The following is a 60,948-nucleotide window of genomic DNA, read 5'->3' as shown; positions in this document are numbered from 1 at the left end:
CCCAACATAATTTGAAAGGTTCGTAATGTGGAAATATTCAATGGAATTGAATATTAAAGGTAAATTAATTGGACAGCCACAGGACTTTAATAAATTTTCATTTTAATCACACAGAGTTTACAATAGTCACTTTTAGTCTGCTATTTAAAAAATGCATCATTTGATCACTCCACAAAAAATATTATTTTATAAAATATAAATATTAAAAATATAAATTAAGAGGGGCACAGAAATTAGTCTTGTATCACATTCACATGTAAAATATTGTGTTGTGTTTGCTTAGTTAACTTTTATCACGCAAAGGTAGGCTTGAAGAATATAATGCCTAATCCTTGTGCAAGGCATCATCCAATTCATCCATTCCGACACGGTTTCGGATCGATGCGGAGGCATCACAACGTGATTTGCATTTGTTTTGCAGCTCCTTCAGCCTGTTAAGGTCGAAATTATGCTTCTTAAACAACTCCTTTGCCTCGACAGAAAAAGCCTTTTCAACAGATTGATACGTAGGATCCCTCGAAGTAATCAGGAAGTAAGCATAGCCTATGACTATGCCGGTGGCCGTGGTGAAAAATGCAATCGGTTCCATTACATCCCACGAGAATTCCCAAAACGTTAGCCGGAAGAATAGTCCGACTTGTACCACCGCTAATCCTAGACCGCACCAAAGGATGCCTCGAACTTGCTTATGCGCTTGCACGTCGATTTCTTCCTTCTTCTCCTGCAGCCTCTTTAGCTCATCTCTTATAGGGTCATCATCTTCCGGAGACAAAGCAAGAGGTACAGCGCTTCTAATCAAATCCACCACCTATGCATGAAACAAATGATTTAAATGCATTAATATAAAGAGACTAATGAGAGTGAAGCTCAAAAGAGGTATAAAATTACCTTATCGGATGAAGATAAACCTTGTCACGAAAAAAAAGTACAACACCTGCCTCGTCGAGAACACGTGCAAAAGCAATGGCCTCGTCTAGAGACCTGGCAACGCCCATGCTCTGGCAGGCCTTCAATAACTCCGAGTAGCCGATCACTTCTTTTCCTTCCATCCCTAGCTTGGTCTTAAGCGATTCCACGTTGACCAGCCTCATCAACTTCCTAGCCTCTGCGAATGTTACACTGTCCACCCCTACTCCCGTCCTTTTGGAATCAAAGGTTGTATCGGTATTAGGAGATGAAGATAACCAAACTTTCAATGTCACTCCCTCCAACAGCAGCGGATTCCGCAGACAGTGGATGTCCCTTCCCAACGGCAACAGACATGCCCTGCTTCAAAGCCTCGCACCGCCACAACTTCCTCCACATGTTTCAATATCTCTCTCTATATAGAAGTATTTTAAAAAATATATATATATTTCTAGGTATGTTGGTATTCGAGTATGATAAACTCCTAAGATCTCTCGATCTTAACATACGGATCTAGCTTTTCCTTCCAATAAGAAAAACAGACAAAAATAAAACTATCATCACTATTTCCCTATAATAACAACAATAAAAACCATGAAAATGAAGCTGCACTTCACTTAAAATAAAAGGGTTTTTCTTTTCCCTCTCTAATGAATAGAAAGAGAGGAAAAACCAAGATTTATTCGTTAATGCATAAGTTTAGATCTCTTCCCTGCTTACGAAATTATGGATTTTGTTTAGGAGAATAAATTAAACAATTGCGGGTGACAGAGAATAAATCAAGCTTCATACATTGATCTTAGCTTGCTCAATCTGATAACAGATCCATTGCCACAGCCAATAAACAACATTTAGCATTTGCCTAGATAAAGTGTAAAATTATGTATAATCAATCATCTGCAGAACTAACATAATTATCATCTGAGTTGATCGCATTCACAAGATCAATGTGTGAAATTCAGAAGCCAAGTCACAGTAAACAAAGTGTAGATCTAGAAAAACCCTTGGAAAATTCCTGGTAATTTTCATCATAGAGAAACATTTTGCAATGTTAAAAAAATCAGTGAATCATCGATAAATTTCTGGCACAAAGAGCAGAAACCAAATATATCAATAAACATGAAAAGTAAAATTAAAAGAAAAAACACTCACAGCTATGGAAGACAGCGAAAGAGAGCAAAGCGGCGGCTACAGAGGTGAGAGGAATAATGGCCCTTGTTTTAGGGTTTTTTTGAAAAAGAAGCAAGTTATGGTTATAATAATCCAACCCACGATCACCTCTTTTTGCCCAATCACTCCTGATGGGGCCGAATTTGAAAGTCCTTGAAATGACTCCGGTCATGCGTGTTGTGCTAAAAAAGTCATCGCGTATTAAAAGCAACTTTTATATCTAAGGGAGTTTGGATAACTTTTTTTATTCATCCATATCTATTCATTTATTTTCTTTATTAAGTTGCGATGGTTATAAAGTAATATATCTTTTAAATATTTTTAATTATTTGATAATGAACGTTCAATCACTTTGTTACAATCGTTGGTGCTCGAACTGTAAGCTCTAAGAACAACAACGATTTTTTTTAGTGAGAGGAGAGCCAAGTGAGGATGACACGAGCGAACCCCTAGGGAGAGGGGGATGAATATGTATCAGCGATCCCTATAAGTATCATCTGCTGGAATTGCCGAGGGCTTGGGAACCATCGACGGTTCGTAACCTAAAGAGATTAGTCTCTAAGAATGACCCTTCTATTATTTTCATTTTAGAATCTAGGCTTCGCAATCACAAAGCAGAGCGTCTTAAGGTTAGGCTAAGGATGTTAGGTTGTTTTGTGTTGAAAACTCTAGTCTTGCACTGGCCTTTTTTGTTGTGGAAGAATGAAATTAATGTTTCTCTTTTGGGTTACTCGAACACCCACATTGATGTTGAGGTATTTTGGAATGACTTTAATTTGTTTCACTGGGTTTTATGTTTCTTGTGTTAAAGGAAGGAAAATTGAGAATTGAAATCTCATTGATCGGATTATCGAAAATTCTCAACTCACGTGGATTATGGGGGTGACTAACGAATTGGTTCACCCTGATGAAAAGCTACGGGGTAGGAGCCGTTCGAGAGTGGATATGGATGATTTCCAAAATATCTTGATCAAGGTGGGTTTATGGGATATCAAACCCAAACTTGGATAGTTCGCATTGGAGTTCGGGAAGATAGGGAAGGAATCATATTCGGGAACGGTTAAGCCGATTGTGGCTTCCCAATCTTGGCTTCATTGTTTTAATGATTGTCGCATGAGTGCTATTATATGTGTACCTCTGATGATCGTCTATACTGAATGAAATGATGGGAGACCATAGTGTGAGAAGACATGGAAATTATTTCAAGTTCGACCTTTTTTAGGCTAAGAAAGACATGTGTAGGAAGGTTGTGGGTGATACTTGGCAAGGTAAGCATGGTATGACTGTCAAAAAAATTAAAGCCATTGGCCAAAAGCTAGGCCCCTGGCAGAAGGATCGCAGGTGGATGGCAAAGAGAAAGGAAGAGAGGCTTCGTAATCTCATCAATAATCTTGAAAAGCGCCTAATCATAGATGATTCTGTCGGGAGACTTCTGTCTGCAAAAAAAAAAGCTTAAGGATATGATCGATAAGGAATAAACCTTTAGGATGCAAATATCGAGGGTTGTGTGGCTTAAAGATAGAGATAGAACATGACCTTTTACGCAAGAGCCAATGAGAGGCGGGAAGAAAAACAAAATTAAAGGGATGGAAAATACTACCGAAGTCTGGATAGAGAACCAAGGTGAAGTCTTTGACATCTCTACTGATTACTTCACCTCTCTTCACCTCTTCCAGGTCGGATACATCCCATTTTATCCTCAACGACATTGAGAGATGTATCACAATGGAGGGTAACACGCACCTAAATTGGAAATTCACCACTGAAGAAGTGCTCCTTGCTTTCTTTCAAATTAGCTCCAACAAAGCTTCAGGCATTGATGGCCTCCTGGGTTCCTTTTATCGTTCTTTTTGGCATATTGTTGGTCAAGATCTTATAAAACTTTGTTTTAATTTATTGAATGGTAGGACTGAATTTAGTTCTATTAACAAGACAGTCATTGTCCTTATTACTAAATTCGAATACCCCAAAACGGTGAAAAGCTTTAGAAATATTAGCCTGTACATTGTAGCTTATAAAATTGTGTTTAAAGTCCTTGACAATCATCTAAAACAGTTTATGCCTAAATGTATCTCTACCAACCAATGTGCCTTTGTCCCGAGAAGAAGAATTTTTGATAACTTCCCTATTGCACACGAACTTATTCACTACCTTAGAGGTTCAAAAAATGGTCCGAACAAAGGAGCGACCATTAAGCTTGACAGAGAAAACCTATGATAGGGTTGAATGAAATTTGTGTTTGTTATCATGGATCGGTTGGGATTTGGAGAGTTTTCATTGATGTATTAGAAAATGTTGTACTATGTATTTTCAAATCAGGATTAATGGTCAGCTGTCGAATCTTTTACCCCAGAAAGAGGACTTAGACAAGGATACTCTCTTTCCTCATATCTATTTCTTTTTTGTGCTCAGGGACTGTCAGCTCTACTTAACGAAGCACAATGAGGTGGAATGATTAGATGAAACATCCTCCAGATACTTGATGTAGTGAGAAGGGATGGCCCATTATCCTACCTTGGGTTACCATTGGTGGTGGGGTAAAGGGAATATCAGTACGTTTGGATTTGTCTGAAATAACTCCGCCAAACGAATATGGCTGGACAAAGAACCTTTTTCCTTTGGAGGTTGGGAGGTTTTTTCTGAAGTCGATGACTCAAGCTCTGGCTACGTATGTGATCTTGCTATCTTATACCGGCGGAAATCATATATGGTATCACTTCCAAGTGAGATCATTTTGGTGGTCTGTAAAACAGAGCAAAGAGGTGGCCTATGGTATAATGGGATAAGTATGTAGAAACTAAAAAGAATGAGGTTTTTGCTTTGAGATTTCAAATTGTTCAATCTCGCACTCTTAGATAACCAAGTTGGAGGATTTTACAAGATTCTGAGTCTCTGGCCGGGAAGGTTCTCAAAGCTAAATACTTCCCTAAGCAGAAATCCTTAATGCAGAAATCCTGCTCCATCTCGGCCTGCTCCCTCTCATCAGGAACATAATCATCTGTCCCTCTTCCATTTAATTCCCAATTCACATTTTTTAATCCATAACCCTCGAGCCTCCATCCCCAAATCCTCCCTCTCTCGTCCATTCCCAATCTCTTCCCTCCTCACTGTTCTTCTTCTCTTCCAACCATAACAATACCCACCCCAAGAGAAGATCCTTGTCCCCAAGGATCAAATCTAAGAAACTGAGCATTTAAAACCGTATAGTCTTCACATGTGTCATTCTATTCATCAAGATTCTCCCATCTATCCAAAAGCTGAGTGACTGGTTTGATGTGTCTATTCACTATACGTTTAGCCAAAATCTTTAGAGGTTTAACTCTGAAATGTCCTTCATCATCTATTGCAGGAGGGTCCGTCGCAGTAATAGAGGAATCCCCGATAAATTTCTTCAGAAGGCTTACATGAAACACTGGATGAAGTTTTGATGAATCAGGTAAGTGTAATAGATAGGCCACTTTACCAATTTTTTCCAGAACCTTATATGGCCCATAATATTTCGCTGCTAACTTTAGGTTTTTTTCGCAGGGCTAATGAAGTCTGTCTGTATGGCTGGAGCTTCAGGTAAACCATATCCCCCACATGAAAAACTCTTCTGATCTATTTTTATCTGTTTGTTGCTTCATACGGTTGCTGGCTAATTACAATTGTTGCTTGACCAATTGTCTGATATCTCTCTGCTTGTCATCATATCTTGCACTGTTTGTACTGTAGTTTCTGTGGTCCAAACTATAATAGGTGGTTTGTAACCATACAAGCCTGAAAAGGTGTATTTTTAGGCAGCGTGATAAGTGGTATACCACCACTCTGCATGAGACAACCACTTAGCCCTTGCTTAGGCTAATAGAAGCAAAGCCCTCTAAGATACTGTTCTAAACATTGATTAACCCTTTCTGTTTATCCATCCGTTTCAGGATGTAAGCAGTACTGAAAAGGGTCTTAGTACCCAATTTGTTTCATCAGTTCCTTCCAAAATATACTAGTAAAGGTTCTGTCTCTATCAGAAATGGCCACTTTAGGATGGCCATGCAACTTGTACACATTATCCAAGTATTTAGCTACCTCTGCTGCAGAATAGGGGAGATAGTGATAGAAAATGACTGTATTTGGTAAATTTATCCACAATAACCATATACAGTTTTTTCTTAAGTGAAGTAGTAAACCCTCAATAAAACCATAGTTATGACTTCCCAAGCCTGATTAGGGATAGGCAATGGATGTAGTAATCCAAGCTTTGGAATATGTTCCACTTTAATTTGTTGGCAAATCTGACACATCTAATAAAAGCATAACCATAGACTTAAGATTCGGCCAATAAAAAATTGACCTTATCTGTAATAGGTAGCTTGTATTCCTGAATGTCCCCCATGGGGAGAGTCATGCAAAGTATGTATGATATTCACTCTAAGGTTTCCATTAGATCCAATATAAACTCTCCCTTCATATCTAAGAACAACCTTAGACAATTTCCATTTACTGTCAGAGCTGGATTAACAGTTAGAATTGAAATCCAATTATGGGCTAAAGAGTCATTCTGATAACTATCTTCAATCTCCTGAACCCAAGTAGGAATTAGGACTGTTGCTCCTATAGTCTACATTGAGCTTGATCCTCCCACCTTCTAGATAAAGCATCAACAACGACATTTAATTTTCCTTTTCTATACTGAATAGTATAGTCTAACCCCAAAAGCTTTATCAACCCTTTCTTTTGAATAGTTGTAGTCAACTTCTGCTCCAAAAACTTTAGGGGTTCATGGTCTGTCTTAATAAAAATGGCATCTCTCTAAATAATGCCTCCATTTTGACACCTAAGATAATAGCAAGATATTCTCTTTTATAAATAGATAGTGTTGAATCTATAGGGCTTAAAGCTTTTCTCAATAATCAATTGGTCTTCTTTCATGTGAAAGAACAACCCCAATACCCCCAGAACTAGCATGTTTCCAGAAAAAAAATTCTTAGAAAAATCAGGCAGCTAAAACTGGAGCAGAACACAGTTTTCTTAAGATTTTCAAATGCAGTGAGCAGCATAATTCCATTGGAAGCCATCCTTCTTTAATAATGTCAATGGTCTGCTAAGAATGCCATAATTTTGAATAAATCTTCTGTAATAAACCTGTTAGACCTAGAAACCCTTTGAGAGATTTAAGGTTTAGGCTTCGGCCAAGTTTGTTCTTTCATGTGAAAGAACAACCCCAATACCCCAGAACTAGCATCTGTTTCAGAAAAAAAATCTTAGAAAAATCAGGCAGTGCTAAAATGGAGCAGAACACACAGTTTCTTAAGATTTTCAAAGCAGTATGAGCAGCAGAATTCCATTGGAAGCCACCTTCTTTAATAGTAATGTCAATGGTCTGCTAAGAATGCCACAATTTCGAATAAATCTTCTGTAATAACCTGTTAGACCTAGAACCCTTAAGAGATTTAAGGGTTTTAGGCTTCGGCCAAGTTTGCATAACTTCCACCTTACTAGGATCAGTAACACCCTGTAGCAAAATAATATGGCCAATGTACTCTACCTTGGTCTGTCCAAAAAAAACACTTGGACAATTTAGCAAAATTGGTTTTTTTGCAAAACCTCCAAAACTGACTGTAAATGTTCAACTGATCTTTCATATGCTGCGTACACCAAAATATCATCAAAAAAACTAAAACAAACTTCCTAAGGAAGGAATTAAACAATTCATTCATAAGAGCTTGAAATGTAGCAGGAGCAAATAGTAAGGTCAAAAGGCATTACCTTAAACTCATAATGGCCTTTATGTGTTCTAAAGGTGTCTTGTAAATAGCTTCAGGTTTAATTCTAATCTGCCATAACCAGGCCTTAGATCATATTTAAGAAATAAATTGCCCCATGCAGCTCATCCAATAAATCCTCTACTAGGAATAGGAAATTTGTCTTTAACAGTCATACTGTTAAGTTGCTTATAATCCACACAAAATCTCCAAGTGCCATCATTCTTTTATAAGAAGGCAGAGAGAGGCAAAGGGACCCTACTAGGTTGAATAATAGAAGAAGTTAGCATAGTAGCTATATGTTTCTCAACTTCAGCTTTCTGATTATAAGAAAAATCTATAAAGCCTTAGATTAACAGGATTGGTATTAGGTTTAAAGTGGAATTGCATGGTCATGAGACCTGTAACATCCCAAAAAGCCGGGGTCAGTGACTAAAATGTAAATTTTGGAAACTTGTGCTCAATTTTGAAATAAGTTAAAAGTTTTGGGATTTAAGTAAAGAATTTTGATGATGGATTAAATAGCATAGATGAATTAAAGGGGCAATTAGTTTTCAGCTTAAAGGATTTTGTGTTTCCTTTAAAAAGAGTTGTACACGTGGGTTTGGGAGATTTCTGGAAGCCTTCTTCTTACTCTCTTCTTCTTCTCGTAGCTCCAGCTTAAAGGTGTTTGATTTTTAACTGTTAATTTCTGGAATTTATAAGTGGTTTTGAATCTTGGGGGTTATATAAGCTTAAGGAAAGCTTGTATAAACTTAAAACATCAAGAAGAGAGAATTAGAAAGGAATTTCTATTAAAAGATTAGAAATGAACTTTTGATATAGAAAGGTTTTTGAAATTCTAAGGATGAATTTGACTTGTCATCAATCTAATTAAGAAGTATGAAGTGTTAGAATTGGAATTAGAACACATTGAAAATTTGGTATGATTCTTGAATCTCATATGGAAGATAGGATTTTGAGGTTTAAGATGAAATAAATGAATATAGATTGGTTTAAGTATGTGTACTAGAGTTAAGAATGAAAAGGGGATGATATATGAAGTGTTTTAGAGGAAATGAAGTAATTTTCGGGTTGAAAATATGATTTCTGGGCAAGGGGAATCGGTACCCATTCAAGGGGAACCGATACCCCTTCAAACGAACAAAATTTCCAGAATGTCATGAGGGAATCGATACCCCCTTAGTAGGGAACCGATTCCCCCTAAAGGAAAAATGTGAATATTGGTTTAATAAGTTCGTTTAAGTTGCTAGTATCCAATTACAAGGTGCAGGTATCTAATAATTGCCTCAAAATGTACATTTATGTAGATTCTGCGCGTAAAGCAATTCCGGAACATTTGGCAAGTAAGATCGATCAAGGGAAGATAAGAGATTGGAATGGACTAGTGAGGCAAGGTGAGTGCATACTAGTGATATGTAGTGTTTAATGGAAATAAGACTTGCGATGAGTCTATTTCCTAGAGTAATATGCATGAAGTCATGGACATGATTATGTGTGGTTATAATTATATGTGATTATCTATGTATGCATGACTAAAAATAATGATATGCTTTGTATATGCTATATGATGTATGTAAGACTTTTATAATAATGGAAGAACATGAGATAAGTTATGATAGAGTCATAAGAAATGAAATGAACATGAGAGAAAAGATAATCAAGTATAAGTATATGATATGGTATAAGTGATTATACGAGAAATGTTAGGAGACTCTAAGAGAATAGTATGAATTCGAAGGCATAAATAAGGATACATAAGTAATATAGGGAAGATTGATAATTAAAGGAAACTATGTTTATGTATTATAGTGAAGAGCTACAAAGTTTTATTAAAGAGTATTGTGGAAGTCATGAGAAATTGAACTAAATAAATAGATGGTTTATGTGAATAAAAAGGGAAAATGATATAAATAAGTTATGAAATTATAGGAATATAGAAGATAAGTCGAGAGATGTAGGGAAATAGAATATATGTTTATTAAGGGTCATAGGAGAACAAGTATATGTAATATGATAATGAAATATAAGACTATGTGGATACATGGTTATGAGATAAAATATGTAATAATAGGAAAATATGATGAAAGTGAGTTATAAGAAGTGATATGAACTAGGTAAACATGGGTAACAGTATATGCATAATGGAAACATGAGTTGGACAAGTACCTAGTGGTATGATTTATTATGAGAATTAGTATAATGGAGCTATATGAAAAGATTATAATGAATATGAAATTGAATTAAGTAAAGAGATTAAATTAGTACCTAAATAAAAATACTATTAAATATATGTTTAGAAATACAGTATAATTTATAATCTATGGGAATACAAAGAATAGAGCATAAGGTAGATAATATGATATCCGTTATTATATCTATATGATATAGTCATCAGGTAATATGAAAGAACTCTGAAAATTGATATAAGCTAGGAGAAAGTGTTCTATGTGTTATATGAAGCATATATGATCATGTGAACAAGATATGATATGTATGTTTATATGAATATCTGAGAATATCTAAGCTATATGATATGATATGTGTGATTATGTGCACTTTGTGATATATGTTATATGATATGGATCTATGTAACTACGTGAGAAAGTATATAAGCTATGTGACATGTAAATGTGACTCATATGAAAAAATTCTATGAGTAATTGAACTATGTGTTATGTGAAATGATAAGTATAAAAGAAAATGCCCATGTTATGTGTCTTGAGAGCTAGGGGTATAGTTGGCATGCCAAGAGTAGAGGGTCTACGCGGTCCTTCGGGATAATATTCTACGCGGTCCTTCGGGATATATATATTCTTTGGAACATGTGTGAAGTCTGGTGAGACACATATATGATCCCTACCATATGTATATGATTCTTAAGGAATTCTATATGGTCCTTATGGACATCATTATATGGCACTACGGTGCAATTCTACGCGGCACTTCGGTGCATTTATACGAGCTGTGGTGACAGCATAGTGCACAACCTCACAATACTCAGATACCTTAGGTTCTCAATATGATATCATGGGCCAATAAACTCATTAATACAAATTCATGAATGTTAAAGTAATATGCTTACAGGTATGGATATTGGTGATATGAGAACAATGCATGTGATATATGTATATGATTTGTGATATGATGTGTGCATGATATGATATATCTGTGATAGGGGTAATGGTATCTGTTATATAATATGAAATATGTTGATGTATATGTAAATGAGTTGTATAATTTGATAGCATAAAACAGTCATGCATGATTAGTGGGTATGAATTCCATTAGATGTGTTTCTTTATGCCTCACTAAGTCTTCGACTTAGCGTGTGATTGTTTCACACGTAGGTTCCGAGAAGAGTAAAGATTAATGCAGAGCAAGACATGTCAGTTCTCCTTACCAAATGTCAGATCAGAAAATATATGTACTGTATATAGAGTGTAGTTGGCATGTAGTCTAAAGATATAAATTGTATGAACTCTGATATATATTGTGTAAACGTTTTGAATAAGTTAAATGTTATCAAAGTTTTTAAATTACTCACTATTTTATAAGAATAAATGTTTGAAAAGTCAATGTGACACTTCGGACTCGTATCCGGATCGGATACGGGTTGGGGGTGTTACATTTAATGGTATCAGAGCTATGGTTTAGCCGATTCTCGGCATAAACCAAAGTCCAAAGTGTCATAAAAGGTGTACATGCCAACATAGATTGAAAAATTTCTGATCTGATAGTGTAAGGAATATGTTGTCTTGCTAATAGAATAAGAATAGTTTAATACAGTAGAAATCCGATCGTGATAATTTCGAAGTAAATGAAAGGTGATATTCCTGATTGTGATAGCTATTCACCTGCCCTGGCCAGGCAGGATGAAGAGCGGACACCTCAGGAAATGCCTAGTAAGATCAAAAGTTGATTTCAGAAAGCTGAAATCATATCTGAATAATGATAGAAAGTTTTCATTGTTTGGAATCGGAAACACGATATAGAGTAGTTTTTGTTATTATGTGGATAAGATAGAATATGGTGAACAGGTGTCACCATAAGAAGGTTAAAAAGATCTAAGGACGTGATGAATACATATAGAAGAACTCAAGGATAAGTGCATCAGTGACAAGTGTATAAGATGTATAAAGTCAGAGCTTATGAGTTTGAAACGAAGTGATAGTATTGCGCATAAACAAGAGTATGTTTATGATAAGGGTTTGCAGTTAAGATGGAAAGAGTTAGCATTGGCTAACTAGAGTATGTGAAAAATGTACTGGAATTATAAGATTATAAGATATTGTCAGGATATGATAACCAGATCTGCAATGGATCTGGATATAGTTGCATATTTGGATCATCGTAATGTGGTATAGTAAAGGAAAAGGAAGTAAGAATTTGTATATTTAAGTAAAGCTGAGGATTGATAAGAAGAGTTTGAGAATGTGTATATCGATGATCAGATTATAGGACACAGGAAGTCAGAATGTTGAGTTTGAGCAAAAGAAATTTTAGGATGTATGAGAATAGAGGTGAAATTGATAAGTTGAGTAAGCGAATTTTGAGATAATTTAGATTGGAAAGGATGTATATGATTGGTATAATAGGGCTTGTGCCCTAGATTGAACAAAATTTATTATCTAGCTGTCAGAGTAAAGGTGCTAGAGTTATAAGATTGGAGGAAAGATAAAGTGGAGTTAATTGATTATGATGTGAATTTGAATATAGTTGTATATTCTGAGCAGATAGCTATGATGTAGAAACAGAGATAAGTATTTGCATGGAACCTTCAGGAAGAAAAATACAAGTATAAGAAATGATAAAGAATGAAGTTATGTATAAGAAATGGGTTATTAGAGTAATGAGGATGCAATGAAGATTGGTACATAAAGATGAGTATAAGTGATAAGACAAGAGTATGTGAACATGAAAGGAAATATATAATTTATGTATAAGGAATAAGGAATAAAGAAATGAAAGGGATTGATTTAAAAGAATCAGATATGATAAATATGGAAGTACAAAGGACAATTTTGATATAGAAATAAGACAAGTGTGCAAGGTGATGTGAAAATATTGTTTGACTCCTTAAAGTATATGTTTAATCACATTGAAGAAGATTTAAAGTTGTGTTTGGTCAAATGATGACGAATACAAGTTTGGTATGGTTATAAGGTAATTAGAGAGTTATGAAGAAATAGATGGATTTATGATATAGAGATGGATGTTACTATCAACGTGATGAATGACATTATATTGAATTTTAGAAAGGTCAAAGGAAAGATGCATAATCGAATGAGAGAAAAGACAACAATGGATTGGTATTACTGGTTATTGTTTATATGATAAGCAACAGAGGATGAATGTATAAACGAAAAAGATAGTCGGAAAACTTAAGGATTGAAAAGTAAGTTTCTGATGATAACAAGAAAGAATAAGTCAGGGAAGCAACATAAGAACATTAGAAGATATGTTCTTACTAAGATGTTCAGTGAAAATTCGAGGGTGAATTTTCTTATAAGGAGGGGAGATTTGTAACATCCCAAAAGCCGGGTCAGTGACTAAAATGTAAATTTTGGAAACTTTGTGCTCAATTTTGAAATAAGTTAAAAGTTTTGGGATTTAAGTAAAGAATTTTGATGATGGATTAAATAGCATATATGGATAATTAAAGGGCAATTTAGTCTTTTCAGCTTAAAGGATATTTTGTGTTTCCTTTAAATAAGAGTTGTACACGTGGGTTTTGGGAGATTTCTGGAAGCCTTCTTCTTACTCTCTTCTTCTTCTCGTAGCTCCAGCTTAAAGGTATGTTTGATTTTTAACTGTTAATTTCTGGAATTTATAAGTTGGTTTTGAATCTTTGTGGGTTATATAAGCTTAAGGAAAGCTTGTATAAACTTAAAACATCAAGAAGAGATAATTAGAAAGGAATTTCTATTAAAAGATTAGAAATGAACTTTTGATATAGAAAGGTTTTTGAAATTCTAAGGATGAATTTGACTTGTCATCAATCTAATTAAGAAGTATGAAGTGTTAGAATTGGAATTAGAACACATTGAAAATTTGGTATGATTCTTGAATCTCATATGGAAGATAGGATTTTGAGGTTTAAGATGAAATAAATGAATATAGATTGGTTTAAGTATGTGTACTAGAGTTAAGAATGAAAGGGGATGATATATGAAGTGTTTTAGAGGAAATGAAGTAATTTTCGGGTTGAAAATATGATTTATGGGCAAGGGGAATCGGTACCCATTCAAGGGAAACCGATACCCCTTCAAACGAACAAAATTTCCAGAATGTCATGAGGGAATCGATACCCCTTAGTAGGGAACCGATTCCCCCTAAAGGAAAAATGTGAATATTGGTTTAATAAGTTCGTTTAAGTTGCTAGTATCCAATTACAAGGTGTAGGTATCTAATAATTGCCTCAAAATGTACATTTATGTAGATTCTGCGCGTAAAGCAATTCCGGAACATTTGGCAAGTAAGATCGATCAAGGGAAGATAAGAGATTGGAATGGACTAGTGAGGCAAGGTGAGTGCATACTAGTGATATGTAGTGTTTAATGGAAATAAGACTTGCGATGAGTCTATTTCCTAGAGTAATATGCATGAAGTCATGGACATGATTATGTGTGGTTATAATTATATGTGATTATCTATGTATGCATGACTAAAAATAATGATATGCTTTGTATATGCTATATGATGTATGTAAGACTTTAATATGTAATAATGGAAGAACATGAGATAAGTTATATGATAGAGTCATAAGAAATGAATGAACATGAGAGAATAAGATAATCAAGTATAAGTTATATGATATGGTATAAGTGATTATACGAGAAATGTTAGGAGACTCTAAGAGAATAGTATGAATTCGAAGGCATAAATAAGGATACATAAGTAATATAGGGAAGATTGATAAATTAAAGGAAACTATGGTTTATGTATTATAGTGAAGAGCTACAAAGTTTTATTAAAGAGTATTGTGGAAGTCATGAGAAATTGAACTAAATAAATAGATGGTTTATGTGAATAAAAAGGGAAAATGATATAAAATAAGTTATGAAATTATAGGAATATAGAAGATAAGTCGAGAGATGTAGGGAAATAGAAATATATGTTTATTAAGGGTCATAGGAGAACAAGTATATGTAATATGATAATGAAATATAAGACTATGTGGATACATGGTTATGAGATAAAATATGTAATAATAGGAAAATATGATGAAAGTGAGTTTATAAGAAGTGATATGAACTAGGTAAACATGGGTAACAGTATATGCATAATGGAAACATGAGTTGGACAAGTACCTAGTGGTATGATTTATTATGAGAATTAGTATAATGGAGCTATATGAAAATATTATAATGAATATATGAAATTGAATTAAGTAAAGAGATTAAATTAGTACCTAAATAAAAATACTATTAAATGATATATGTTTAGAAATACAATATAATTTATAATCTATGGGAATACAAAGAAATAGAGCATAAGGTAGATAATATGATATCCGTTATTATATATCTATGATATATGTCATCAGGTAATATGAAAGAACTCTGAAAATTGGTATAAGCTAGGAGAAAGTGTTCTATGTGTTATATGAAGCATATATGATCATATGTGAACAAGATATGATATGTATGTTTATATGAATATCTGAGAAATGATCTAAGCTATATGATATGATATGTGTGATTTTATGCACTTTGTGATATATGTTATATGATATGGATCTATGTAACTACGTGAGAAAGTATATAAGCTATGTGACATGTAAATGTGACTCATATGAAAATGTTCTATGAGTAATTGAACTATGTGTTATGTGAAATGATAAGTATAAAAGAAAATGCCCATGTTATGTGTCTTGAGAGCTAGGGGTATAGTTGGCATGCCAAGAGTAGAGGGTCTACGCGGTACTTCGGGACAATATTCTACGCGGTCCTTCGGGATATATATATATTCTTTGGAACATGTGTGAAGTCTGGTGAGACACATATATGATCCCTAGCATATGTATATGATTCTTAAGGAATTCTATGTGGTCCTTATGGACATCATTATATGGCACTACGGTGCAATTCTACGCGGCACTTCGGTGCATTTATACGAGCTGTGGTGACAGCATAGTGCACAACCTCACAATACTCAGATACCTTAGGTTCTCAATATGATATCATGGGCCAATAAACTCATTAATACAAATTCATGAATGTTAAAGTAATATGCTTACAGTATGGATATTGGTGATATGAGAACAATGTATGTGATATATGTATATGATTTGTGATATGATGTGTGCATGATATGATATATCTGTGATAGGGGTAATGGTATCTGTTACATAATAAGCACGAATATATGTTGATGTATATGTAAATGAGTTGTATAATTTGATAGCATAAAACAGTCATGCATGATTAGTGGGTATGAATTCCATTAGATGTGTTTTCTTTATGCCTCACTAAGTCTTCGACTTAGCGTGTGATTGTTTCACACGTAGGTTCCGAGAAGAGTAAAGATTAATGCGGAGCAAGACAGGTCAGTTCTCCTTACCAAATGTCAGATCAAAAAATATATGTACTGTATATAGAGTGTAGTTGGCATGTAGTCTAAAGATATAAATTGTATGAACTCTGATATATATTTTGTAAACGTTTTGAATAAGTTAAATGTTATCAAAGTTTTTAAATTACTCACTATTTTATACGAATAAATGTTTGAAAAGTCAATATGACACTTCGGACTCGTATCCGGATCGGATACGGGTTGGGGGTGTTACAAGACCTCTGGGGAGGTAGACCAACAGGTTCATCAAAAACTGGTCTGTATTTATCCAGTATATGCTGGATTTCAATAGGAATGGAAGAAGAATGCCCTGTCATAGTCATTAGGACAATATGACCCATAAGATCAGAATCCCCTACACTCATTTTAAGTAAGGTAGCTCCTGAAATTTGCTGCAGCTCAGTTGAAGGCTGTTGTCCCTGAATACAAATCCTCTGCCCTCCATGGTCAAAACTTAGAGTCATGTTATTAAAGTCCATTAATATTGGATTGAATAACTTCATTCAATCCACTCCTAAAACCATGTCACTTCCCCCCAACTTAAGCAGTCTGAAATCATGTGTAAATGTATGGCCTTGCATTTGCCATTTCACTTTGTTGCATCTAGCTGAACTGAATAATTATTGACCGTTAGCCACAGTAATAGCCAAAGGATAAGGAGTAGTGATTCGAATACCAGCATCAGCCCAATTAGGAGTCAAGAAACTGTGTGTACTCCCACTATCTATTAGAATATTCAATGATCTACCTGAATAGATCCTTGTATCCTCAATGTGGTATGACCAATATAACCAATAATGGCATTTATAGATATTTCCAGTGTTTCTTCCTCTGCTTGTGGGGACTGATTTGAGTCTGTTGAAAAAATTTCTACTGAGGGAGTGTCAACTTCCTCAGTAATCATGTTTAGCTGTCTGTTTTTGCATTGATGACCTGGAAGGAATTTTTCTCAACATTTAAAACAAAGGTTATTATGCCTTCTGTACTCAATAAGATTCTACTTAGGATTTGGTGTTGCTAAAGGTTTTGTGTTCACTGGTACTGAAGCTGATTTAGATACAGTAATGGGGTTTGGGTAGGGTGGGGGTTTAAAAGAAGGCCTCAACCTTATGTTCTCAAACTCCACAGACAGTTCATAGAGTTTAGCTTGCTTACATGCTTCAGACAAATTCTTAGGATTCAAAGCCTTGACCCTATGCTTAATATCATCCCTAAGTCCACTAATAAAAAGTGACATAAAAAATTCCTCAGTTAAATTAGGATTTTGCAGCAACATATGAGGTTGTAACTCCTCAAATTTCTCTTGATAATCCTCCACAGACCCTTTCTAAGTCATTTAGTGAACTCCTCTACAATATCAAAAAAAGATCTGTCACTAAAATTATGACAAAGATCATCCTCAAATTCATGCCAATTAACATGGTGTTTTTGCATAATATACCCATCAAACCATATTTCAGCCTTGCATGTTAAATACATAGTAGCTACCTTTACTCTCTGCTCAACAGGAACACCACAAATGGAAAAGTATTTCAGACATTTTTGAAGCCACCCCCTAGGATTAATCCCCTCTAAAAATGGTAAATCAATTTTTGGTCTATGCCACATTGACCCCGAACTGATAAAAGAACTCCCTGGTCCCCTGTTTTCAGCTTCCATTCCTATAATAGGTCTATTGTTACTGTTTTCACCCACTTGATTCTCAGGCCTAGAACTATTCTTAAGGGCTAAACAAGCATCAGGCTTGTCTTTCAATATTCCCGGTTCACCAGTTTTATAAGTGAATCTTGATTTATCCTTTACTACAGTCACCAAAACATGATTTTTCTCCCCATTTTTAGAGTTATCAGGAGTGTTTACCTGATCACTTTCAGACTGCTCTTGTTCTCCCTCTCTGCCAGTTAAAATCTTCAAGAGTTTTTCCACATATCCTTGGTTTGTAGCCATTCTAGTCTCCATTGCAGTAATTCTGTTCTCTTGGGCCTCCCACCATTTAGGTGGATTAGAATTATCGTTACCCTTTTTCACCAATGTTGTCAAATCTTCCATCTGTTTCTGTAACCCAGCTAAATCTGCCTCCATACTCTGATTTTTCTTTGTCATGCTCGTGATTTACTTGTCAGAACCGAAGCTCTCGATACCAATTTGTTGTGGATTGGGAAATAAGAAGAAGAATTTATCGAAGAAGTTGGGATTGTAGAAGAAGAAGAAGGGATATTACAGAAAATGATTTCTCATTCATTCAATTCATGAGCAAAAGATGACTACAACAGGTATTTTATTTAGTTACAAAAATATTACTGAAAATCTAATTCTTGCCAGCTGGTATTTTTGCTAACAGAATTGCTTTTGTATCATTTCCCTTTTTAGCCTTCATTTGGGCCAACCGATCTGGGCCGCTCCATTGTGCTTCTGGCCTGCTCCATCTCGGCCTGCTCCCTCTCATCAAGTAATATAATCATCTGTCCCTCTTCCATTTTAATTCCCAATTCACATTTTTTAATCCCTAACCCTCGAGCCTCCATCCCCAAATCCTCCCATCTCTCGTCCAGTCCCAATCTCTTCCCTCATCGTCGTTCTTCTTCTCTTCCAACCATAACATGGGATATGTCGACAAATACCACCACTGTGTAATGCCGAATCTGTCAAAGCAGAAGCGTTCTCACAAGGGTTAAAAATAACATTGGAAAACGATTGGAACAATGCCATTATAGAAGGGGATGTAATCTCTATCGTCAATAGAATAGCTGACTAGAGCACCGACTTATCGATGATTGGATTATTACTCAAAGAAGGACGAGGACTGATTGCCGCTAATAAAGGGCTTAAGGTTCAATATGTAAACCATGAGCCAAACAAAGTGGCTCACAATCTTGCTCATTGAGCTTTGTCGAATCTCAATCCTTCTAGTTTTATTATGATGAGTCTAATTGTATTAAATCTGTTGTAATTGAGGACGCTATTAAACCCGACGGAATTTATTTTCAAAAAAAATCTTTTAGTATTGTATGAGATGTCTAAATTCCTTGTTCTCGTCGAACTTTGTTTCATCTTTGGTCTAATCGTCATCCATTGACCTATCACCATCAATGAACCTATAATACTGTTTACCTAATTGATAGTCTGCGATGTTTGTACCTTCGATTATTTGAGAGGATTAAAAGATGGCGTGTGATACCAAAGGAGCTTGATCGATTAGTAAGTTTCAGCGATGTAAGACTAAATAATAATAATTAATTAAAATTTAATTTTTATAATCAAAGACGTGTGATATAAATAATTTAAGAAATATATATATAATTTCATTATGGAAGGAATTAAGTTAGACAAAGTCTAAGTAAAAAAAAAAACAGAAAACTATCGAGTAACTTCATCTTTAAATAGATCTACCCGTCTCTTCTATTTTAGGTAAAGAACGAATGGAAGGAATGATTATTCAACACTTTGACTGCCACTAATGACAATTTAACGAGCAAACCATAGAACATCCATGGAGTGCGCTTAATTTACTGAAATTAACTAATAATTCAGATCAACACCACCAAACAATCGGTGGGTTCTCATTCTTTTCCTAATTTAACAAATGAAATCATCCTCCAATGGTTTTTAAAGATACCAACTCGACAAAATCCAAACACCCAAAAGGAAAAACAAAACTGGAGGGAGAAAACTTTTAACAAATTTTCGCTCTCTTTGTTAGTTTTGTCGAGGATTTTTTTTTAATTTTTAAGAACAAGGAAAATGATACAAAGTGGCTGAACATTTCAGGAAATTGTGGCCTTTGTTAAGACAGCAGAACTTTGTGAAAACAGTGGATTAACATCGTCAGGAAATTCTGGGTTTTGCTTCAAAAAAATCTATCTTTTCCCCTTTTGTTTGTGAAGTTTTGAACTTAAAAAGAAAAACAGTTTTCCAAGGCAAGGATGGGTTGTTGTAGCAGAAAGAATAGATTGTTAGGAGCTGATCTCAATAGCTACACGTCAATCAAAGATTCAAAACCAGTTAATCAAGAAGAACAAGTTCTGAAGTCTCAAACACAAGCTCCACAAGCAAGGCACCGCCACCAGCAGCAGCAGCCACCGCAACCGAACCCTTCACCGGCATGCTCAGAGTCAGTTCAAGTGAGGCACAAGACAGTGTTACGGAAGCCATTGGAAGACATTAAGGAACACTACACACTCGAACAGGAACTCGGCAGAGGCCAGTACGGGATAATTTACTTGTGCACAGAGAATTCAACAGGCAACACTTACGCATGCAAATCCATATCTAAGCGGAAGCTGAAAACTAAACAAGACAAAGATGATGTCAAGAAAGAGGTTGAAATCATGAAGCATTTGTCGGCTCAGCCTAATATCGTGGAATTCAGGGGTGTTTATGAGGATGTACACTCTGTTAACATCGTAATGGAGCTTTGTGCTGTTGGTGAGCTTTTCGATAAGATCATTGCCGAGGGTCATTATTCTGAGAGAGCCGCTGCAGCTATTTGTAGACAAGTCCTAAACGTGGTTCAGAATTTCCATTTCATGGGAGTGATGCACCGTGATCTTAAACCGGAGAACTTCTTGTTGTCCAGCAAGGATGATGGAGCTATGTTGAAGGCAACCGATTTCGGGTTTTCCGTCTTTATCGAAGAAGGTTCATTTTCCACCACTTCCTATTTGATTCAGATCAAGTTTTGCATTGTCCCTCATGTACTAATCTGTTTGAATTTTGTTGCAGGGAAGCAATATCTCGACATAGTCGGTAGTGCTTATTACATAGCTCCCGAAGTTCTGCGACAGAGTTACGGAAAGGAAATCGACATATGGAGTGCAGGAGTTATTTTGTATGTTCTACTTAGTGGTGTTCCTCCATTTTGGGCTGGTAACTTAGGAAATTGACATGTTTTAGCAAGTTGTTGATGTTCCGTTTCTGTCATATAATGTTTATGTGCTGTGATGGACATGTATTGCAGAAACTGAGAAGGGATACTTGAGGCCATCCTTGAAGGAGTAATAGATTTCGAAAGCGATCCATGGCCTTCAATTTCCGAGAGTGCCAAGGATCTAGTGAGAAAGATGTTGACAATGGACCCCAAAGAACGGCCTACTGCTGCACAAGCTCTTGGTCTGTAATGGTTTCTTTATAAAACTTTTGATTCTGATGCCTTTGATTAACATGTAATGTTCATATTGTTAGACCATCCTTGGCTGAGAGAAGGTGCAGCATCAGACAAGCCGATAGATTCCGCTGTTCTAACCAGATTGAAGCAATTCAGAGCAATGAATCAGCTGAAGAAGCTTGCATTGAAGGTACGGTAATTAACTGGATCGAAGAATCTCCAGTTAATATGTTTAAACCTTTGAATTATAACCGTCTATATGGTTATTCTTTCGTTCTTCGTCCAATAATGTTGGTTTATATGAAATTATCCAGGTCATTGCAGAAAATCTATCTGAAGAAGAGATTAAAGGTCTTAAAGCAATGTTCACAAACATCGACACAGATAATAGTGGCACAATCACTTACGAAGAACTGAAAGAAGGTTTGGCTCGTCTCGGATCGAAGCTCAACGAGGCTGAAGTCAAGCAATTGATGGAAGCTGTAAGTATTTATCTACCCAAACTGTTTACACTTTTGCTCATAGTTGATTATTGAAAATTTATGTGCAATGCATTTTCAGGCTGATGTGGATGGAAATGGAACGATAGACTATATTGAATTTATCTCAGCTACAATGCATAGACACAGACTCGAAAGAGACGAACACCTGTACAAAGCATTCCAGCATTTCGACAAAGATAACAGCGGGTGAGTCCCGAGTTTTCATGTTATCATTTTTAAAGTTTCATCCTTTTTACTCATCAAATGCTAAACTGTCTGCAATGCCACATTGTACATTGAACTCATTGTCTACTACCTATGTGTTGGTTCCGTACTCTCATTTACGACGTTCTGGATCTTCTCCTGGACTCTTGAGTTCTTTTCCAGAACAAATTCATGGACTGACTGCCCTTTGTCTGATTCGTATAAATGTATATCATTGTTTGCAGGTTCATTACAATGGATGAACTAGAGGCTGCTATGAAGGAGTATGGAATGGGTGATGAAGCCAACAGCAAGCAAATAATCTCCGAGGTGGATACCGATAACGTAAGTTTGTTTCCGAATCAAACTCGGTGTTTTCTAATATTACCTTACCGGCAGTACTCATGCTGTTTATATAATCAGGATGGGAGAATCAACTACGACGAGTTCTGCACAATGATGAGAAGTGGAGCACAACCCGGAAGGCTCTTTTAGATGCCTTTTTGATGTTCCATTGCGATAGCTGAGTTGCATAAGACTGAAGTAACCTAATTAACAGTGTACCACCAGAAGGTATCCAGGGTCACCAACTATCTTGATCCTAAAACGGGTAATTCGACGATACCAGAGTATGAATTTGAATCCGTTCGAGTTGCATTCTTGTTTATGTATATCTACAATCTGGATCATGTATCTATCATTTTCCTAGTTCTATTATTGATTGTCACCTTCTTTCCTTTCATTACTCTACATATACGGTATTTCAATGTTACTATATTGAAGCGCGGCCTTAAAACATAGCTCCGGTGACCGCTAACCCTTCTTCTTTATAAGAACTTGGCCTCTGGAACCACAGGGCTAGATATAAAGTTCTCATTTCCCCATTAAGCCTTCAACAGTTCGATAATAATACAAATAAGATAAGAGCACTCGGTCTAAAGATGTAACACCTTAAACATGGTTATAACACATGAAAATAACAATACGAACACGATAAGAATACTAGGTCTAAAGATGTTTATCTTTCGTTTCGCGATCCTGCCTGTGAGCTATGTGTTGAACTCCAGTACTTCTCGATCTCCTCTGCTGTCCTTCCAGGGATTCTCCCAGCAATCAAAGACCACCTGATGCATGCAAATACACCATTAAAATTACTACAAAACAAATAAATATACACATATACACAGATATATATATGTATACATCTTGTGTAATGATGAATAAACCTTTGTCCAACTAAATTAAACATTCTGGCAATAAGCATCTCTTCATCCTCAGAGAATTCCACCTTGGTCTCCTCAGTTCTTCCCTCTGCAACAATATAAACAACAAACATTAAAAGAAAAAAAAGAAGCTGAGAGATTGTAAAAGATTATGCAACTATGCGACCTTTGGGGTTGCTCGAGCCGTGACGACTGGAGTCTCCCATGTTTTCTCCACAGGAAGAGCCTGTACTGCTGGTAGCCATGCATGGTGTAGCGAGAGCATGAGTTTGCAGTATTTATGTGATGAAAAATCAACAATACTTGTGAAGACTGTTAGTTCAGAAAGTTGATAAGTCGTTGAGGTTGTGTTCTGCCTAGTGCTGGAGTTTGGATTTTAGTGTCTAAATGAAGATAACATGATGCTGCTATGTGCATTGCCGTTGATTCCTTTTGTCCCTGCAAAAGATCATCAAATCTTTTTCACATCATTGACTCCTGCTTATAACTGTTTGTCATGTTGTAGCCATTGCATCTTCATACGCAACTATATAATTTGGAATTAGCTGATGGAGACGAGGCTCAAATCATTACTTTATGAATTATTACTACAAGACAAGAGAATGTCACAAACATGTTCAACTCTTTTTCGTGTTTAAACTAAAAAGACTTAAAAATTAATAAGTAAATAATCGTAAGTAAAGCAAAGCCAAAAAGGAAATATTACGACAAAAGTGTTGAATATGCAGTATCACAAAATATACAAGGAAAGGGTCATGATTGGACGGCTTTGACTATTACCCTAATGTATCCACGTTTTGACTTGCACCAATATTTTTGAGGATGAAGGGAGTGCTCAAAATTGTAATGCTGGGACTAGGTCATTTCTCCATTATTAGCTTCAATAGTAATTGGAGGGATAAAATAGATTTTAGACATTAAATTTAGTTATATTTTTTAATTTAAAATATCAATACAATAAAATTATTTAAAGAAAACTTAAAATTTTTAGGAGTTAAAATATAATTTTATAAAATTTAAAACCAAAGCATAAATTAATATTTAAGGGATTAAGATCACTAACTATCTTTTGAACTCATTAAATTTCGTTTATCTTAATTTATTTGTGTATTTGATCTTTGAATTTATAAAATTTATTTGATCACGTGATGTTGGATGTATGAATTTCCCATTTTACTTATTCGAGAAGATAGGCTAAAATCTATTAAAAAAGGAAGAAGAAGATGGGCTAAAATCTGTTAAAAAGGAAGAAGGTGGGCTAATATATTACTTTATTTATTATTACAATTAAGTTGAATGATTTCATCTAAATTTTTATGAAGTAGATCACCCAATTTCATTTAAATAAATTATAGTCTGTCCTAACTCTGTCTAACAGTCCTTTTCATATAAAACATGTTTTGACTTTCTGCTACTTTGATCAAAATTAAGGCATAATTGTAATAAAAAAACCTTAATACTACTAATCTTTTCTTAATTTTACAATATAAATTTTAAATTTTATTCAAATATTGTTTTTAGATGGTCAACTAACTGTCAACATTTTTGTGACATAGTTGGACAATATTAAGGGTACAATTGAAAAAAAAAGCAAACATTAAGAGTTTTTAGCTATTATACATTTTTTACTCTTGATCTGTAATTTTATCTCGTCTTGAAATAAGATAACTAAAATTATCTGCTTAATGATCAAACGCAAGATCAGTAAATCTTTTATCAAATCAATTAGAAATTTGATACTGCAAAATCAGTTCGGTCCTCTTTATGTTTTTTTTAAAGGGCATCTTGTATGAATTTATGACTCAAAACATACAAGGACAACTATAGTGATCGCGACCTCGTTGAAAAATTTCCTTGAATTTAATTGGAAGAAAAAGTCACTGTCTAACAAAATCACACAAGATCGACCAATAAAGGCCATTACTCGCACACAATTCAAGAGCATTTCCATCCCAACTAAGGGCAGTAACTAAATCACAATCCCAAATACAATGAAGAGCCCACACAACTCGGGAACAATCTTGATGCAAAACCTATAAAAAAATAAGCTAGGCAAAAAAAGCAACGATTCTTGATAGCACACCCCTTAACATAACACCAGTGAAAAGACAACACAAAGTCACTCCAATGCCACTGACACAAGCTACCCAAAAAAACATCAGACGGAACAACAAATTCAGCATATCCCCTGGTATTGATGAAGAAGCACAGTGGAAGCTACTTATATCTTGACAGACAGAACCCCTCATTTAGATTTAAGCACAAACACCCTCCCACACTATTTAACCTGAATGAAAGCATGTAAACATCTAGAGAAATCAGAAAAGGATGGACAGATTCCCGGCCAATTACACTTGCACCAAAACGCGATCATAGCCATGACGGACTCAAAGATTTGATTAGCACAATCTCTTTTCTTGTTGACAACACCTCGTTTCTACTCCGCCATATTGATCACGAGAAACCAAAAAAAGCTACGTTCCAAAATTTCTTACCTCCCTTAGCCCTCCAAAGGAAGTTAGCAACAAGACTATTAAGCTTAGATACCACAGCAGCCGACATTTGGAACAACGACAAGTAATAAACCGGAAGATACGAAAGAGTCGACCTTACCAGTGTTAACCTTCCACCGAATGATAGCAACTTACTTTTCCACCCATCAAGTCTGGTGTGGAATTTATCAACAATCGGCTTCCATAAATCCACCGAGTTTCTAGAATAACCGATTGGCAGCCCCAGATAATTCTATGGAAATCTTTCCCACCCACACTGGACATCCTCAGCCCACATCAAGATACAACTTTCATCAATATTAACTCTCAATAATTTCGACTTTCTCAAGTTAAGGCTGAGACCTGAAGCGATTTCAAAAATTCTAAGCAGTCTTTTTGTGTTTTTTTACAGCTTCAATATTCCCATCTGAAAAAACCAACAAATCGTCTGTAAACTGAAGATGGGATATACGAAGCTCACTAACTCCAACTCGAACACCTCCCAGCAGCCCCACATCGACCACCTTGTTAATCACAGCACTGAGAGCCTCACCCACAATATTGAATAACAGAGGCGATAGTGGGCAGCCTTGTCTCAAACCTCTCTTAATTTTAAATTTCTCGTAGGCGAACCATTAACAAGCACAGATATAGATGCTGACGAGATGCAAAACTTGATCCATTTCCTCCATCTAGAACCAAACCCCATTTTCTTCATTATTAGCCCAATGAAATCTCAATCTACCGAATCATAGGCCTTTCGGAAATCTGCTGTCAGAACAACGTCCTTTCTCTTTCTTCTTTTTACATCATCGATGACTTCATTTACAATAAGAGCGCAGTCTGCAATTTGCTTGCCTTCAATAAACGCAAACTGTGAATCTCCCACCACTTCCTTAACACAGCCTTTGGGATTTCTTGTTTTCGGAATGAGTGTGATGAACGAATGGTTAAACGAGTGATCAAATCACTTTCCATTGTAAAAGTCTCCAAAGAAATCCATGACTTCCCCTACGATGGAATTCCAAAATTTCTTATAAAACTCTGCATTGAATCCATCAGCTCTGGGAGCTTTTTTGTAACTATTTTGGTGCGTAAAGCGTACTCTATAGTTGTGTGTACTCTTTTTCTCTAAATAGGTCTTGAGAGATTTTTAATGAGATACATAATTAAATTTTAAGTATTATTAATAAATATTTTGCTCAAAAAAATATAAATTTGATAATATATTTATATTTAATAAAAATATTTGTTATCAAGATAAATAAAGTTGGATTATATGGTTAGGGTACACTTATTTTTATATTTTTGGAATCACATGTTTCATTTAATTTAATTTAATTTTTATATTTTATAACTACTTAAATAATATTATAAAATGAACTGATATATTCGAAATAAAATTATAAATTTAAAACAAAAAAACATAATAACAATATTCAATTTCTTATTCCAATTTCCAAAGGATTATATGGTTAGGGTACATTTATTTTTATACATCAGCCATAAAATTTCTGCAGGTATATTCATGATTCAACCAATACCTTATGAACATCATCCTCTTACAAAAAACTTACAAATCTATACTATTGTTTAATTGAAAGAATTAAAGAATGTACACACACACATATATATAGGGATCAAAACAACTTGCTTGCAAAGGGGGCTCCTTCCACACGAGAATATCTGGATTTTTGAGCCAGGTCCCTCAGTTCTGATAAGCTTCTTCCCAGTTGCAATGCCACCTTCATTTCAAACAACTCCCCGTTTCTCTTCTCTCCAAATCAGATTCATCCAACGTTGATTCAATCGATTCTTGCACGAGCTTAAAGAATCCGGCGTTGTTCCTATACATCTCAAACACCATACCCACTTGTCCACCGTGCTCCAACGTGTTAACTGTTGAAGCTAAAGCTCCTGCGACGGCCGCCACTGTTTCAGCCCAAGGATTGTTTGAGCAAGCCATTAAAGCTGATGCAAATCCAGTAAGTAATGGTCCTGATCTAGCTAAGACTTTGTTTATCTTCTATGTCTTGTTGCCTAATCTATCGTAATCTTCACTGTCTTTTTTCTTTATCACCTCAACTACTTCCTTCATTTCCATTTCCAATTCCTTGGTCCATCCATTGATGTTGCTCTTCATTTCTCCATTGACACGCTTTGCTTTGTTTCTCGGCCACCAAACGGCAGGCTGAAAAGTTTCCGGGTATTTTTCAAGCATTACACCGAGCAAAGGGAGAGGGTAAGCTTTGTCAAGTGCCAACACTTTCTCCATAGCGCAGTACACATCTTCTTGTGAGGTGATCCAACAGCAACTAGGGTTTTTATTTGGTTTTCCAGCTGCATAAACAATCTCATGGCATTTCGTTGCTCTTCGACCAGCTGTGAAGGTTGAATCGTGTTCATCAACACCGACATCCCAGTGGCCGAAAAGAAGAGAACAGTAGATGCTAACTTTAAACCCACCTCAGAGCCGCCGTCGCCGCCAGTGGAAGCAGCAACACCAGCCATGGTGGTTGCAGTGAGAGTCATCATGTTGATGGAGTTAAGCAGAAGGCTGTTCCAGTTATCTCGTTGTTCTCCGAGGTTTTGATGCATCTCCACTCTATCAGCCACCGCTTCCAAGATAGCATAGAGTTGTCGCAAAGTAGCCATTGAATTTGAAAGAGATGAGCTTTCTTGAAGCAATGGTGTCTCGTTAACCATTTTGGCGATCGGGATTGTGTTGATGAATCCACCTCCAGTTATCTTGGGTTGTAATTTAGGAGCTGACAACCTGATTAACGGGAACTTTGGGACTGATATGGCGGCATGAATTTTGTTTGAAGAAAAAGATAGAAGAAAATTGGAAGCTTGTAATGAAGCCATATATGATTATGGATTTGTATGAAAGCAGCAGAGGAAATTAGAATTAATTTGAGATTTGATCTTAGAGCCAAGGAAAGATTGGATTTTTAGATGTTCTTTTAGAGATGAAAGGTTAGGGTTCATTGAAGGTGATTTATAGCAAACCCATGGGTACTGGGTCTGCTGGCCATGTAATATTAAATCATCTTCATTGTTTCCTTTATATTTTCTTGCAAAAGAAGGCATCCATGTTAGCCATGTAAACTCTTTGAACTAAACTTGAGTCCACTCTGTCAATGTATTTATTTATTTTAATTTTAATTTGGAAGTAGTTGAAAATGATATATATATATATATATATATATATATATATATATATATATATATATGGGTAAAACAGTTGAATAACCTTTAGATATGCATATATATCGTGCTTTTGTTGAATTTGTAAACTTTATTTGATTATGTAATGTTGAATGTATTGATTTCTTTTACTTCTTCAAAAACATATGAATTTTATATTATTATCGACTTATTATTATTTCCATATAAGATGCATTTCTTGTTTAATATTTTATGAGATTGGTCTCACAATTTAATTTCAATAAATCATAGGTACTCTTATGGCATGTTTGGTTTTAGAAAATATAGACTATTTTTATTTAAAAAATAGAAAATGCTAAAGAAAACATGTTTTGTATAAATAGGAAAATGATTTCTGGAAAATAAAAAACAAAATAAGTGAAAATATGAAAACATAAAAAAGATATTTTTACTATTTTCATTAAATTATTTTAGAAATTTGAAAAATAAGAAATAAGGAGATTAAAATTTTTAACTTAACTTACACGGATTTAAATCATTATAACAATAATTTTTTGACTTAATGATATATGGTCACTAAACTTTTGTTACACTCAATATAATCCTTAAATTGAATTTTTAACAATTTAATTTTATAGTATTTTTATATTTAATGTGTTGAATAACCAAATAATTGTTTATATTTTTTTATTTAAATAAAATTTTAATTTTTTTATAATAAATAAGTTCTCTCAAACTTTCTAAAACAATCAATTGTGCCATCAAACTAAGCCAAAAAATAATAATTAAGTCGATCTACAACATCATCGCTCATCGTGTACTATCACAACAATATTATAAATTATCACATCAATATTGTATATTGTCATGTAAGTTGGTGAGATGTCATGCAAGCGTCGTGACAATCAACATTTGATTATGTTCTTCAAATGGTTAGACTAATTTTTTTGGTGCAAAAACATTTAGGGGCTACACTAATTATTTTTTCCTAAAAGTTCGAGGTCATCGATTACCATTAAACATATTTTTTAATGACAATTTTGTGTGCTCGTGCTTGTGTATTTTTAAAATTTGTGTTGTGAAATTTCTTATCAACTTTATTGTTTTGTATTCACATAACTCACATATTAAATTAACGTAATGATTTTTTTAGAAATTATAGTTTAATTTAAATTTGTTTTTAATAACTATTTATTCATTTGTATTTTTAAAAATTAGATACCAAATACATAAATAATTATAATTATTAATTTGATAGTTTATTATAATGATATATTATGATTATAATTATTTATAGTAGAAATATTTTTATTTTAAAATTAACAAAATTAAAGGGTGATATTTATGTGCATTTTTTGCATGAATAGAAAGTTGGAGGCCTTGATTAATTTATTGTGATTTCGAATTCTAATATTAATATTGAAAAATAAAGGAGATAGGAGGGGAGTTGTTTGGTTTAGAAGTTGTATTATTATTACACATGTTATAGGCGTTGAAAGCCACCATCAGCCATCAGGTTGGTTCACCATCAACCCGTCTAATTTGTAACCCTAATGTTTATAATAAAATGATTTACTTATTTATAATAAAATTAATTTTGATTTCTTAAATGTATAAAGGTATACAATAATAAATAAATTCCATATTAAAATTAATTTTAGTATATTTTAATTTATTTTTAAATAACCGATTGAGTTTAGTTCAGTGTGACATGTTTAAACCTTCGGTATCCTCAGCTTTATAGATGAAGGTATTATATCAATCCATTCGAAAATATTTTTAAATAAATTAAATCTCTCCCAGTATTACTACATATTTAAATTACGTACTCTATAAATTTAAAAGTCAACAATTTCAAATAAGAAATAAAAGAAGGGGGGAAATAAAATAAACTAAAAGGTAAGGGGGCCTATGAGAAAATAACAAAAAATACTTAAAAGATCAATCGACGGCTCGTCGTTGCCAACGACAATGGCAGTCCTTGTTGACTCCTTTCCCTCTCTTCTTCTTTAGCTCTCAGATTCTCACATTGATCCCTTACTCTGCAGATTTAAGGTATTAATTTTCACCCTCCATTTTTCTTTTTGGTTTTGAACCCTTCTCTAATTCGGGTTCCTAAAAAAAGCATTTTGGAGATGATTCAACTACTTTCCATGGTGATATTATCGGAGATGGCGGTGATCACGGTATTGTCATTCAAGACCCCGTTTAGGAAGTTGGTGATAATGGGTCTGGATCTGGTCAAGCGGGGACGTGGCCCGGTGGTGGTTAAGACGGTGGCAGGAACGGTGTTCGTTGTGATGATGTCGAGTCTATACAGCATCCAGAAGCGTTGGGCCGATGATGGAGTGACTAATCCAACGGACCAGATTCTCATGGTTACGAGCCTCCTCGAAGCTACTCTCATGGGTAACTGAATTATTTCTTCGACTCTCTTTAAGTCTAGCTGTTGACTGCTGATTATCATGTCTAATTGGCATCTTAAAGCAAAGGAGGAACGAACTCTGCTTTTTTTTTTTTTTTACTCAACTGCCTTCTTTGTTCCTGTTGGTTCAATTTGATGAAGATTGGAATGTAAAATTAGGCTGGCTGCAATGCTGTAATTGTGATTATTTTTGTAAAATTAGGCTGGCTGCAATGCTGTAATTGTGATTATTTTACAATTTCAAGGAGGTTTGAATTTTGTGAACAAATAAAAACAAGGAGAGTTTTCCCCTGTTCAAGGGTCCTACCTAGGTGTGACATCACATCCTCAAAATTTTAATATAACTTTTTAAGTTCTCACTCATCTAAAAAAAATAAATTCATGCATCTATCCTAATTTATATTAAACATAGATATTTTTTACATATTTAGACATGAACTCAAGAATAAAATCTTTCAAATATATGAAAAAACTTGGAAATAATTGAACGTAATGATCTCAGATATATACTCGTATCTAACACTCATTGTCGGGTAACATAGTCTAGGACTACTTTGTGACAACGGTATTTTTTGCCTTATGGCAGTGCAAAATTTTCATTTTCTCTCTGGATTTTAATGGTAAATTGTTGCAGGGGGCACACTTTTCCTTGCACTAATGATAGATAGATTACACCATTATATCAAAGAACTCCGGATAAGGAGGAAGAGCATGGATGCTCTCAGGAAACAAGTTGATTTGGACAAAGTTAAAGCCTTGGAGGAGGAAGTAACCACTCTGCGTGGAGAACTTAAGCAGGCAGAGTCCGATATCGAGACAAAGACTAAACAGATCAGTGCTGCAAAAGTTAATTCAGTTGCTTTGAGGAAACAATCTGAAGGTTTGCTTCTCGAGTACGATCGATTGCTCGAGGAGAATGAAAGCCTCCGGAGCCAGTTGAAATCTTTGGACCAGAAATTGTCGCGTTTAGATAGTAAAAAGAATATGTAAGGAGCTCAGCATCTCTTGCTAATTGTGCTTTCGATTCCATTATCGATTTTCAGTATAGTTTCGGGAGTTCTCTGATGGAATTGTTGGTTGCTGTTTACTTCAAATACATGCATCATTTTGAAGTGTTACAAAATTTCCAAGTCTGGAGAAATTAGCATCTATTAGTATTTTGGGGGGTTAATGTGCATTACTTCAGTGGAAATGAAATGCTGAATGGATGAGTTTTGAAAATAATTCTAACATATTTCATGCCAAGTTTTTGCTGTTAGCGTTTTAACTCGGCTCGAGATCGGGTGAGTTTCAGTTAATTATACATGGAATTCAGGTTGGGATCGGTGTTCAGTTCAGGTATATATAAATGGAAGTCGGATCGGAATCGAGGTCGAAAGGAAACTACCACAGTATAGTTGAGATTAAATGTTACAAAAGGTCGTTGCAGGTGAGGAGGATTTTTGTCTAACTATGATCTGACACAGTGAACTATGACTCAAATTCGACTCGATTTTAATTTCAATATAATTTAATCCGTTTCAAATTGGATATCGAAAATGAATAGTATATCCGATCCAAGAAAGCACATAAGTTAATCATCACATACACACATATTGTCCTCAAACCTTCTTAAACAGTTAAAGAACAAAAGCAAAGTATACATGTCAGAAAGGTACAAAAGAAAAAGCAAAAGTGAGAAACACCATAATTAAAAAGAAACTACATACAGATTCTCTCTGTCTCTCTGAATTTCTTGACAATAAAACAATACATATCCCAGTGGAGAAGCTAAGAACACAGCTTCCACTATTACTCCTATGGATTCTCTGATCTTCCCCAACAATAAAATTACTTCATTTCTCTGTTTATGTTCCTCAATCATTCCATTTCTTAGCCTCATAGAAGCTCAAGCAAGCCTTTGTAGAACAACCTGTGGTGATATCCCTATAAACTACCCTTTCGGGATAGACGATGGATGTGGCAGTCCTTATTACCGGCACATACTTGTTTGCTCCGACCTCGGTAAGCTTGAGCTCCGTACGCCTTCCGGTCGGTACCCTGTCCGCAGCATTGGTTACTCCGATCCTCATGTCCTCGTCACCGATCCATTGATGTGGAATTGTCAGGACGGCGATAACTTCCGTCCCACAAGACCTTTTAGCCTCGATACGAGCACGCCCTTCACGCTGTCCTCTCAAAACGATTACCTCTTCTTCAACTGCAGCAAGGATTACGTGATTGTCGAGCCGAAGCCTATCTTCTGTGAGAGATTCCCTGAACGTTGTGATTCGTCATGCGACAGCGCTAGTTATCTTTGCAGGCATTTACCTGAATGTGCCACTGCACTTAGTAGTAGCTCTTGCTGCTCCTACTACCCGAAAGCAACTGAGTCCCTAAGGCTGATGCTGCGGTATTGCCCCTCGTATACGAGTGTGTATTGGAAATCTGTTGGATCAACCACTGATTCTCCCTATAGTCAGGTACCCGAATACGGGATCCGGGTCGATTTCGATGTTCCGGTTACTACACACTGCCTCCAGTGTCAGGATCCATCAAAGGGTGCTGGAACATGTGGATTCGATACACAAACACACAACTTCCTTTGTCTATGCAAGGAGGGAAACGTCACCTCCTATTGTAAAGGTATGTTTGCCATGACCCCTTCAACCATGTGGGTTTAATTACATTTTAAATTACTAATAGTTTTAAAACTATTAAAATTTAACCCGGACTCCTCCCAAAATGTTTCTGGTTTAATTATATTTTAATATGCTATCAGTTTTATAAGTAATGAAACCAAGGCTTGACCTCCAATATTTCTAGTTTAGTTACTTTTTAAGACCTTTCAATAAGATCTAATTCCCTTAATTTTATGGTATAATTACTTTCTAGAACCCTGTCCGTTTTAAAGTTGAGTAATTTAATCCCTTCATAGTTCATTCCTGACTACGATGGTTTACTTTTACCTGAGTTTTTTTGTTCTTTTCTATTGATTTGTTATAATCACTTCATATGTTGTGTAGATCATGACATTTCAAGGCACAAAAGGGCGGGAGTCATTGCAGGTGAAAATATGAGTAATTATGGTCATGTATGAGTTATTGATCGTATCGTATTTATTGTGATTATCGGGAGTTAATAGATGTGATTGTAATGGCAGGGACTGTAACCGCAGTCTCAGCGGCTGGGGTTATAGGAATCGGGGTCGGTGTGTGGGTGTTGAAGAAAGTGAGAGCTAAAGCGCCTGTAACATGTGGGGTTCAAAGCAATGAGAATAGGGTTTTCTGAACAAAGTTCAGTGAGCAGTGTGTGCAAAGTTAAAGCAACTGCAAACTTGTTTATTTTTATTATTTTCTTAATTATTCCAAACAGTAGGCCAAACATCCTTAATGGGTTTTGTTTTTGTGTTACCTTATTTATTTATTTATTGCAATAGAAATTTGAGTCGAGAGGATTCACTTAATAATTTTGTAATAATGTTTTTTTTATAGAAGCAACTAATTTTTATTCAAAATAGAAAAATAACTCAAATTATAATAAAAATATACAATTACAATCGTAAATTAAACATATAACTAAGAAAATTTCATATAATTATTGAAACAAAGCCAACAACTTATGATCACATAATGACTATATAAAGAAAGATTAAATCTAACCAATAAATTCGAACAAAGATAGATAAAAAAAGATCTGATCGCATCGAAAAACGAACCACAAAATGAGATCAAACTATTAAAAGATCACTGGCAAACGGCAAATCAGACTCGAGCGACGTGAAAAACTATCCACGAACGCAAATCGGGAATCCAAAGCAGGGAAGATGAACAAGATATCAGATAAGCATCATCTTGATCAGTCGTGACGATGTCAAATCAACCCTTAGAAAAAATAAATGAAAAAAATGACCAAAGAACAAAAACAAATACCAAAAAGCATAAGAAAAAGTGTCATAAAGGAAGATGAAAATGTGCAACACAAACAGACTTATTGAAAATAAAAAAACAAAAGAAAATAAAGATACAATCTAGGAAGAAAAAGATAATAAAGAATATCGGCGGTCGACAACTAACATTAAAATTAGTGCTGCCGCCAATGAACAAAGACAAAAAAGAAAAGATATGAGCGGCATATTAATGAAAGAAAACTAGGTGTTTAGGGTTTTACAAGGTTGTTTTTTTTTGTAGAGAAAATCGCCTCAGTGACCAAAATTCTCATATAATATATGATTTTAACCAACTTTTTTTCGGATTTGCCAAAATGACCAACAAAATCGCAATGCGATCGCTAATTCGCAACGCGATCTCCATTATCACAAATTCGCGTTGCATTTCGCGTTGCGATAGTTGAAAATCGCGTTGCGATGGTCTACAGTGTCGTTGCGATTTTCTCAATTCGCAATGCGAATAAGTAAATCGCAACGCGAATTGGGAAAATCGCAATGCGATACTGACTATCGCAATGCGATACTTACTATCGCAATGCGATAATACAAAATCGCAACGAGATACTGACTTTCGCAACGCGATTCTGACTTTCGCAACGCGATAATACATAATCGCAATGCGATTTTCAAAGCACCATTAGTATCCTGGCCAAGTATTTTATTTTTAAATTCCAAACACGAATATTAATATATTGGAACACTGAACCGTCCACAGTATATCCCGTAATCGCAACTCATAACCTAAAACCTAAAATCACAACTCAGTTCCATCTCCATCTCTCACTCTCTCACCCATCTCCGACGAAATCCGTCCCCATCTCCGGCGAAATCCGTCTATCTCCATCTCTCAGAGCCACCCTCACAATCAGAAATGGAAAATCAACCAAATCAACCAACGAGGGTTAGTTTTTTTAATTATTTTCTTTTTGAAATTTTTGCATTATTATTAGGTTTTTCATATTGAAATTGATGATAAGTTTACTGGTAATTTCAATAATAGATTAACCATTTCACTTAGATTTCTTATTAAATCAACCGAGAATCGCAACGTGAAATGCAAATCGCAACGCGATTTTAGTTTCGCGTTGCGATAGTCAAATTTGCGTTGCGATAGTCATTTTCGTATTGCGATTTTCATTTTCAAAAACTATTATTCTTCTGCAAATTGAAACTTGAATGAATTGCATTACTTCAACAAAAAAACAAAGACAAATACGAAATTCACAGTGTTGCAAATTTAAGTTTGAAGAATAAACTACTACTCTTTATGTTTATTATTGTTTTTGGTATATCTTCACAGTGTAGTTTTTGGTATATCTAACTTAGTATGTTTATTATTTTTGTAGAACTTTTATTCGGCTCAATTGACCTTAAGAAATAAAGTCAGCCTGGCCAAAACAATTGCGTCGAAGCTTTCACCTGCACAAAGAAAAATGTTTGAGGATACATGCTTCGGGCCATGGCTGAAAGTACAACATCCCGGTGGAGATGCGATGTTGACACACCTGTTTCTTCAAACTATGACTAGCGATCTACCAGAGACTATACAACGTCGTGATGAAGAGTATGGTTTGATTTTCCACCGGCGTATACGTGTTTTGGGCGGGAGGAGTTTTGCTTAATCACCGGTCTACGCTTCGGACACGATGATGTAGGTCGGTACACTAGACACATTACCCACCCATCATGGCTATCCCGGGTTTTTCTTGAGCTAGAGAGGCCGAATCTACACGTAGAAGACCTGACAAGATTGTTGAATAAGAAAGATAGTTTTACTCGGATGGATGACGTCGACGTTGTCCGAGTATGCCTTCTAATTCTTTTGCATACCGGCTTTTTAGGCAGAGAGGCCAGACAACCTATTCCAAATGATCTAATCAAATTGGTAGAAGACCTAAATGCGTGGAACCTGTTTCCGTGGGGCTCATATTTATGGAAAGCTACATGGAATAAGTTATCGTCTGCCTTGGATGATCGAAAAAGTTTGCATGGCGATGGTTCCAAATACACTTTGACAGGCTTTATTTGGGCCTTTAAGGTAAGAATTTTTATATAATGTTTCCAAAATTATAAGTAATTATTTAATAATTACTAATGTTTGTTATTATATTGTTTGTAGATTTGGATATTTGAGGCCTTTCCCGCCATGAAGACATATGCAATAAAAACTTCAAATGATATTCCCAGGGCTATTTCCTGGAAGAGGAAACGGACCTTGCAATGGGAAGATTTACTACGGTATACGACAATAAATAATGTAAGTTAACATAAATACTACCATATGTTTATAAACAAGTTATTACTAGTATACGTTTAACTTTGTTTGAGCTTTTATATTGTTAGGAGGCCAACACTCCTCTACAGAGGCTGACACCCACGGAAGCTGAGCTTGCCACTGATTGGTGGCAAGCTAGTAAGCGTTTTTTTGATGGAACGGTTGATGAGCAGCCTCCACTTCGAGAGCCATCACCTCGCCCAGAGCTATCACCTCACCCAGAGCCATCATCTGATCGACCCGACTATACACCTCCACAACGACAGCCATCACCTATTCTGTCACATCATCGAGCCTCTTCTCCACCATCACCGCAAGATAGGCGACCGGCAAAGATGCCACGACATTTATCTCCCTGTTCTCCACCCCCACCTCAATGGGATGAGTTAGGGGAGTTACGTGATGAGGTCAATGCCTTGCGTGAGGAGGTCGGTACTTTACGCAAAGACGATGGTGCATGGCGTGTTGAGGTGTCTACATTACGCGGTGAGGTAGCCGCTCTACGTGAGATGGTAGCATCGTTACAGAATAAGGTTCATACTCTACGCAACGAGGTAAGTTTAAGATTTTTCATACTCGTAATTCATTCGGTTGCTGCCAATACTGCTAAACTGTTTTTGTTAGTATTTGTTTTTGGTTTTGTTTTTGTCTTTTGGTTGAAGTAATGCAATCCATTCAAGTTTCAATTTGCAGAAGAAGAATAGTTTACTTGAGCAACACGAAAATGACTATCGCAACGCGGAAATGGCTATCGCAATGGGAAATGAAAATCGCAACGACAAAATCGCAATGCGAAATGAAATCGCAATGCGAAATGAAATCGCAACGCGAAATGAAAATCGCAATGCGATTTGTGTTTCGCGTTGCGATTTTGTCGTTGCGATTTCATTTCGCATTGCGATTTTGTCGTTGCGATTTTCATTTCGCATTGCGATTTTATCGTTGCGATTTTCATTTCGCATTGCGATAGCCATTTCCACGTTGCGATAGTCATTTTCGCGTTGCGATTTTAAGTTTCGTGCTGCGAAAGTAAACTATTCTTCTTCTGGAATGTTTATATATGTTGTCCTTTTAAATGTTTATATAAGTGCTTACTTCTGGAATGTTATCTGAGTATTTTGTGAACTATGATAGAATAATGACTTGGGTGAATACAATGCTAGTTTGAAACATATTTGTCTTTGTTTAATATCATGTCTGTTTATTTACTGATTTATGTATTAATTTTTTTAGCGGCCCGATAAGGTGGATGCTTTACGTCGGGTTTTCCTTGCACGACGGAGTTCACGCATCAGACGGCGTGGACATGCTATTACGTCTCCGTTCACCCCAATGGTGCGAAGACTCCGCAAGAAGAAGCCTGACTCACCTGTCATCCCTCAAGAGTCCCCTCCAATCGTTCAAGAGGCCCCTATCCTCCCTCAAGAGTCCCCCCCACCGTTCAAGAGGCCACTGTCATCGTTGAAGAGGTCCCTCTCACCATTCCAGAGCCCGATTCACATGGGGTAATATATCGAAGTATTGAGAAACCCCCACCGGTTCCGGACATGATGGATGAGAGTTGGCTCTCGTATGAGTTACCGGCTAGTACCCTTCCGGTATCTGAAGTGGAGAGGAGACAACTACCGGAAACAATTGTGGATAATACCCTTTGGGCTAAGACCGCAGTTGATTTTTATCTACATGAGCGGAGCCAAGGGTGTTACACTGACATAAGAAAACTCGACGATGAAATGTTTTTGTTTCTTGATCGGTCTTGGTGGGGTGTGCTATTAGGGGTTGAAGACAGTGGCTATTTCGATGGGGAGGTAAGTATTATATTTGTCTTATATATGATTTTGATTAATTTTTTTAAAAATTAATGTAATTCACTAATATATGTATTTTTTTGTAAAACAGCATATCGATGCGTGGGTGTCACGTCTACTAATAATAAGGAAGCTTAGGAAAAATAAAAAAAATTCGCGATATACAATAATGCCGGCGGCTTTTCACGCAGTTCACTTGAAGAATCAACGAGATTAATCATTTTCGTTGGGCAACGGACAAGCTAAACTTTATCCTGCATGGTGGGAGGTCGATACGGTTAGTGTTTATTTTTTAAATTTTTTAAAGGTGTTCATAAATAAGTGTGCAAATAAATGAATTATTACTTATGATTGCAGGTGTTTATCCCTGTTTTGGAACGTCGTCATTGGCTTCTCGTCCAACTTCAGCTCCCATCCCTGAAGATAATAGTGTATGACATCATGATAAATTACATATCATTGTCTGATTTGAGAGATATGATCAAGGGATGGAGCTCTCATTTGGCTAAATTCTTGGATGTGATTAATTATTGGACTCATTCTGGACACAAGAAGCCAAAGAAGTTCAATGTCACAGTTGCCAGAGACGAGACCGCGCCACAACAATCGCCGGGAGCCAGAGGGGATTGTGGTCCTCTCGTATGCTTGTGCTTGGCGCGTTTGACGACGGGAAGCACAGAGTTTCTACCTCCCACCGATAGAGATAGAGCGGCAGTAGGCTTGTGGTTTCGGCATTATATGGCTAGAGTAATATATTCGAGACGCTGCCTACCTGCATCCGCCTTATGAAAGTGTCCATTGTTAATTGGTAAGTCAAATGCAAGTTTTGTTAACATATATACTCCTTTTGGTTTGAAAATGTTTGGTTAAGTGCCTAGAATTCAATAATTTGTTGTTTGTAGGTTTTAGATGTGTAGGAAGTCTTGTTTGAGCAAATGTTTGGTTTATGTAGGTTAATCCTTAAGTGAGCTGCGTGAAATGGATGTACGGGGTCACAAAGTTGTTGATTCATTGATTCAATTATTTATGAAGAAATAAGAATTATTATTATTTTTTGATTGTTTAATTGATTTGTAAAAGATGATTTGTAAATGTTGATTTGTTTAATTGATGTGTACATAATTCTTATTTGTGCTTGTTTAATTGATTGAAATGTAATAGTTGATTTGTTGATTTTCAATCTGCATTATGTTGAAGGCAAAACAGACTATCGCAACACGAAACTGACTATCGCAACGAGAAAATCGCAATGCGAAATGAAAATCGCAATGCGATTTTCATTTCGCATTGCGATTTTCTAGTTGCGATAGCCATTTTCGCGCTGCGATTTTTCATTTCGAATTGCGATAGCCATTTTCGCGTTGCGATTTCCCCGTTGCGATAGTCAAATGAATGTCTAATAAGTGATAACAACTGAACAGATCATAGCAATGTTCAAACTCAAGTTACTAATACATGCCTAACTGAAAATGTTAAAAGTGCACACATAAATACACATAATACAACGTTTGCATTTAAAAATCACATAAGTTAACATTCCCAAAAGGTGAAGCCGGTTGTGATTGGGATTTTGAAGATGATTGCGATTTTCAGAATCTCGTTGCAAAAGTCAGAATCTCGTTGTGATTTTGTATTATCTCGTTGCGATAGTCAGTATCGCATTGCGATTTTCCAAATTCGCATTGCGATTTACTTATTCGCATTGCGAATTAGGAAAATCGCAACGCGATACTTACTTTCGCAACGAGATCATACAGAATCGCAATGCGATTTTCAAAGTTCGCAATAGGTTTTAGTTTCGCAACACAAATTTTTAGCTTATATATCTACGCAGAAGCAACAACTCATAACCTAAATCCCTAAATCGCAACTCATTCCATCTCCATCTATCACTTTCTCCGGCGACATCCGTTCCTATATCCGTTCCTACATCCTTCCCCATTCGGTAACAGGTCTTAGTTTCGCAGCTCGTTTGTTTAGTAAATTAATTTACAACCATGAAATTATCTAATGTTGATCATGTTTGGATAGATTTGTGTTTTGGAGGGTCATGAGAGAATGTTCATGGTGTTTTACAATATATGCCTTTACCCATGAATCTTCAACTAAAACTGTCATTAAAAAAGTTAACTTATGAAACTCTAATGTTACGTGTTTCAAAGAAATTGAATTTAGAGCCCCTAAGAGGATTTAGGCTATCTTATCAGAGGAATGGTAAAGTTTATTTGTTAACCGACAATGAAGATGTTGAACGATTCATTGCTTACATTAGTGTTTCAAGTGATGATGTTACATTGTATGTTATTGAACCTAGAAGTAGTATTGTTGGGTCAGTAGCGGGTAGTAATCAACTAAGTTTTTCTCAAAACCTACAACCTTTCTCTAATCCAAATCCCAATAAACTTTCAGCACCAAATTCCGGTTTTCGTATTGACCAATTAGACGATGATGAGCCAAGAGAAAAAATTGTGAGTACTAGTCAGTATTCGAAATTTGATCTTGGTCAATACCCAGACTTTGATATTGGTCAATACTCGGATTTTGATGATGTTTCAGAAGAAGAAACAGACCCTGCGTGTAATGATTTTGATATTGGTCAATACCCAAATTTTGATGATGAAACAACCGTTGCCGAGGAAGATGTTGTTGATGATAATGAGGAGGAAGTGGAGGCTGTGAATGAACATATTGAACATCCATTCTGTAATTCATATAATCCTGAAGAAGAAAAAGAAGAAGAAAAAGAAGAAGAAAAAGTCCCCGAAGAAAAGAAAATGCCACGGGAGTATAACTGGAATATGCCAGAATTACTTCAGATACCGGAAGAAGAGTTGGTAAAGAAAACAGTTGATTGTTACACAAAAGTTATTCGTATCAAGAAAGATGATTGTTTTGATACAAAGGAAGACTTGAAGATAGCTTTGTATACGAAATGTGCTGAAGATGGCTATCAACTAAAAGTTAACAAATCAAGCAAAGATCGTTTTGAAACAAGGTGTATGATTGACAAAAACTGTACGTGGCGTATGATTGCAAAGAGGATAAAAGATTGCGAATGTTTCAAGTTAGGACTTTTATTGATAAACATACATGTTCAAGAACCCAAGTTTTTCCTAACCATAGACAGGCAAACAAAAAGGTGTTGGGTGGTTTTCTGGCTGAGTTAATGTTTTTGAATGGCAGGGTATATCGGGGACATGAAATTATGACTGACATGAATGCTCGGTTCAAGATTAGTATATCATATTCTCAAGCTTGGAGAGCCAAATGTTATACCTTGGAATTATTGAGGGGGTCGCCAGAAGCATCGTTTGCCCAACTGCCGGCTTATTGTCACAATTTAAAGCTGAAAAATCCTGGGTCGGTAACTCATATCAAAACAGATAGAGATGGATGCTTTGAGTTGTTGTTTATCGCCATTGGTGCTGCGGTTAGTAAATCAATATAATTCTGTTGACTCATTTCTGTTAGTTACATGCATTTCACATTTAAATGATTATATTTCTTGTGTATATTATTTTGTAGATTCGTTCGTTTATTACTTGCATGCGCCCAGTTATTATAGTTGACGGAGCACATTTGAAAGGTCGATACCTTGGAGTAAACTTATTAGCAGTAGCCATGGATGCTAACAATAGGATATTGCCAATAGCTTACGGGGTTGGCAAATCTGAAACCTCTGATTCATGGACATGGTTTATGGGGCATCTTAGGGATTGCATAGGTCCTATTAGCAATCTGACAATCATATCCGATAGGGCAAACTCAATTGACAACGCTGTTAGAAGGTGTTTCCCAGATGCTTTTCATGGACTTTGTGGTGTTCATTTGTATAGAAATCTAAAATCAAGGTCTGCTGGTATAAAAAAGCACAAATGGACATACTGGAAGGCTGTAAAATCTTATCGGGAAGTGGATTTCAATAAGCATATAAACTGTTTAAGACGTGTTTTGCCTCACTGTGCTCAAACACTAGAAGATGTCGGGTTTGAAAGATGGTCAAGAGTACATCAACTTGGAGCAAGATATGGTTTCATGACGTCTAATAGTGCAGAATCAATCAATGCTCTAAGTCGTCATTCCCGGAAATTATCCATTACTATGTTAATGGAGTTTTTTCGAGCCTCTATTCAACAGTGGTACTACAAGAAAAGAAACCATGCAGGTATTATTCTTTGAATTCGTAACTTATCATATATTTTACTAAGTATTATTTATTTAAATTTACAGGAACATTGGAACATCGTGTTACACCATGGACTGAAAAAAAGATAACGAAACGTGTTGTGAAGTCAACGTCATGGAGAGTTGAACCATGTTCAAACACTTTGTTTGAAGTACTGGATAATAACTTAAATGGGCTTGTCGATCTAAATGCAAGGATGTGTAGTTGTATGAAATGGCAAACATCTGGTTATCCGTGTGGCCATGTTATAAAAGTTGCTCTTCATCTAAACCAAGATGATTCAAGCACATACGCTATGGATTGCTACACTACAAAAGTATATCGACAGACTTATGCCGAGATTGTCTACCCTATTCCACATCCTTCTGAGTGGGACATACCAGATGACTTACAAACAGTTTTGCCACCAGCCATGGACAGAATGCTACCTGGCCGACCAAAAAGTCACGATCGTATACCGTCTAAGGGTGAAGAGAAGAAGAGATCGACATGTAGTCGGTGCAAGGAAAGTGGTCATACAAGGTTGACATGTGGATCACCAGTGCCATCATAATCATCTTTTCCTCTACCAAAATATGGATCATCATCAAAATCCAAAGCTCATATGGTGTCAAGAAAAAGGCAATCAAAATCGCAATCATCTTTAAAATCCTAATCACAACTGGCTTCACCTTTGGGACTGTTAACTTAGGTGATTTTAAATGCAAACATTGTATTATGTAGATTTTATGTGTGAACTTTTAACATTTTCAGTTAGGCATGTATTAGTAACTTGAGTTTGAAAATTGCTATGATCTGTTCAGTGTTATCACTTAATAGGCAATCATCTTAATGTCTATCGCAACGCGGAAATTACTATCGCAATGCGAAATGAAAATCGCAACGAGAGAATCGCAATGCGAAATGAAAATCGCAACGCTAATTTCGCAATGCGAAATGAAAATCGCAACGAGGGAATCGCAATGCGAAATGAAAATCGCAACGCGAATTTAATTTCGCGTTGCGATTCTCTCGTTGCGATTTTCATTTCGCGTTGCGATTCTGTCGTTGCGATTTTCATTTCGCGTTGCGATTCTCTCGTTGCGATTTTCATTTCGTATTGCGATAGTACTTTTTTTGCCTTCAACATAATGCAGATTGAAATCAACAAAATCAACCATTACATTTCAATCAATTAAACAAGCACAAATAAGAATTATGTTAACATCAATTAAACAAATCAACTTTTACAAATCACCTTTTACAAATCAATTAAACAATCAAAAAATAAGCAATAATTATTAGAGAAAATAACACTTCTACTATTGAATCAACTTTTGCAGCCATACATCATTTTCACGCAGCTCACTTCTGAGATTAACCTGCATAAACCAAACATTTGCTCAAACAACACTTTCTACACATCTAAAACCTACAAACAGCAAATTATTGAATTCTAGGTACTTAACCAAACATTTTCAAACCACAAGCCTATAAACATACCAATTGTTTATGGACATTTTTATAACGCGGATGCAGGTAGGCAGCGTCTCGTATATATCGATCTAGCCATATAATGTCAAAACCACAAGCCTACTGCAGCTCTATCTATATCGGTGGGAGGTAGATACTTTATACTTCCTGTGATCAAACGGTCCAACGCCAAGCATACGAGAGGACCACAATCCCCTCTGGGACCTTTCGTTTGTTGTGGTGCGGTCTCGTCTCTGCTAACTGTAATATTGAGCTTCTTTGGCTTCTTGTTTCCAGAACGAGTCCAATAATTTATCAAGAATTTAGCCAAATAAGAGCTCCATCCCTTAATAACATCTCTTAAATCAGCCAATGATATGTAATTTATCATGCTGTCATATACTATTGCCTTAAGGGATGGGATCTGAAGCTCGACGAGAAGCCAATGGTTACGTTCCAAAACAGGGATAAACACCTGCAATCATAAGTAATAATTCATTCATTTGCGCACTTATTTATGAATACCTTTAAACTCAATCTAAAATAAACACTAACCTTATCGACCTCCCACCATGCAGGATAAAGTTTAGCTTGTCCATTGCCCAACGCAAATGATTCATCTCGTTGATTCTTCAAGTGAACGGCGTTAAAAGACGTCGGCATAATTGTATATCGTGTATTTCTTTTATTTTCCTTAAGTTCCTAATTATTAGAAGACGTGACACCCACGCATCGATATGCTGTTTTACAAAAAAAGACATATATTAGTAACTTACATAAATTTACAAAAAAATAATCAAATTAAAATATAAGAAAAATATAAGACTTACCCCTCCATCGAAATAGCCATTGTCTTCGACCCCTAATAATACGCCCCACCAAGACCGATCAAGCAACAAATAGATATCATCATTGAGCTTGCATATGTCAGTGAAACACCCCTGGCTTCGCTCATGTAGATAAAAATCAACTGCGGTCTTATCCCAAAGGGTGTTATCCAGAATTGTGTCCGGTAGTTGTTTCCTCTCCACTTCAGATACCGGTATGGTACTGGCCGGCAACTCATACGAGAGCCAACTTGAATCCATCATGTCCGGCACGTCAGAGGGTTTCTCAAGAATCCTACATATGACGCCATGTGAATCGGGCTCTTGAATGGTGGGAGGGACCTCTTCAACGATGACAGTGGCCTCTTGAACGGTGGGAGGGGACTCTCGAGGAATGATAGGGGCCTCTTCAACGATAGGAGTGGACTCTTGAGGGATGACAGTGGCCTCTTGAATGGTGGGATGGGACTCTCGAGGAATGATAGGGGCCTCTTCAACGATAGGAGTGGACTCTTGAGGGATGACAGGCGAGTCGGGCTTCTTCTTGCGGTGTCTTCGCACTATTGGGGTATACGGAGACTTAATAGCACGTGCACACCGTCTGATGCGTGAACTCTGTCGTGCAAGAAAAACCCGGCGTAAAGCATCCACCTTATCGGTCCGCTAAATAATTAAATACAAATATCAGTAAATAAACAGACATGATATTTAAACAGTGAAAACAAAGACAAATATATTTCAAACTTTCAACCAAAAGACAAAACAAAGACAAATACTAACTTCACAGTGTTAAAGAATACACAGTTTAGCAGAATTGGCAGCAACCGAATAAATTTACTTCAACCAAAAGACAAAACAAAAAGACAAATACTAACTTCACAGTGTTAATAAACAGTTTAGCAGTATTGGCAGCAACCGAATAAATTTACTAAGCAATCTAAGTGAAATGGTTAATTTAAGTGAAATTACGAGTAAATTTATCATCAAGTTAAATATGGAAAATCTTAAACTTACCTCGTTGTGTAGAGTATGAACCTCATTCTGCAACGATACTACCATCTCACGTAGAGCGGAAACCTCACCACGTAAAGTAGACACCTCCACACGCCATGCACCATCGTTATCGAGTAGAGTACCGATCTCCTCACGCAAGGCATTGACCTCATCACGTAACTCCCTTGACTCATCCCGTGGAGGTGGAGAACAGGGAGATAGAAGTCATGGCATCTTTGCCGGTCGCCTATCATGAGGTGATGGTGGAGAAGAGGCTCGATGATGTGACGGGATAGGTGATGGCTCTCGTTGTAGAGGTGTATAGTCGGGTCGATCAGGTGATGGCTCTGGGTGAGGTGATGGCTCTCGAAGTGGAGGAAGTGGAGGTTGCTCATCATTCGTGCCATCAAGAAAACGCTGACTAGCTTGCCACCAATCAGTGGCAAGCTCAGCCTCCGTGGGTGTCAGTCTAATTAATGGAATGTTGGCCTCCTAAAAATATAAAAACTCAAACAAAGTTAAACGTCTACTATTAATAACTTGTTTATATATGATAGTATTTGTGTTAACTTACATTATTTATTGTCGCATATGGTATTAAGTCTTCCCAATCCAACAGACGTTTCCTCTTCCAGGAAATAACCCTGGGAACATCATTTGAAGTTTTTATTGCATATGTCTTCATGGCGGGAAAGGCCTCGAATATCCAAATCTACAAACAATATAATAACAAACATTAGTAATTGTTAAATAATTAATTATAATTTTGAAAACATTATATAGAAATTCTTACCTTAAAGGCCCAAACAAAGCCTGACAAAGTGTATTTCGACCCATCGCCCCGCAAACTTTTGCGGTGATCAAAGGCAGACGACAACTTAGTCCAGGTAGCTTTCCATATATACGAACCCCACGGAAACAGATTCCATGCATTTAGGTCCTCTACAAATAATATTAGCTCCTGAGGAATAGGTTGTCTGGCCTCTCTGCCTAAAAAGCCGGCATACAAAAGTAGTAGAAGGCATACTCGGACAACATCGACGTCATTCATCCGAGTAAAACCATCTTTCTTATTAAACAATTTCTTCATGTCGTCGACGTGTAAGTTCGGCTTCTCTATTGACTCATCAGGAAAAACCCTGGATAACCATGATGGCGGGTGATATGACGAGTGTACCGGCCTACATCATCGTGTCCGAATCGTAGACCAGTGATTAAGCAGAACTCCTTCCGCCCAAAACAAGTATACGCCGGTGGAAAATGAAACCATATCTCTTCCTCACCACGTTGTATACTGTCGGGTAGATCTCTAGTCATGGTCTGAAGCCACAAATGGGTCAAATTAGCATCTCCACCCGGATGCTGTACTCTCAGCCATGGCCCGAAGCAGGTTTCCTCAAACAATTTTCTTTGTGCAGGTGAAAGCTTCGAAGCAATTGTAGTGGCTAGGCTAACTTTATTCCTTAATGTCAATGAAGCCGAAAAAAATTTCTACAAAAACAATAAACATACCAAGTTAGATATACCAAAAGCTACACTGTCAAGATATACCAAAAACAATAAACATAAATAGTAGTTTATTCTTGAAACTAAAATTTGCAACACTGTTTTGTCTTTTGGTTGAAATGAAAATCGCAACGAGATAATGAGAATCGTAACGCGGAAATGACTATCGCAACGAAAGAATCGCAACGCGAAATGACTATCGCAACGCGAAATGAAAATCGCAACGCGAAATGAAAATCGCAATGCGATTTTGTTTTCGCGTTGCGATTCTCTCGTTGCGATAGTTATTTCCGCGTTACGATTTTCATTCTCGAAACTATTCTTCTTCTGCATTACTTCAACCAAAAGACAAAACAAAGACAAATACTAACTTCACAGACTAAACAGTTTAGCAGTATTGGCAGCAATCGAATGAATTTAATAAGAAATCTAAGTGAAATGGTTAATCTATTATTGAAATTACCAGTAAACTTATCATCAATCTCAATATGAAAAACCTAAAATAATGCAAAATTTTCAAAATAAAAATAAAACAAAACTAACCATCGGAGGTTGATTTTCCATTTCTGAATGATTGTGAGGGATTTTTGACTGTGAATGGTTGTGAGGGATTTCGCCGGCGATGGGGACGGAAATCTTCGGAGATGGGGATGGATTTCGTCGTAGAGAGTGAGAGATGGAGATGGGACTGAGTGTTGTGATTTTGGGTTTGAGGTTATGAGTTGCGATTACTGTGGACGGTTCAGTTTTCGATTTATTAAGAAAAAATTCGTGTTTGGAATTTGAAAAAAAATACGCGTTAATACGAATGGCGCTATGTAAATCGCGTTGCGAAAGTCAGAATCGCGTTGCGAAAGTCAGTATCTCGTTGCGATTTTGTATTATCGCATTGCGATAATCAGTATCGCATTGCGATTTTCCCAATTCACGTTGCGATTTACTTATTCGCATTGCGAATTGGGAAAATCGCAACGACACTGTAGACCATCGCAACGCGATTTCCAACTATCGCAACGCGAAATGCAACGCGAATTTGCGATAATGGAGATCGCGTTGCGAATTAGCGATCGCATTGCGATTTTGTTGGTCATTTTGGCAAATCCGGAAAAAGTTGGTTAAAATCGTATATTATAAGGCATTTTTGGTCACTGAGGCGATTTTCTCTTTTTTGTACCATGTAGTCATATATTTTAAATTCGTATTATTTATCCTTATAATATTTATATCATGTTGTAATTAGTTTTTTTTTGGATAAAATATATGTATTATATCCAAAAGAAAACCAACAACAAAGGTGTTACCTCTAACAGGACCCTGTACAACAAAATCAATCACCAAACCCCCACTCTATACAAATTTGTGGGTCAAGATCTCCTATATCGAACCTAAAATTTTTTGCATGTACAACCTCACGAATCAATCCAATAATATCAAGCCCAGTTCTAATATTATTTCTAAAATACCTCATTTTGCGATACTTCCAAATAAAATATATACAAGCATTCCAAACTAACTTGAGAAGAAGAACACGAGAGGTTTTACCTTTAAGCGAAGCAACAGCCCATCCCAATATATACACCCTCTCTCAAACAACAGCTAAAAACAAACACTCAAAAAACAAATGATTTCTCGATTCGAAAGCCTACCCACACAGCACACATCGTTCCTCTATAGACAATCCCATGTGTCGCAACCTATTCTTAGTAGCCAATCAGTCCAAAACCGCCATCCATGTGATAATAGAATGCCGAGGCACATGTAGTGGGAACCATAGCAATTTCTGTCAAGTATATTCTCCCTTACTATCGTTTCATACCAAATTCTCTTCGTTTTCATAAGCCTCCACTCCGCACCTATCACCGCAATCAGCTCCTTTAGAGCCCCCTGAGAGAGAAAATTTTCCTCAAACTTGAACTAACACAACTATTAGGTTCAAACTCCCAAACGTCACTATCCTTTATGAAATAAGTCCGCACCCAGGCCACCCACATAGACCCCTCATTAGCAACGAGTTTCCGTAACAAATGGACAAAGCAGACCCTATTCCAACAAGCAAGGTTTTTAGGCCCTAATCCACTGTCAAATTTTTAGAGTATAAACCCGACTCCAACTCACTCTAGCACCAGCAGCAAGGGTGTTTGCACCCTTCCAAAAAAAACCTCGTACATAATTGCCCTACCCTTCTCACCACAGCTTTAGGGAGAAGAAGCTGTCGGCTCTAGAATTCAGTAATATTATACAAAACCATTTGAATCAATTGAAGCCTTCCTGCATAACTAAGATTACTACCTTTCCAACTACTTAACCTCTTCTTAATGCACCCTAATAAATTTCAACAGTCTTTTTCCGAAAGCTTTCGAGTAATCAATGGTACTCCTAATAAAGTACCAATTTTAAAGGTTACTTTTATTTTGTAATAGATTCAATTTATCATTTTTTCTTTATAATATTTTCGCATTAATTTAACATTCGAAGTTACTTAATTGCATTAATGCTTAAAGTATTTACTATTGTCTAGGATTTTAAATTAGTGTTTAAAGTTTAGGTGTTAGGGTTTAAAATTTAGGATTTTAAGTTAAGATTTAAAGCTTAAGATTTAAGATGATAGAATTAAACAATTTTGATGGCTAAATTGATGCAAAAAAATCATATGAGTGAAATGATAAATTTGGTCTACTACATAAGCAAAAGTAACCCTTAAACCTATTTTTTTACCTTATAAACAATCACCGGTCAGAACTCTTCATCCAAACTAGAAAGGTGAACGGTCTATTATCGTCACAACCTCAGTTTTTCCATCAACAAATAATAATTTTATGTGCAAACTTTAATTTAATTATTTTTTATATATAATTTTCTAATCGAATAAAAAGTTTGAATATTCACCATGTAATACTTAATCCGCAACAAATATATAACGATATATATATATATATATATGTTGCACAACAATTCAAATTTTATTCATAATATGGATTAAGTCCATAACCCAGTGCAAGCAGTCCCTTTAGGATCTCAAAACAGCCAATAAAACATAACCAACTCACGCCCGGCACATAGAACAATAGCATCGTCATCCCTTAGGACCTCGAAACAGCTAATAGAACAAATAGAAATCACTGTCAACAAATTGGAAACAATATAGTCGAAAACAAAGACAAAACATATATCAACAAAAACAAGCCCATCCACTAATCAAACATCTCGTGAAATGTAAATTCCCCATCTGGTTTATAATTATCTTAAAATCTATGAAAAAAAAAATCAGAACATCCACAGTCTCAACCTAGGATTATTTATCAATGATAACACAACTTGTGAATTCGACTCTACTTCCATTCTAAAGTTAGTACTTTTTTCAAATTCCACAATCAAATTCAGTGCTAGTTTTATAGTGAGTAGCCAGAAAACATGGCACAAACCTCTCTCTTATGTTCTTTCATTATACCGCCACATGTAGCAACACCTTCTTTAAAAGTCGCATCAACATTGAATTTGAACCAACATTCCTTTGGGGGTGTCTCCGTTCTCCCTTCGACTTGAATACATTTTTAGTTACCGGACAACATTGTTTCGAGTTTAACCACCAATGGTTCTATCTCTTCTTCAAAAACTGCTTTTATCTAACACAGAGCGAAACTTAATGATATATATATATATATATATATATATGAGATAAAATCACGTTATACAAGGTAAAACTCTTTTAATTTTATATGAATTTAGGACTGTTAGATTAGTGAAAATAGATTACTAAGATTAACAATTGAAAATGAGAAGATTTTTACTGAAAAAACAAGGAGTCAATTTCAACCATCTATTTTCACTCATCCAACGATCTTAAATCTATGTAAAAATAAAGAGTTTTACATTGTTTAAGTGGATTCAATATCTCTCTCTATGTACATAGAGTTAGTATCCACTTACACAATGTAAAACTCTTTAGTTTCACATTGATTTAGGACCATTGGATAAGTGAAAATAGATGACTGAGTTGACTCCTTGTTTTTTCCAGTAAATATCTTCACATTTCCTATTGTTAATCTCAATCATCTGTTTTAACTAATGCAATGGTCCTAAATCAATTTAAAACTAAAATAGTTTTACATTGTGTAATAGGATCCTATCACACACATATATATGGGCAATAAGAGGTTTTTCTCAAATCTGTGTGGGTTTTTTTTGTTCGAAACCTTCTTGTCGGGGGGTTTGTTGGGGTTTAAATATGAGTGAAGCTTAGGGATTGTAATTTAAACAAAAAATGATGGATTTTGACTCGATTTGATTCGTTAAAGTTGGATTTTTTTTAAAAAAAACTTGAGTTTAGATCGGGTCAGGTCAAATTTTTAAGGAAGTGAGGTCGGATCGGGTTCAGGTGGAGAGTGAAAAAACTCTGACCTGATACAAGGGTAATAATATAATTTCTTTCAATAAATTTATAGATAATTACTATAATACTCCCTCTATTTACTATTTTTTAATTAAGTCCTTATTTTATACTGGATCGAGTTAGATTTAAACTTTAAAAATTTGGATAGGATCAGAGTTGAGTGAAGGATATATATTTTTTGGTCGTGTCACATCCCGAATCCTGGGTTAAATTAGAAAGTTTATAAACTTTTTGTGCCTAATCAATAATTATTAAAAGTTCAGGCTCCAAGGGTATAATTTACCAAATTTTCTTTTGGACGGTTTGAAAACTCCTACTTTTTTTCTCTCTTCTTTCTTTCTTTCATGCTGTACGTGCTCTCTCTCTCCCCCCTAAACAATTTTCCATGGTTTTATATTTCATTTTAGTTTTTTTTATTCGTCGCTAATTACGAGGTGGTGTGAGACACCTCCGCTATCCTATTGTTCGTCATGTCATTTTTGTTCGTCCGGTGGTTTCAGTTTTTTGTTTGGCGCCAACATTAGCTTTATCGGAGAAGAGGAAGTTTCATGTTTTCTTAAAAACCCAATTTCTGAAGTCCTTTTTCGTAAACCAACCTCGGTAAGTTATTCCTCGTGGGTTAAAATAATTTTCTAATATTTTTATGTAAAAATCACCGTCGGACGACAACTCATGCGCCGCCGTGCTCGTGTGGGGAAAATCTTGGCCGTTCAAATCAACTAAACCGATTAATTATTAGATCGAACCAGTTGGACCGATTGACCCGTGACCTGACCTGACCCGTTAACCGTTTACTTTGACTGTTTTTCGACATCCTCAGTTCGTTTTTGTAGTCCGTTTCGCCAAATTCTGATTCGAAAGCCTTGTTTTTGCGTCGTTTTTCATTTTAAGTTATAATTATGTTATGTAAATTGTGAGGTTTTGAACTAACTTTTGGGTCTAATTCTCTAAAGGTACCCTATTGTCCGGATCACTCACTAGTAGACCCCGATCACTCTCATTCTTCTCAATTGAGTCCGCTCACTCGTGTCGAGATACGTATAAGTATTAAATTAATGATTTTATAGTATATTTCTGTTTAGATGTTTGGCATCCGCGTTTATAGAAGAGTATTGTTTTAGGTTCCCGATCTGCAGGATCTATTACTATTGATCGTGGGAAACGTAAGGCCTAACTGATATTGATTATCTCTTATAGGTGTGCCCCTTTGACTTGTTCAATATATTTAACGTGTTATGTTATATGTTGTTATCTACAAACATTTTCGTTAACTGATTATATATATATATATATACATGACATATCTGACTTTTGAATACTGTGACATCACCATTAATTTACATGTTGATGCATTTTTTGATATCTATATGGGATCATCTATGGAGAGCATAATCTCCGTCCTGATTCTGTATGGGCATAATACCCATCATGATTCTAAATGGGATTTATTCCCTATCCTAATTCTACATCGGCTTAGTCCCCGTCCTAATTCTACATGGGATCTCATCCATGTTCTGACATCTGCATAGGATAAACTCTATGTTCTGGCATCTGCATAGGATAAATTTCCCGTTTTGACATCTGCATGAGATTATATCCATGTTCTGTTTCTGTTGGGATCCTCTACAGAAGGCTAAATCCTTATTCTAATTTTTGGTTTTCAGTTTTAGATGTCTCCTTATAAGGTAATGTTCATATTTTGTTGATTTGGAACAAAAGGTAAGATGTAAATTCCTGTTGGGGCAGTTTGCTTATAAAATATCTAAATTTTAACATTGTTCGATTATTATTTCTTTTATTATTTTTTGTTTGAATTTTTTACGTTTTGATATTACCTGATGTATCGTTTTAATATTACCTGGTGTAATCTAGAGGGCACACTGAGCTTTGTAGCTCATTCTGTTTCTGCCTTTTTTTTTCAGATTAACTAGATATAGGACCAATTTGACTATCATATGTGTGGTCTTGATTATATATTGTATGGAGTTTAATATTTATTTCTCAACCTTCATAAGATGTGTCATAAGTTTATTTCTGATTTTGTATTCGACAAATATTTTCAAAATGACTTTTTAATAATTTTCGTCTGTGGATCGTTTATGCGATGAACGTGGTCACCCTGATTCAGTTGAAACTCCTAGGCTGAGTCTAGGGGTATATTTAGTGGTATCATAGCACAAGTTTCAATTCTCGAACAATGTAGTCTGCTATAATTCTAAAATTTTGTTTAAAACAAATTTACAAAAGAATTTTTAGAAAAATATGAAAATTGATTTTTGAAAAACCATGCCGTAAGATTTTCAAGTATTTTCTGAAATTATCGAGACTTCGTTTCCATTCTAAAAAGTTACTACCTTTCTATAATGATAGTTTAATACTTAATATATAGTCGTGAGCCTAATTTTGATGGTTGTTGTCGTTTAGACACCTTAATTGGCTATTTCGAGTATAAGGTTTGAACTCTTGCAATTAAGTTAAATAGCAATCATCATTAACTATTAGGGGGAGTCAAAATATGTCTGAACTGAAACGGTTGAGTCAACTCATAAAGTAGAAGAGGCAGATATATATGTTCGTGATTTTCTTTTAACACTCTTAAGTCCTCGGCTAAACTGCATTGGTAATTCTGAATTTATTCTCGATTTTCTCCTAAAATTAAGATGTGTTAATATATGGGTTTCAGCATTATGTTCAGTTTTAAATGGGAAACTCTGACCGAAATCTCTAGACTTGTTATAATTTTTTTCCTAAAAAGTAACTCGTAGGAATTTTATATACCTTATAATTAAATGTTCTTCCAAGTTCATCTTGGTTGTGAGGTTTGATAAAATTTTGGTTATGTGCAATAATATAAGAATATAAATGGATTCCTATAATAACGCTAACATGTTCGAGTTCTTGTTTTGTCACATCGTGGTTTTCTATAAAAAATTATTTTTGACCAATATTATATCAGAAAAGCATAAGCTGCCAAAGATTTGTGTAAAGTTTTACATTCTAGAATGGAATATTATTTTGAATTCCTTCATGTCCTCTGTAGATTAATTTTAATATATGTTAATAGTTTCCTCATTCGGTTAATAAATATGATATGTGTATCGTTCTAATTCAATTTGACTAGGGGAAAGTGTTTCAACACTATCATTCCTCTTCCCTGTGAATTATTAACTCTGTATTTGATATTCATAATTATGAAACATGAGTATAAGTTTTGAAGTATTCTGAATAAGATCGAATATAAAAATTTCCTCTGTATTGTCTATATTCTGAAAACCGAAAGGATATAACATCTATATTACTTTGATTCAGACTATCTCGAGGGAAGAGAGTCAATTTCGGGTATTACTCTGAAAGTATGAAAACAAGAATTATATTTATGCCTAGTTTATTTCAACCCATACAAACTTCAGAATGGATTTCTGAACGAGTAACTGTAGACTTTTTAGTAGTTTGCCTTTAACTTTATCAAGTAAGATTTAGTATGTGTTTTATCGATCATCTTGATAAGCCTGTTTACTTTATTCTGGTTTAAATTGGTTACATTCCTAATAACTAACCTGGTTGCTTACTTATGAGATTGTTCACTTTGGTTAGTTTCCCTTATCTATAATGACTAACCGAGATATGAGATTTGTGTCACGACTCAAAAAAAAACTCTTCTTGAGGTTCTGTTACACGATTAAAACTTCGGTATAACTTATTATCCGCATTCTGATGGCCTATTTGGGCAATTATTCAGATTCTGAAAGATAAGTTGAAATGTTATATTATAGGGTTCCGAGATGATCAGAGGGATCATTTATCATTGATTGAGGTTTACTCCTTGTCGAGTTCTGTGATGAGTAGGACTAATTACATAATATCATGAGTTACTGCTAGGCTTGAGTGTGCTTGTGGTTAATGGTTACCAGTCTGACCCGTCCCTTATTATTTATATTGAAGATGTTGAGTTGAGATCTAATATGAGTTACGAGAATGAGCCTATTTGTATTGTTGTCTATAAGGATCAAATTTTGAGAACCTGTCGAATACCCATGATTAAGGTACTTTGGAGTAACCGTAATCTTTTAGAGGCCATCAAAAAGGCTTAGAAATCTATAGAAGAACAGTTTTCTCATATTTTTCTATCAAGTAAAATTTCGAGGCTGAAATTTTCTTAAGGAGGAGAGTTGTCACATCCCGACTCTTGGATTAAATTAGAAAGTTTTTTTAAATTTTTTGTGCATAATCAGGAATTATTAAAAGTTCAGGCCCCAAGGGTATTTTATATTTCATTTTAGTTTTTCTTCGATTCGCCGTTAATCGTGAGGTGGTGTGTGACACCTACGCTATCCCGTTGTTCATCATGTCATTTCCATTCAGTCCCCGTCTTGATTTTGCATGGGATTTATTCTCCGTCCTGATTTTGTATAGGACTAATTCCCATTTCTAACATCTACATTGGATAAACTCCCCATTCTAACATCTACATAGGATAAATTCTCCATTCTGACATCTGCATGAGATTATATCCTCATTTTGTTTATGTTTGGATCCTCCACGAAGGGTTAAATCCCTATTCTGATTTTTTGGTATTCAGTTTTGGATGTCTCCTTGTAACGTAATGTTAACATTTTGTTTATTCAAAACGAAATGTAAGATTGTGAATTCATGTTGGGACATTCTGCTGGTGAAAAATCTGAATATTCAATTATTGTTTTGTCTATAATTTTATGTTTGATTTTTTTGCATTTTGATATTACCTGATGTAATCTATAGAGCACACTGAGCTTTGTAGCTCACTCTGTTTCTATCTTTCTTTTTCAGATTAACCAAATATAGAACCTGTAGACACACTTTTTGTGACCGAAATGAACATATATTTATATATGTATATATATTATATATATATATTGTATAAATATTATTATAAACGTGTTTTACATTTTGTATCAGGCCCAACAACGCCTAATGTTCTAGACCCACAATAGGTTAGGGTTTTCAGAAACCCTAGCTCACTCCACTCTTGTCCCAGCCGCCATCAATGGGAACTGTTGGATCAAGGTGTGATCCAACGGTCCACAACACGCAAAGGTTTCCAGAAACCTAGCTTTCCATTCGGTTCTCATCTGCGCCGCGTCACCAAGACTTCAGGGATATCACGCCGCTACCAGCTCTCCTTTAACCCATTCAACGCCGAGTTTCAAGGCACTCCATCCCTCATACAACAACCGCAGTAACGTGGATGTTTGGGACACCAAAAAAATAGCAAATAAGGCATTAGTTTAGTTGGAGTAAGACTCAGAAATCAAGCTAAAAATAGTTTATTTTTAGTATAAATACATGTAATCAGTTCATTTGTACACTATGGATTTTCATACGAAATAACAAGCAAAGTTACTAGCAAATCGCAACCAAAATACTCAAAGCATTTCGAAAGGTTTCTTGCAATATTTCAAAAAAGAAAGGTAAAAAATTTCATACCTTTTGCGTGTAGTTTCTTCTTATTATGTGCCTTTGCTGTGTTTTGGTTGAAGGGAAACCCAAAAAAACGTTTTCAGCCGATGAACAATAGGAGTGTTTCAAAACTTTGAAGCTATATCTACTCCCCGAGGCTCGTTATTTGTTGGATTTTTTTTTTTGAAGAGTTTGGGTTAAAGGCTTTCGAACTGTGAAAAAAGATTTGAATTTACCGCCGATGAACGGCGGCCGGCGCCGATCAACGACGACGGTGAGGCGGCATTTTCTGGGTTCTTGAAGAACCACGTCGGCGTGTTCTTCATGCTGAAGAACACGCGCGAGAGAATGAAGAACGTGGGGAGGGGCTCGTTTTTAAAATGAAAGAAAATGAAATTTTAAAACATTTTTTTTGCTTATATTGAAGACTCGTGATACGTAACCCGACCCGTATACCTGTTGACCCGCGTGTTTTTTAGGGAATTAGGGTAAATCACCCTTTAGGTCCCCTCCTGTTTGAAAGAGCCCCATTTTGACCGAAAATTCATGTTAATTGGTGTGTAATCTTTATTTTCTTTTAATTTGAATACCTAACTTTCTTTTTAATTCAATTCGACCCCTGTATTATTTTTTATTATTTTACATTATTTATTTTGTTTTATATATACATATTTTTATTTTATCATTATTATATTTATATATATATATTTTCCTATTTAATTATTTTTCCCTAATACCACATTTTAATATATATATATATATATATGTATAATGTTAATAGTTTATTTGTATACTTATTATTATTATATATATTTTAATCGTTTTTATTAGATTACTTTTTTCATGTATTTTCTTTATTTTTACTTTGTTTTATTTCTTTGATGATCATTTTATTTTATTTTATTTATTTATTTATTGTATTTATTTATTCATTAGTTGTGTATAGATTGTTAACATTTCATTTATTTGCTTATATACATTTTCCTTCATTTTCATTTTTACTTCTATTTTTTTCCTTTGTAATCTCTTTATCCTTTTACCTATGTGTCATATTCTTTATTTCCTTGTCTATTTTATTTTATTACCCTTTTTTTTCTAACACGTTTCCTGACTTTTTAAGGGTTCACTTCTAATCAATCAGTGGTAAGTTTTTGGATCATCATTTTACCTTTTGATTTAAATTTATAACTTTCTTAATAAAGACAACTGGAAATTACACAGTACCGAAAGGGCAGTTCAAGGGTGCTAACCCTTCCTTGACTGTAACCGACTCCCGAACCCGACATGTTTCTGGTACAACGCAAATCAGGTAAGATGGTGTCCGACCCACCCAAATTCGTTTTAAAATGGTCGATGGCGACTCTAACCCATTATTTCAAGTCGAAGCCCAATTCGGGGGCCCAACTGAAAGACGATTCCGACAGCTTGGCGACTCCGCTGGGGAAACAGATAAGTGAGTCAGGCTAAGGTAATTTCCAGTTATATTTTTAACGTAAAGGGTAAGTTTAAATTTTAAGGTAATATTTCGATCATTTTTACTTACTTTTGATTATATTTTCGAGTAAATAGTTGTACTAATCGTTTTCTCATGATTTCAGCCTTCAAATCTTTTTTCACTTAAGGCTCTATACCCGAGCTCTAAACCCTGTTTTAAGTGAGAGTGAAAGTGACACCTTAGTGTGAATTTATTCACCGTGCGGGCCTAGCAAGTAGCCTTCGGGATTCATATACCTTATGTCTTCATGTGAATTTATTCACTGTGCGGGCATAAGGGAATGTGTCCTCTCGAGTTTAACTTAGTCCACACAAGCCTGTGATGGGTTTAAGACTAAGGGCCTGGCAAGCCCAATGGGGCACCGGCAAGGAGAACTCAGGTACTGTTTTTTAGAACCTAAACCGAGAGAGTATGGAGAAATAGAGCCTACCCCAAAACCCCATTTCAAACCCTATGACATTTTTGCCCTAACCATGTTTTTCCTTCTTAATCCTCTTATTTTTTCTTTCGTCATTTTTTATTTATCTTTTACTGACTTGTTTGCCTTTGTGTTTGTTTTTTAGCATTTGCATCATTACGAGAGGCTATTGATCCTTAAAAAATGTTTATTGCACACAAAATAATCTGAATTAATGACTAAAGGTGTTGTAATACAAGAGATTGAAAACCCCGAGGTACGACTATGGTCCGAGAAGACTCAGAAGAAAAAAGGAGACAGTCTTCAGGGAAGTTATGTGTCAGAGCTGGTGAACTACACCTCTATCAGCCTAAAACAAAACAATGTGCAAGAGCTTCGAGACATCTGGGACAATTAGAAGAATGATCGGAAACAGAAGTTCAGCCAATGATACGGTGACATTGCACTTTTACTTCATGTTAAGACTGACGAGCCCTTAATCAGAGCCTTAGTTCAATTCTGGAACCCGGGTTATAGTTGCTTCACCTTCAACCGGGAGGACATGATGACTACCATCGAAGAGTATACTACCCTGCTGCACTGCGAAAGCATCAGACTAGAGAGGGCATATATCAAGCACATCAAGAGTTTGCCTTTCAAGAACGGACTGGCTAAGATTGCAGGGGTTGATGAAAAATGGGTGACTGATCGACTCCGACATAAAGGTAACGGGGAAGGAATCGAGTGGATTCACATAAGGCAA

General features: G+C 35.7%; 3 protein-coding genes, 1 long non-coding RNA gene and 2 pseudogenes across 4 annotated transcripts; 3 read left to right on the top strand and 3 right to left on the bottom strand.

The window, feature by feature from the left end:
• Positions 1-243: 243 nt before the first annotated feature.
• Positions 244-1,563, bottom strand: LOC120195817 (annotated as a pseudogene).
• Positions 1,564-20,279: 18,716 nt separating this feature from the next.
• On the top strand, positions 20,280-22,921 carry LOC120195853 (calcium-dependent protein kinase 33-like). The gene is made up of 8 exons (XM_039197793.1): positions 20,280-21,029; positions 21,114-21,257; positions 21,357-21,500; positions 21,573-21,685; positions 21,810-21,977; positions 22,057-22,184; positions 22,427-22,526; positions 22,605-22,921. Exons 1-8 carry the CDS (start codon positions 20,315-20,317, stop codon positions 22,674-22,676), a joined length of 1,584 nt encoding a protein of 527 aa, XP_039053724.1. The 5' UTR covers positions 20,280-20,314; the 3' UTR covers positions 22,677-22,921.
• A 179-nt stretch (positions 22,922-23,100) lies between these two features.
• Positions 23,101-23,571, bottom strand: LOC120195793. The gene is made up of 2 exons (XR_005523113.1): positions 23,408-23,571; positions 23,101-23,305 (listed from the first exon to the last, which is right to left on the bottom strand). It is a non-coding gene; the product is annotated as an uncharacterized LOC120195793 (long non-coding RNA).
• Positions 23,572-27,536: 3,965 nt separating this feature from the next.
• Positions 27,537-28,853, bottom strand: LOC120195855 (annotated as a pseudogene).
• A 2,224-nt stretch (positions 28,854-31,077) lies between these two features.
• Positions 31,078-32,582, top strand: LOC120195857. Its single transcript, XM_039197796.1, has 2 exons — positions 31,078-31,476; positions 32,127-32,582. The coding sequence occupies exons 1-2, from the start codon at positions 31,203-31,205 to the stop codon at positions 32,480-32,482; spliced, it is 630 nt and encodes a 209-aa protein (XP_039053727.1). The 5' UTR covers positions 31,078-31,202; the 3' UTR covers positions 32,483-32,582.
• Positions 32,583-33,249: 667 nt separating this feature from the next.
• LOC120195856 (wall-associated receptor kinase-like 20) lies at positions 33,250-34,822 on the top strand. The gene is made up of 3 exons (XM_039197795.1): positions 33,250-34,117; positions 34,498-34,539; positions 34,635-34,822. The coding sequence occupies exons 1-3, from the start codon at positions 33,292-33,294 to the stop codon at positions 34,760-34,762; spliced, it is 996 nt and encodes a 331-aa protein (XP_039053726.1). The 5' UTR covers positions 33,250-33,291; the 3' UTR covers positions 34,763-34,822.
• The last annotated feature ends 26,126 nt before the right edge of the window (positions 34,823-60,948 follow it).

This window comes from Hibiscus syriacus, unplaced genomic scaffold (genome assembly GCF_006381635.1).
Source record: "Hibiscus syriacus cultivar Baekdansim isolate YM2019G1 unplaced genomic scaffold, ASM638163v2 tig00117021_pilon, whole genome shotgun sequence".
Taxonomy (NCBI): domain Eukaryota; kingdom Viridiplantae; phylum Streptophyta; class Magnoliopsida; order Malvales; family Malvaceae; genus Hibiscus; species Hibiscus syriacus.
Note: the sequence above shows the minus strand (reverse complement) of the source record. Positions and strands in the feature narration are given on the sequence as shown.

Bases quoted from the DNA above. Each gene is read 5' to 3' on its own strand.
- LOC120195853 (XM_039197793.1), top strand. From the start codon at position 20,315: ATGGGTTGTTGTAGCAGAAAGAATAGATTGTTAGGAGCTGATCTCAAT. The intron at 21,686-21,809 runs GTACGGTAATTA...GAAATTATCCAG, and splicing joins TGAAGAAGCTTGCATTGAAG to GTCATTGCAGAAAATCTATC. The intron at 22,527-22,604 runs GTAAGTTTGTTT...TTATATAATCAG, and splicing joins CCGAGGTGGATACCGATAAC to GATGGGAGAATCAACTACGA.
- LOC120195857 (XM_039197796.1), top strand. From the start codon at position 31,203: ATGATTCAACTACTTTCCATGGTGATATTATCGGAGATGGCGGTGATC. The intron at 31,477-32,126 runs GTAACTGAATTA...AAATTGTTGCAG, and splicing joins CCTCGAAGCTACTCTCATGG to GGGGCACACTTTTCCTTGCA.
- LOC120195856 (XM_039197795.1), top strand. From the start codon at position 33,292: ATGGATTCTCTGATCTTCCCCAACAATAAAATTACTTCATTTCTCTGT. The intron at 34,118-34,497 runs GTATGTTTGCCA...TATGTTGTGTAG, and splicing joins CGTCACCTCCTATTGTAAAG to ATCATGACATTTCAAGGCAC. The intron at 34,540-34,634 runs GTGAAAATATGA...TTGTAATGGCAG, and splicing joins AAGGGCGGGAGTCATTGCAG to GGACTGTAACCGCAGTCTCA.